General features: G+C 33.0%; 5 protein-coding genes across 6 annotated transcripts in view; 1 reads left to right on the top strand and 4 right to left on the bottom strand.

Annotated features, from left to right (window-relative positions):
• Positions 1 to 23,277: 23,277 nt before the first annotated feature.
• Positions 23,278 to 27,015, bottom strand: LOC112022887 (protein SODIUM POTASSIUM ROOT DEFECTIVE 1). Its single transcript, XM_024055509.2, has 3 exons — positions 26,524 to 27,015; positions 24,572 to 24,647; positions 23,278 to 23,669 (listed from the first exon to the last, which is right to left on the bottom strand). Exons 1-3 carry the CDS (start codon positions 26,821 to 26,823, stop codon positions 23,548 to 23,550), a joined length of 498 nt encoding a protein of 165 aa, XP_023911277.1. The 5' UTR covers positions 26,824 to 27,015; the 3' UTR covers positions 23,278 to 23,547.
• Positions 27,016 to 31,224: 4,209 nt separating this feature from the next.
• On the bottom strand, positions 31,225 to 32,421 carry LOC112022897 (zinc finger BED domain-containing protein RICESLEEPER 2-like). The gene has a single exon (XM_024055524.2). It carries the CDS (start codon positions 32,419 to 32,421, stop codon positions 31,225 to 31,227), a length of 1,197 nt encoding a protein of 398 aa, XP_023911292.2.
• Positions 32,422 to 35,636: 3,215 nt separating this feature from the next.
• On the top strand, positions 35,637 to 36,755 carry LOC112022888 (F-box/kelch-repeat protein At3g23880). The gene has a single exon (XM_024055511.2). The coding sequence runs from the start codon at positions 35,637 to 35,639 to the stop codon at positions 36,753 to 36,755; it is 1,119 nt and encodes a 372-aa protein (XP_023911279.1).
• Positions 36,756 to 62,931: 26,176 nt separating this feature from the next.
• On the bottom strand, positions 62,932 to 66,436 carry LOC112036048 (protein REGULATOR OF FATTY ACID COMPOSITION 3, chloroplastic). 2 transcript variants are annotated; one of them, XM_024068874.2, is made up of 5 exons: positions 66,081 to 66,435; positions 64,811 to 64,862; positions 64,633 to 64,689; positions 64,201 to 64,278; positions 62,932 to 63,504 (listed from the first exon to the last, which is right to left on the bottom strand). In XM_024068874.2, exons 1-5 carry the CDS (start codon positions 66,378 to 66,380, stop codon positions 63,035 to 63,037), a joined length of 957 nt encoding a protein of 318 aa, XP_023924642.2. In that variant the 5' UTR covers positions 66,381 to 66,435; the 3' UTR covers positions 62,932 to 63,034. The 2 variants fall into 2 exon arrangements, with proteins under 2 accessions (XP_023924642.2, XP_065628759.1); XM_065772687.1 differs by lacking the exon at positions 64,201 to 64,278 and having other exon boundaries at positions 66,081 to 66,436.
• A 2,888-nt stretch (positions 66,437 to 69,324) lies between these two features.
• LOC112036044 (uncharacterized) overlaps positions 69,325 to 72,089 on the bottom strand; it is a 9,190-nt gene continuing 6,425 nt past the window's right edge. The window contains exons 7-10 of the mRNA XM_024068870.2: positions 71,268 to 71,426; positions 71,014 to 71,100; positions 70,570 to 70,641; positions 69,325 to 69,848 (exon numbers count right to left, since the gene is read on the bottom strand). Of these exons, the coding sequence (XP_023924638.2) occupies positions 69,525 to 69,848; positions 70,570 to 70,641; positions 71,014 to 71,100; positions 71,268 to 71,426 (642 nt within the window). The 3' untranslated portion in view covers positions 69,325 to 69,524. The remainder of the gene's footprint in view (positions 69,849 to 70,569; positions 70,642 to 71,013; positions 71,101 to 71,267; positions 71,427 to 72,089) is intronic.

Genomic DNA, 72,089 nt, shown 5'->3' with positions numbered 1-72,089 from the left:
GTGTGCTTTTTGCTTGTTTGTGTTTGGCTGTTCACTTGTTTCTTTTTAAATGTTTTTACATTGTTGTTTTTTATCAATCTTTTCTTGCTTTTATGTCAAAAATCCAAAAACACATAAAAAGTATAAAATCCAAAAAGTTTGATCGACTCTGTTAAGTTTTGTCTCAAAATATGTTTTGCCTTGTACCTTTGTACTAATGGCTTAGTGCATCTACGAGCATAGCTTGTTTCTTATGCACTCATATCATTGTGGAAGAAATCTTGAAATCTATATGATTGTTGTAAATAGATCTTTAAACTTGTCTTGAATGATTAGTGAATGGTTTTGTTGATCTTGAGACATTCATAGACTTGTGCCTATATATCTTCCCACTTTTTATTTTATTACTTTTAATTAAAGAGCTCACAAAATTTAAATCTCCAAATGAAAAGAGATATTGAGCTGCAAAAGCTTGTCGCACATACTAGTATTTAATTAGGAAAAAGGGAAAGCGACCAAAAATAAAATTGTATGATGCCCAAAAAACCAAAGGCTAACTCATCAATGTGAAATATCAAAAATTTCAAGCATCGATCTCACAATAAGATGTTTTGTTTCAAAAAGATCAAATGATATGTTGAACATGGAGCCAAATGAAAAGCTTAAAAAATTGTTCTCAAGTTTGTATGGGAGGTCATATATGCATATTTCTATAATTGAGATGGGTCACATTATCTAGTACTAGTTGTGTATGCCTTGATTGAATTGATCATTGAAGCTTCACATTAGACTAAAGACTATCTCATTTTTGATATCCACACACATCATACATGTTTATGTTCAATAATTGTCATATTTATTTGTGTGATTGTACCTGATTAAATGTGTTTTCATATGCTCAATCTTTGTTGATCAAACACAAAAAGATTTTTAAGTGTTTTAGATGTTTTTGGAAAGTATTTTGTTTTTCACAAAAGTTGTCAAAATTTTAAAAACTGTGTTGCCCTGTTCTGGCGACTCAGTCGCGGGTTGGTCCAGTCGCATGCCCCAGTCGTGAACTTTACTCAGAGGGTTTTCATGGCTTATTGGCGACTCACTGGTAGGTAAATGCCTTAGTCGCAAAAAATACTTAGAATATTTTTCAAAATTTGAGTTTTTATGTTTTTTGTGGCTCAGTGTGGTGACTTTTTTTGCGGGTGAAAGGTCTAGTCACGAGGGATACACAGAGATTTTTGTGGCTCATCTAGCGATTGTCTCATGGGTAGACCTTCCAGTCGCGAAAAACACTTAGAAATTTTTTCAAGAATCTCGGTTTCAAAGTGTTTTGCGGCTTACCCTAGCAACTTACTGGCGACTTGATCCAATCACGAAAAACACGTATTTTACGCAAATTGGACAGTTTTTAAAATCATTTCAGTTTTCCCTTGAATTTTTGTGACTGTTCATTGTCTTTCCCATTTCAACCATTTCTCAAACTCACCGTGTTTCTCTTAAAAACCTTCATCTTTGCATTATTTCAACCACCAATCTCCAAAAATAAGGTATAGGTTTTCTCTCTCACTCCATACTTCATGTTTTTTAGCACTATTTTCTTGATTTGTGTGTTGCCATTGAGATTTGAGTTATATTGTGTTCGAACATGGATTTGTTTTATTATTGTTAAGAGTACTTGTTTGAGTGTTGGTGTTTTTGTGTGTTAGATGCTCCTCTCATAGTTGTTTTTATGAGGTTTGTCCTTTGTGTTGTGTTTCTTGAATGTGTTGTTCTGTTCATATCATTTCGTGGTAAAAGGTCACAATGATAGTTATCTATGACAGTGCAATGTTCATTGTTCACTTTCTACTGAAGTGTTTCTAAACAATCATTACTTTTGGTCACCATTTAATTTCTCAGATATTCATTGCATCAGTGTTGCTTATTTTCTTTGACCTGTCTTGGTTAATGGTCTGTGTTTGAGTAATATCTGTCTTTGAAACTTCGGTTTATTAATACTTAAGATGTTATTCAGTTTTTATTTACTGTTTGTACCTATTGCTTTTGTAAGCTTTTAAGGTTTATGTACCCATGCTTTGTAGCTTAAGTACTTGATGTTAAATGTCATGCATTTTCTTTAAGTACATCACTCTTGTGCCCTTTGTTGGATTTTATATCCTTAATGCAATTTCCTAGTGTTATTGCATTGGTTGAGTGTTGGACATGCAAATGGAATTTTTGAGGGGCAGCTCTTGAGGGGGAGTGCCATTTTGAGGGGGAGCATGCCATAAACAGTGTTTATTCAGTTTATGTTTCCGTTTTTACTTTATGTTTAATGCTCTCATTATGGTTTTGATACTCTATGGTTAAAATGTTAGTTTAAAGGTTTAAAACTCATGATTTTATTTGAATTTGAAACTTTGGTTTATTAATACTTAAGATGTTATTCAGTTTTTATTTACTATTTGTATCTGTTGCTTTTGTAAGCTTTTAAGGTTTATGTACCCATGCTTTGTAGCTTAAATACTTGATGTTAAATGTCATGCATTTTCTTTAAGTACATCACTCTTGTGCCCTTTGTTGGATTTTATATCTTTAATGCAATTTCCTAGTGTTATTGCATTGATTGAGTGTTGGACATGCAAATGATTCTTTGCAATTGAGCTTATTAGCTTGTATGTCCGGATGTTCATTCTATGTGTAAATGAGCATTGTGATCACTTTTCATTGTGATTGTTCATTTTTGGTCAAGCCTTGGTTTACTACTTGTTTCCATTTTACTTGATCGCATTGTGCTTGCTCCATATGCATTACAAGTTTTTTTGTATACAATGATTATAGTGTGTTGTTATGTTTCAGGAGATACTTGTTCTTATGGTTCAAGAGCTTCACATATTCTAGAGTTAGGTATGAGTGAGTTTTGATAAACTGTTCCCAACTCACGCATTAAGTCTAGAGTTTGTTGTAGGGTTTTGTCACGGAATAGCCAAATGAGGAGATTGTAAGGTTGAATTTAACCAATCATTGTATTGGCTTTATTCCGTGCCAAATTTGCTTGTAATTTAGCAATTAGTAACCCTGTATTTAGGTGGGAATCATGTAAGGGTAGTGAGTGAGAGAGTGTGAAGAAATGCTCGAGATTGTGTAAGAATGCAGAGACTCGCGGGTGACTCGTGACTGGCAAGCCGCCAAATGCAGCACACGAGTGAAGCGTGTGAGAAGATGAATAGTCGCACCAGCTGGAGCACTACAGGACAAAAAGTTTAGCCTGGCCATTCTGTTATCTCGCTGCCTGAACTCGTGACTCAGTCAAGTTGCGAGGCCAAGCCGCTAGACCATCCTGTTTAGGAAAAACTGACTCTTTGCATTCCATTCTCACCCAAGTATAAATACCCCTTATACCCACTAAATGTAGAGAGCTTCCAGAGAGATTTTTAAGAGAGAAACCCTAGAGAAAAACAAGATTGATTCATCCACAATCTTCACATAGAGACTCTTCAAATTCCTCTACTCTCATCATCTCCATTGTTACATCCTTGAGAGGTTCTTACCCAAATCCTTTTCTCACCATACCCACATCTGTGAGAAGGCTATTTGGTGCTTTGGGAAGCAGTTAAGAAAGGACCAATGGTTATTGGTTGATGCTATGGGTTATAGCGGAATTCGGTAAGCTAGAAAAGACAAAGGTTTGACATAACCTCATTGAAGCAAGAAGCTTGGAGGGCTTAAGTACCTGGGTAGATTAGGCTTGGAATGTCTATTGCTGTTCATGTATTCCAACTTCATTTTCTAGTAGATTATTGATCGCTTGGAGGGTGGCGGAGAGGTTTTACGCTGAGGGCTTCAGTTTTCTCTTCGATAACACATCATTGTGTTGTCCTTGTGTTTGCATTTCTCTTCCCTTAATCTTTGCCTTTTAATTTCTGCCGTGGATGTGATTTTAATTGGTTTAGATTGTTTATCAATTCTGGTATAAGCTTATAATTATTTTCTGCACATACATTGTTTGATATATAGCTTGAATTGGTAATTTGTTTATTTGGGGGTCTAAACATTCATAGTATTTTCAACGCTATTTGAACTTTTAGGCCTTACTTTAGAAATTTAACGGGTGCATTGACAATTTTGGATAGAGTTGCAAAATATTTATTTGTTTGGCTTAATCTCAAAAGGTTAATGTTAATGTATTTATCGGTATAGAAAATAAGTTTAGGTTACACTGTTTGCAATCTAATTAAAGAAATATGACTACCTTCTAATTTTTGGCATTAGTGTTCTTGTTGAAATTGGTTCAAAACTTCATTTTCCAACTAATTCCAAGTGCATTGTAATAATTCCTCTCTTCCTCTTTCGTTTGGGAGGTTTGACTCCGTTGAATTGTTAGGAAGTTATCATATATAAATATTTTTTGTCGAACTTCCCTATTCATTGCACAATTTAGCTAATAGTTTCCATTATTATAATTTCTTTGTTGAAAAACTTATAATTCCTAAACTTTGTGCGAATTTAAATAATCATAATTATGTATAAGCATAACAGACATACATTGTTTGAACTTAGTATGTTTTGAAAAAAATCATAATGATATATCAAGAATGAACATAATTGCAGGGTCAAGATTTGTAGCCCAAACCCAAAAGGTATGGAATATGAGCCCAACAAGTTCAATACACTGAATTTGTAGAGAGTAGGTGAAAGAGCTGGGCTGATTGTGAATTAAACAATATTTAATAAAGATTTAAAAGATGAACAAGTACTAAAACAAACTTGAAACTTAAATAAATTGATGTCCGAGGAGATAAACTTTTATTTTGAAAGCTAATACAATTCTTAGAGCTACAGTAAATCTTCCTACTCTCTCCTTCCTTCTTTTTTCTTTCCCCCCCTTTCCATGAGAGGTCTCTTACATTTATATAGTTTTCTTTTTGGCTATCTTGATTATTCACTTGTTCTTCATCTAAGCATTCACTTGAGTGTATGTCTCATCAGGTACCTTCTTTGATTCTCCATGAGTGGTGGCAGCTGAAACTACACTGTTCAGGGGTCTTCTCCATATAAATGTGGCCAGAAAAGTTGCTGCAATGCATTTAATGCGGTGGTAGCAGCTTTTCCTTTAGATATTTCTCTATTCTTATCATCTTTATACGGGCCTGAAGTTCATCTTTATCGTTGGAACTGTCAGGAAGGTCACTCAAACTGCCCAGGTAGTTGCTTGACCGATATTCCTCATATCCGAGGAGGACACACTCTTTGGATTATATTCCTTTATTATTTCCTTACGTGGTTCTCTAGTCTAGGGCTTTTTCTAATTATTTATTCCTCCTTGGACGCATCACATCTTTAAATAGGACCCAAGGCCCAATATATAAATTTGGGCTTTCATCCCCACAATAATAATCATTATATAAATGTATATTATAATTATTTGGATGTAAACGTATATTTTGATAATTTTTTCAATTAGGTATTATGCTCTCTTATATATTTGCACACTAGAAACTAGAAAACCCCCAATGCAATGGGTTGCCCATATGGGCGCCTATTTGGCCTTCATATGAACCCAAATGTCGACATTTTAAATATTGGTATTGGTATTTTTATTTTCATAACATTATTTAATTATAGTAATAGAATTTATTTTGATTTTAGCTATTAACAAATTAATGATTTTTACATATTTTATCATGAACCAGACATAAACGCATACTGATTTTGAAAATGAATAAATAAATAAATAGAAGTATACTTTGCAATGAGTGGATAGATTGATAGTAATTATGTATTCAAACAAGTAACCTTTCAACTATATATATATATATATATATAAAACCCAAAATAAATTAAAACAGCACTGAAATCATTTTTAACAAATAATAGGAAGGGGGGAGGGGGGGACAAAATTACAGCGGTTAAAAAACATAATAAATTTCCTCTAAGATAGCTCGTAAGGAGAGAGTTTCTTTCCTTATATTTGATTTCCCTTTATGCCTTAATTTTTCATGAAGTTGGTTTATTTCCTTAATTATAAGTGGTCTTCGGGAGATTAAATTTTTTTTTGCTCTCCACTCCCTCTCTCTTGCTAGAATGCATTTGAATATCATGAGAAATAGTTTTGCTTTACACCCTTGCTTAATAATTTGTAGGGCAACAGTAATAAATGCAATTCTCCAGTTAACCTGTGATTATGAATGGAATAGAGTATGTATGTGTACATATTATCTTTGAACTTGTTAATTTTTTAATTAGAATTTTAAATAACATACATTTCGAATACAATATTATTTTTACTTTTTTTTTTATTTATATATTAGACAATAAAAAATTGAAATTGAAAAACAATACACGCATAAAATCATATAATTGATGGGGCATAAATGTAGTAACAACAACTTGGGAGGGGAAATTTGAACCTTAGATGACTCTATTGGAAAAATTAGAAAGTGTTAACCAATTGAATTACAAGACTTTTGGCACAATAACAATATTTTTAATAAGCATGAACATGATTAATATTTTTGTTGAAAAACTTATTCTAATTTAACTTTATGAGAATGAAAATAATAATTTAATTTATAAATATAACAAACATAAATTATTAGATGGTTTAAACCTTATGTATATTGAAAAAAATATATCATTACACAATACTAAAAAAATCTAGAATAAACATAACTATGTTATGTTTATTTTCATATTCTTAAAAGATGTTAAATGTTAGCATTGATACTTAGGTTCCTTACCTGTCCCTGAAGTTTTCCTATTTCGTATTTTTCCTGGTTTCTAGTTAGATATTCGTGCCACTATTTGGGGGTCTTTCCGAGCTCTGATTTCTTCAAAATTGATATCCCTAGAAATCTCTGGATGTCTAGTTTCCATAGGTTCCAGTGTTGTTTGATTTGGAGTTAAGGTTGCCAAGATATCGTATCTAGAAGAGAGGTGACACAATGTAGGAAATTCTGCGACACTTTTCTTGGAAAATTTGTTTCTTTCAATCCGTGGCAGATCATTGAGCCCTTTTTGTGAGAGGTAGTCAAGACATCATACTTCAATCTTGTTTAGAAGGATTTCTCCAATTGTTGCTCAATTAGTATAGTTTGTTTGTGCGAAAACGGCCTAGAAACAACCTTTTTGACCCAAAAATAGTGAAACATTTAATTTGGATTTCAGAATTTTATTGATATCTCATCTGTTTGAACTCCTATTTTGGCCCATGAACTGTCGTTTCAAAAGAAAAAATATGACCTATAATATGGTCCAAAATTTAACCCGATTGGACGGTCGGATCAAAAAGTCAATTTTTTGACCATCCCTGGCTAGAGTTTTTGGTCTTAATTCTTGTCAGAAGTGACTAAATTAACATGACACAAGAAGGAAATGATCTGTAAAGGGAATAAGATGTAGCAAAATTAATTTGTCATTGATGGTGGAGATAGACCATGTCCATCAAATTTGCTGTTAATTTAACTTCAGATTGACCATGAATCTTTTTTTTTTTTAATTTGATTTTTAATCTTTTATCTTTGACTGATGACTTTAAAAGCAATTTGATCACAATTAAACAACTTTGTCAATTTACATGAAACGCGGCAGTTCAAAAATCTTTTAGATTGAACTTAAGGGTGACGAAGAAAATGACATGACTTTTTGCAAGTAATTTAGCTTTCTTAAAGCCAATTTCATCCTCATTTTTAAGCAAATAAGTTACCACGAATAATTAGCTAGTGAAACCCTTTTGCTTGTTTAGGCCATCTATTGTTATATGAGGAAGTTTTCTTCTGCGCCCTTGCATGAAAAGAAAGAGGTTATTGTTAATTAATATATTTTTATAATTATGAAGTTGACCTCTAGAGCATACATAGTGAAGCAAATATAAAAGACAATAAATATCTAAATTTAGAATGAGATAAATGGGAGAAATAAAGAGTGAATAGCGTTTGGGTTGCTGTGGATTTTTTTCCCTATAAAATTTATGTTTAGAGAGCTCAATCCGGTTATATAAAACCCCACCAAAAATTTCTAACATTCAATTTTATTCCAAATTGCCGAGCTTAGTAATGTAAGCTTGTAACCAAGTTGGGGTATTAAAGTGGTTAAACGTATGTTGGGATTGGCTAGATGGGATGTAGTTAGTAGGTTGATTTGTCCACCATGGAGTTAATATTTAGCATGCCCATTGCCCTTGGGTTAAAGGGAACTCCCACCCTCAATGGATATCCCCATCGATGGGTAGCCCACTTCTCAAATTCAAAAACAAAAATTAGGATATGAAAGTTAAATATTCTCAAAGTTCATTTTGTTTCTACAAATTAGGATATGAACTCCCAAAGTTCATTCTATTACTACAAATTAAGACATGAACTTTAAGATACTCCAGGCTCTATTATCCACCTCTTTGCTCTCACTCACAATTCTATATCTTTAGGTTATCTCAACTACATGTTTGACCAAGTCAAACCACACACAATGAATCATAGTCAAACATACAATCCTCATTATTCATAATTATCTTATTTATAATATACAATATTGTGCAATGTTCTTTTTCATATAAAATAATATTTAACCATTGCACACATTGTGGGCTATTTGACCACATAATCCAACATATGAAACTATCATAATCCAAATAACCATGTGAGTTTGTGTGTAGCGAACATGATATTATGGAAAGGGAGTAAGGATCAATGAGTAGAATTGTTACCTTCTTCCTAACACTTGATTGTGATTAGTTTGATTGGTATTTCGGTCATATCTCTGCCACAGTTTGATGTGCATATCGAAGAATTGTTGTTGGGTTTCTGGCAAGACTCAAATGAAAAGGTTGTTGATTTTGAGAAGACACGTGAGATGCCCATGATAAGAGTAATTCCCTAATTAACATGAGTAAGAAGCTCAATTTCAAAGAAATGTTGAGAAGGTTCTCCATAATTAATAAACCAAAACATGAGGTTGAGGATTTTATATACACCTTGGAAGCAAGAGCAGACATGAATTACAAATTTTCCACCCAAGTATTTGGAATCAAGCTTCGGTGTTCTTATCTTTGTGAAAATGATATGAATCATCTTTTCACATTGTTGTCAAAACGTGAATCATATTTTCATTCGACTTTTATTTTTTGTTTTTTGTATTTATTTTTGGTTTTATGTATCATAAGAAACATAAACATGTAATAAAATTTATAGATATACACATATAAAAGATATATTCATTATAAATTCAGAATATATTTAACTAAAAACTAATTTAATAATCACTTATGTAATAATATTTAACAAAAATCAAATCCGCATCATCTTGCATACAAGAAGGATGTTGTATGCAAACATCCTTCTCATAAGGGGTGGATCCTATACTTGTAAGATTCATCCTCATACAAGAGAGTTGTTGTATGTAGATGTAACATAAAACAAATTTGTGTGTAGACTCCATTTTGACTTCTATAAAAATTCCTCAATGCCATTCCTCAAGGTTCGAGTTATATACCATTGGACCAACCACTCCGTCGTGGAGGTCGGCTAGTAAATCCGAAAGAGGATTGCTCCCTTGTGGCTTTTAAGTATGAACGTATTGTAGGATGGTGTTTTGCATGTGGAAGGTTAGGACATGACATGAAACACTTCTTGGAACCAAGCCACAACTCTTTTGTATGGGGAATGATGTCGCGGAAGCCTGAAGAGAAAGCACACACGATGCTCTCTTGATGGAACAGAAACTAAACTGTTAGTTTCTGGTAGTAAACCTCGAATCCACGAGGGGTTTTCCTTGAATCCACAAGGAGATAAAACTAGAATCCACTAGAAGAAAATTTGACAAAACGTCTGTGTTTATTGATAATAGTCTATCTTGCCTATGACGGCTACAAAACATATAAATACTGAGAAAAAAAACGTTTAAAACCCTAATTCGCATTAATTAAGCGATTAGGTGACAAATTACCGCATTTTACTAAAAATGGCAAAATTGAGTTAAATGCGTTAAATGCAGAATCATAAACTACTGACCTTAAGGGTCGTCCCAAAACAAATGACATCTTATTCTGACTTTTAAACTAAAAGTTATTAAGGAAAAACAAATATTACTATAAATAGCAAAAACACTGTTTTCGGGGCCTTAATGAAGGAATTTGCCTAAATTTTGGCGACGTTCATGGCAATTTCATGAATCTGGATCAGAATGCCGTTTCCCTTCAACCTGCCAAATTTCATGCAAATCCGACACTGTTACCCCTGATGGCCCCTACTGGCACCCCTCTTTAATCTTGTCTTGTGACTTCTTGCACCCTTGCTGCTCCAGAAAGGCATGTGCTGTCTGTTCTACATCAGGGAATGGATGAAGGAAACTAAAGAAGTTTCGGGGCTGATAGTGGATTGGTGGTCACTAGAATCTGTACAATCCGCCTAAAGAGCCACCGGAACATAGTAGTAAGCTGCCATCGAGTAACCAATCGCCACCACCATGTCTGGATTCAAGGGTTACACTGGGGGTCCCACTGTTGACTTTGCCCATTGACTCCATTAAAGGAAAAGATTCTAGTCCAAATTTAGTTTCGCCACTTGTGCCTATACCTCTACAAACTATCAGAGATGCTCCCAATAGATTACATGATTCATGTAACTTTCCATGTACGGATATGGACCATGATATTGACAACACTGTTATTGAAGATTGGAATAGCTTCTTGGGACAAACCACAAAGGACCCATTGGTAACTCCGATAGAGCACGGGTTGACTACCAACTCCCTGCCACCACTGAAACAAGCTAGCTGGAAAAAAAATTCAAAGGCCTAAGACCGCCATCATACTGGAGGAACCACTATCCACCAATATGGTGGGGAATAAACGGACCCACCCTAACACCAATGATGACCATAGTCAAGTAAAGGAAGGTGACCGAAAGAGATCAAAGTTGTCAAACAACCACTGTTCTAATAATGCATCAACGGCGGAGGCTGCTATCCATTCTTGCCAAGCACCATGATCATCCTAAGTTGGAATTGTCGGGGCTTGGAAACCACCAAATAGTTCAAGTATTTAGTGACCTAGTGAGAAAAAAAGGACCCAAAATTTTGTTTTTTGATGGAGAGAAAATTATCTATACAAGAAATGCAACCAATTCAAGCAGAACTGGACTTCCCTTCTATGGTGGCGATGCCCAGTTCAAGACAAGGGTGGTTTAGCTCTACTATGGAAAGATGACTTTGTTTTCCATACCTAAACTGTGTCCCCTAACCATATTGATGTGTTTGTCTCAAATCCATTACAGGTTCTTATAGACACCGCATTTTGTACCCTTTACGACTCAGGCCCTCGTTCCCCAATGAGGCAAAATTCTAAGACCCAAGGTTGGTTTAGGGCCCAATCAGATGTTAATTGACTCGAGAAATGTTAAAATGGAAAAAATAACTTTTAATGAGCAAATAAATCTATTTTTGGACAAGTAAAATTAAGGAAACCCTCAGTATGTGCACTCAAAAATCAACCTGCGCACGTAGCCATGACGCATGTGCATGTAGGCACGATCTTGCGCATGCATAGCAGATTTTAGAAATTATGTAAGGAAAGTTTTTTGCATTAAAACTGAGTTTTGAAATGAATCCTACATCATTTAGGAGTCATTCCAAACTCCTATTTTCTCAATATAAATAGCCATACATGATATATTTTCAAAACATACAGAAATCCCACGGGAAAACAATAAGATTCACTAGAAAAAGTGAATCAAAGGAGGAGTTTTTCACAAAACATCTTCAAGATAATTTTTTTTTGATTAGGGTCCTTTTTGGCCTTGATCTTCGAGTTTAAGATTACTAATCACTATTGTTTAAATTGTGTATAGATTTGACTGAGGGGAACGGTCAAAAATCAAGTTTAAAGAGCTTTTTGATTGAGGTATTAGTCTAAATTTCTATTTTTCTTTTCATGCTTTAATCATTCTATTTGCTTTAGTTTTTGTTATTATATGTTTTAATATGCTTATGTAGTTTAGGTTTATGTAGTTTTATGTTTTAAAGCATGTTAGGATATTAGATTTATCGTTTTGAAGTCTTACTTTAGTTTTTGTGTTGCTAGGGTTTTTAGGCTGAAACCCACGTGCGCAGGCCTGATAATGCACAAGTAGGCTTGTTCATGTGTGTGCATGATATGCCCAAAAACCATAACCCTAATTTTTCTGATTTGTTTCTCGTTTCCTTGCATGATATGCTATTGTTTTAGTTCCTCTTTATATATATTTATGCTTTTGAGTTTTTGTTTCACATGTTTGTTTGTTTGTTTTCTTTTCACATGTTAAATTAGGGTTTATTTTTTTGTTTCCTTGTTTTTATACCATGAATATGCATTCATATGTTCATGTATGGATGCCATAGGTGCTGGGTTGCTGTGAGGTAAGTGAAGTAAGTCATGCATTCACATGAACATGCATCTTTGAACATGATTTTTCTTTGATGATAGAGATAAACATGTTTGTTTGGTTAAGTTCTTCTTGAAGTATAGATGCAATTACATGTTTGCTTGGATCTTTCTATGCTTATGTTACTGCCTTGAATATGATATGATGACATGTATGATAGTAACATGCTAGGGTTTATGTAATGCCATGCTAGATGAATGCCAGGATGATGTGACATATATGCTAGATGTATATTAGGGTATGCCATGATAGATGTATGATTAGGTCTTTTTTGGGATGATTGATGCCATGTTGTTTGCTTAGATGTATGCTAGTGTGTGTGTGAGTTAGAATACAATGTTGAGTGTGCCTTTAATAGGGTTAAGACATAAGACATAATGAGAGGAAGCCAACCTCCGGATTGGGCGGTTTTAGGTGGCTAGCACCTTCCCAAGACCGTACCTTAACTCCGAATATATATCTCTGGTAGTAAGACTATGAGGGTCCTTTTTTGGACAAAGTCCAAGCCCAAGTAGAAGTAAGGACCTTGGGCCTGTTAGTTGTTGTTTTAAGAGATTGGGCTTGGTTCAACGCAGCTAAATGGGCTAATTACAAACCAAGTGGTGCACATAGCAAGAATCCACAATACATACATACTAGCAAACAAGAAATATATATGCATGGAACAACAAGAAACAGTAAAGGGGCGATGTGATAAAGAAAGATAGAATAATCGTTAAGGATCCTTAAAACAATTTGAGATATTTCATTACTTTTCTTAATTGTGTATTACAATGTGCTTACTAAGATGTGTTACAAGGTTCAAATAAGATCAAAAATTACAGACTTAGATGGCTCTCTAAGCCTCTAAGACTTGTAAAGTCTGAATCCCTTTGAATCCAAGTATGTTCTATAGTGGCTGTTTGAGGATACAAGGTGATACTTTCCTTTCTTTTACTACTTTCTTTGAGTTTTTGATAGAATTTTTTCAATGATTCTATTCTGATTCATTGTTGATAAATGCCCTTTCACTATTAGCTGCTTCCCCTTTTTATAGTGTCATCTTGGGGTTCTAGGGTACTACTGACCTCTAATCTCTCTTCCTTCAAGGCTTCTAAACCTCACCTCACCTTTTTAGACGCAGCTTTTTGGCTGCCTTTCCCTGTTGTCATTTTTTCAGAGTGAGCCGATTCCATCCCTGCCAGTTTGAAAGTTTTCCCAGCTACTTCCCTTTATGGTTCTTCTTTCTGGGTTCCCCAAGGTTCCAGCCCTTTGTTCATGAATTGTTAGTTTCCAAGCTTTCTGATTCCTTTCTGCATCATTGGGTGGCTAATAAGGGCGTATCTGTTCTCCGTTCCTTGTGTTTCTTAGCACTCCTTTTAAGCTGTCTTAATCTCATCCTAGCTTTACTGCACGTCCCGAGGACCCCGAGCTCCTGGTAGTCCCTGGGTATCGTGGCCTAGTTCTTACTATTGGACTCCACAGTAATTTTCTGATCTTGGCAGGCTAAGCTTTTTCTTTCTTTCCTTCGTTTCATGGGCCCTAAGGCCTATCCATCATGGTTTTAGGCTTAAATCTTTTTTCCTTATTGTATGCTCAAGCCTTTTATTATTTTTTCATGGAGTTTAGCTCACTGTGCCATTTTGGGCCTTGGTGTAGCATTGTAACTTTTTAGACCTCAACAAAGATCAATGGTCCTTCCTCAAGAGGACGCTATATATATGGTTCCTAGACCATTGAAAAAACTAGGTGGTGACTCCTCATTGTGTCCACAGTGGTGACTCCACTAGTGATTATGAGTTTAATTCATGTGTCTTATGTCTTAACCTTAATAAAGGCTTATTCAATACTTGTTTACACACACATCACTTGGTTCGTTTGTCCCTTTGCCTCAGTGGTGATGAGTGGGAAGATGGAAGGCTCCATTTGAGCCCAAGTCTTTCGAAATTCATCCCACCAACTCATAATCGGTGCCATTACCTATAATAGGATTTGAGTACGTTAAAGGTTTGCCACCAATCCACAAAGGTCCACTTAGGTCCTCGGTTGGAATCATGGCCCACCTAGTTGTAAGTGACCTACTTATCTATCCTTTTAGTCTTTAAGGAGCCTACCCACACTTAGAGAAATCCTAGATCCTATCAAAAGAGGACACCCTTTTTATATCTCTTGTTTATTCAACCATATATCTTGTGATCAACTAATTCTAAAGGACAAATAAAAGATGTAAAAAATGGAAAGATGACCCTAAAGTTATGGCACATCCTAAGACAATTGGGATGAAAGAGAAAAAGAAAAGAAGTTCTCACATATAATAGGTTTATCCCTAAATCCAAAGGTATATCTTAACTTGAAAGGTTCATAAGACCATAGCCTAATTGCTATCATGAGCTCAAAATCAAAAATCCCTTTTGAAAAGAAAGGACTTGGGCCTAAGATAACAAATATGCTATGGACTTAGCATCCAAAAATCCTACAAAGTCAATATGAGCTTCCCTAATCTTGGGCCTCCTTGTTGTATGCCTACGTCTAAAATGATGAGAACTTCATGGACCTTGAGAGAAAGGTTATAATATATTCTAACTGAAGGGCTACTTCAAAAAAATGAAATGAATAAAGAAATGAAAAGAGAAGAGCCTAAAGGTGATGAATATATTGTAAGCCCATGTTTGAGATAAATGGTTGAAAATCTCTAGGTACATTATAATGAAAGCCTATAAGAGTAAGATGAGAGCAAAAAGATGGAAGAGTTACTATGCAGACAGGAAATTTATTGGGCACAAAGGTCTTAAATTCACTGGCTGAAACATGGGGATAGAAATACAAAATTCTTTCATTCAAAAGCTTCACAGAGGCGTAAACAGAACTACATACAGAGACTAAAGGACAGATAATTGGGTTGATGAAATAGAAGATATAACAGGGGTGGCAACTAGCTATTTTCAGAATATCTTCAAGGCAAGTACCTGTGACCAGATGAAGGATTGTCTAAATGCAGTGCCTCACAAAGTCACTACAGAGATGCAATAGATACTAACCAGCAACTATAGTGTAGAAGAAATCAAAGCAATGTTCCAATTGGGACCAACAAAGGCTCCTAGACCCAATGATATGAATGCTCTCTTTTGCCAAAAAATTTGGCATATTGTTGGAGATAATGTGATTGCTACAGTGCTGAATTTTTTTAATTTTGGTAACATAGTTCTTGAAATAAATTATGCCCATATTGTTCTCATTCTGAAGGTCAAGTCCCCTGAAAAGATGTCAGACTTTCAACCTATTAGTCTTTGTAATGTCATATATAATATTGTCTCTAAAGTCTTAGCTAATAGACTGAAATAGATTTTGCCCTTGTTAATCTCACCTACATAGAGTGTCGTTGTACTTGGTCGACCAATAACAGATAATGTTTTGGTTGCCTATGAAGTTTTACACACAATGCACTATAGAAAGAAGGGTAAGATAGGGTCCTTAGCTTTAAAGTTGGATATTCGTAAGGCATATGATTGAGTTAAATGGGTCTTCCTTCGAAGTATTATGATAAAACTAAGCTTTCCGAATATTTGGACTGATCGAGTGATGACCTGTGTTACTTCACCCTCATTTTCTATTCTAATTAATGGCAAACCTTTTGGTAAGATTACACCATCTAGAGGCCTTCGTCAATGAGATCCTCTATCACCTTATCTATTTCTATTATGTGCAGAAGGGTTCACATCCCTATTAGCAAAGGCAAAGATGGATGGTAGTATCCATGGAGTGTCTATCTATAGAAGAGCGCCCACAATTTCACACCTATTATTTGCTGACAACTCATTGTTGTTTTACCAAGCATCACAAAAGGAGGTGAATGTGATAAATGAGATACTACAAGTATATGCAAAAGCTTCAGGCCAATGCATCAACATGGAGAAGTTGTTAGTGTACTTCAACAGCAACACTCCAAATATTATAAAAGATTGGACTAAAAGGATTTTGGGTGTAAAAGAGGTGCAGCAGTTTGAAAAATATTTGGGACTGCCCACTTTGATCAAAAGGGCAAAATACCAAACCTTCTCTTATATCAAAGATAGGGTATGGAAAAAATTTCAAGGTTGGAAGGGCAAGCTGCTATCTAAATTTGGAAAAGAGGTGTTGATTAAGTTCTTAGCCTAATCAATTCCCACTTATACAATGAGTGTATTTCTCTTGTCGAAGAAGCTGTGTGATTTGCTAAATGCAATGTGTGTTAAGTTCTGGCAGGGCCAAGTTGGAGAGGAGAGGAAAATCCATTGGAAGAGTTGGAGTATGCTAATTCAATCTAAAAAGGTTGGTGGTATGGGCTTCAGGGATTTGAAATCCTTCAACCTTTTCATGCTAGATAAACAAGGGTGGAGACTATTATAGAATCATGAGTCACTTGTCTACCAATGCCTAAAAGCTTGATACTTTCCATGCTGCTCCTTCCTAGAAATTGTTGACTCATCAAATAGCTCATACATATGGAAGAGCATTATGGTTGCCCAACCCGTTATACAAAAAGGAAGTTGCTGGAGGGTGGGTGATGGATCATCAATACGAATTTTGCAAGATAAATGGATACCCAATCACCCATCAAATAAGGTTTTATTCCACCCTACTAAGGAACCATAGGAATGGATATTATTTGAGCTTATTGATCAAAGTTCAAGGTGCTGGGATAAGGAGGTTGTTTTGATGAATTTTCATAGGGATGATGCAAAGGCGATTCTACATATACCTTTGAGCTGTAGGTATATTATGGACAAAGTGATGTGGCTCCATACAAACAATGGGACATACTCAGTAAAGTCTAGATATCATGTTGCAACATAGGTTCTAAGAAATGAGAATTGGGCAGAAAGTTCCAAAATTTTAACAAGCAACAAGTTATGGGCTAAACTATGGAAGCTAAGGTTACCAAATAATATCAATGTCTTTAGATGGAGGGTTGGTCTGAATATTCTTCCAACTCGTGAAAATTTATTTTACTATAAGATAGTGAAGAATAACACCTGTGACCTCTATAAATGTGCTCCGGAATCGAGGATTCATGTTCTATGGGAGTGTAGGGTAGCATAGGATGTCTGGGCAAGCAGTACTGTAAGGTTGGAGAAATTTGTTCTGGGCCAACAAGACTTTCTCCAATTGCTTGAAGAGTTGCTAGATCATCTACCAAAGGATGAATTTGAGCTATTTTTGGTCCAAGCTTGGCTCATATGGAATCAAAGAAACTCAATCATTCATGGAGGAAAGTTGAAGGAACCAACACAGTTGAACAAGAGGGCAGTGGATTACTTAGCGGAATACAACCAAGCATAGGAGCAGCTAGTTATGCCAGTCACAACAAGCATCAAAAGTGGGTGGCAACCACCACCTGAGTCCAAATTCAAACTCAACTTTGATGCGGCCATTTTCTCAGATTTGGGATGCTCAGGTATGGGAGTCATTATACGAAATGAAAAGGGGGAAGTCATGGGAGCAATATCAGCCAGAGGACCCTAGGTTAATGATAGTTTGGAAGCAGAAAAACTAGCATGCCATAGAGCCCTGGAGTTTGCTATCGATATTGGATTTTCTGATTTGATTATTGAAGGAGCTAATGTGCAGGTGATGAATGCAATCATGTCCAGAAAGGCAGATATGTCTTGGCTGGGACACATGTTTGAAGATATCCAAGTGCTTATTTTTGGACTAAATTGGTCATAGGTAGAATGGGTGAATCGAAAAGAAAATTCGGTTGCTTAAAGTTGAGCACGTTATGCAAAAAACATTTCAAATGATGTAATTTGGTTGGAAGATTCTCCATCACTAGCTTTGGAATCCTTGTATCATGACTCTTTATCTATTTTATGAATGAAGTATCATTCCGTTTTCAAAAAAAAATGTTTTGGAATTGTTTACCAGGTCACTTATTAGTCATAAAAACTCTAATTTACCAGTTGAATTTGTGTGCTGCACAGTTTTAGTCAAAAATAATTTTATTAAAAAAAATAACTAAATGAATACTTATTATATAATATTAGAACTTTCATCTAATGTACAAATATAATAACAATTATAGCTTCTTGAATTTACATGGTGTATCTAATAGAGCTACAATAGCATAAGATTTTGTTGACAATAATAATAATGAAAGAAATGTCATGGTTGGGATTAGGCTCAATGAGAGAGAGAGAGAGAGAGAGAGAGAGAGAGAGAGAGAGAGAGAGAGAGAGAGAGAGAGAGAGAGAGAGAGAGAGAGAGAGAGAGAGAGAGAGAGAGAGAGAGAGAGAGAGAGAGAGAGAGTGTGTGTTATGTATGGGTATAATTTTTTGGGTTTCTATGTGTTTAATTTTGTGTTTGTTTTCTAAGAAAAACATAAATAGAAAATTCCACTTAAAGGAAAATGCACTTCTTGTAGTTGTGCTTAAATAGTTTTCAGACCCGAACCATTCAAAGAACCAGTAATTGGGGAGGTTCAAGGTTTTAAAGGTTGGACCAAGGTTTAACCGAGGTCGAACCGTGATGATGTCATAATTAGTTTAGTAATTAATTAAAATAAATAAATGTATTAAATTTGTAAACAATAGTAAAATTGACTAAAGATATCTTAAACAATTGAAACAAACTTTCAAATAAATTTTCATGATATTATAAGGGTTAAAATAAAATAGTACATTATAAGGTTAATAAAAAATAGCACACCATAAATAAGCATGAAAAGAAATTTTATAATAACCCTTCAAGTAGAAATCATTTCAATTAACTAGAAACACTTATAAAATTAATTCATAGATAGTAAAATCCTATGCAAATGTATTATTCTTAAATAACAAGTTAAATTAGCAACGAAAACAAATTTAGTAATATTTAATACTAAATTTAGTAATGAAAACAAATTTAGGAATATTTAGAAACTATAAATCGTGTAAATATAATATAAATTTAATAATACTTAATATTAGCTCATTAAAAGCTCACTTGGTCCATTGGTCATGGCTTCAGTCTTGGTGCTTATTAAGGGAATGGTCACAAGTTCAACGCTTGGTAGCCCTTTTCCAGCTTGAACTCCAGTTCATAAGGTTCTCTCAAATTTCATATATACCAGGTTATCAATCTGGGTTTGTGTTCTTGTTGAAGATAAACACAAATATGAATTTATGAATTTTTTTATATTTTTTATTATTTAATAAAAAATGAAAAATTAATTTTTTTAATTAGATTCTGACATGACATTTTTATTATTATTATTATTTTGGGGACCTGAGGACCGAGCAAGGATACAACAAGTTGTAACTATCATTATAAAAGCTTTCTAAGCCCGAGGAGGGGATTCACCTGAGGATAGGAGGAGAGGGGACAAAATACTTCCTAGAAGGCCAAATGGAGAGGACGGTTTTCAATGAGAGTCAAGGTAGGTGAAGGAAGTTTCTAGTGAAAGCTCACCTACTGCCTTTGCATTAAATGACTAGCAACAGCTTTATCAGCTGCATTGATCAGGAAGTGACCTGAACAATAGAATTCACAGCTAAGCATCTCCTTCTACCACCTTCAATAAAAGTTTAAAGGACAAGTGTCCAAAGGAGAGTCTGGAGGATTGTAGATGGAGGGCTAGGATGCAATAAGCTGATGAGTATATAAAAAAAGAGGGCTTCCAGATGAAAGGGATCTTAAGAAAATCAAGAGAAAGAGATTAGAACAAGAGAGAGAGAGAGAGAGAGAGAGAGAGAGAGAGAGAGAGAGAGAGAGAGAGAGTACATCCTTATGCAAGAACATTGTCCTTGGGCGAGATTGTAAAGAACCATTTATATACTTAATCTTTAGCCTTTGTTCATTCCTTCTCTGTCTGAATCCTCAGGCTAAGCCCAACTTGTTTTACCCCACTCTCTTTACAAATATCTATTGATTTAGGCCTAACTGGATAGCACAAATTTCACTGTTCTAAGTGACTTTAGGCCGCCAAATTTTTGTGTCCTTACAACTATTTTAATAACCACATAGGCATTGTGTATGCCAGCGTTGTAGTCTGTGTGCCACGTAGGGCTGTAAATGAGCCGACCGAGTATTAAAAGTTCAAGTTTATTCTTTTTTTTTTTTCAAATGCAATCCAAATTGAGCTTGAGCTCATCACCAAATTAAACATGATTTTATGTTCAAGCTTGGCTCATTTTCTTGTCAAGAAAGCTCAAAATTGTTCACGAGTTACTTAATTAACTTATTATTTTCCTATTTATTGTGAAACCATGACTAAAATGTTTTACCTTTTCACAATTTTATTCATTTTTACTATGAATAGACTGTTTATATCGTCAATAAATTACAAATAATAATTTAATATCATATGAACCTATAGACAAATTTATATAATCTAATTTCAAGTCTATATAAATATATTTTTAAATAAGTATACATATAAAAATATAATACTATATATAACTAATCACTAACCCATGCAATGCACGGGATAGTTATATAAATATTAAAACTATTTACTTTACTTGAAGGTACTATGACTTGAAAATGATAACAAAATACTTAGGCTACATGAATGCAATTCATATATAGTTAAATCCATTACTATAAAAGTGCTCTTACATTTTCTTTGATAAGTACTAATAATTTTAGAAGAAAAAAGAATTACTACGTAGTATAAACATATAAATGCTCTTAATATAGTGACCTCTTAAAATTAAGCCTATGACATCTACCTAACCAATTGTGACTCCAAAAGTTCTTACATTAGGCACTTTGATTTTTTTTTTTTTTTTTTTATATGAGATTAGTGAAAAAGGTTCAAATCATCATCATTATGTGCAAGGATACAGTGGTAATGATACGAAAGATGGACAAAAAAATTCTTCAAATTAGTTAATGAATATAGGCCGAGCAGAGTAAATCTAGAAGACATTATGTCCTCATATTGCAATAAGCAAACTAAGATTATGATAATTGGTGAATGGAAAATGAATCTGGTGGCACTCATGAAACTAATTTATAGGTTGAAAGTTTCAACTCTCATATCTTCAAATAAGAGGCCATACTTAATTTGAAAATTGCATAAGAAATTTTAGAGCAAACCTTATTCTGGGTTCTTGCATATATTGGATTTGATTCTCAAAACTTTTATTTCCTACCCAACACTTTTTTTTTTTTTTTATAAGTTTATTTCCTATCCAACACTGCTAGTTTGGTTCTAGAGAAAAAAACTTGTACCTATTTAAGATAGAAAATTTTAAGTTAAAAGAAGGTAAAGGGAAATCACCAACCCAAGTTGAAGCTTAATCCTATTTATAGGGAAGATGCTATAATAACCACTACTTATTGGGGCTAAAAAAAAAAGCCATTGGTTAAAGCTTTTTAAGTTCCAAAAGTTGTGTTTCCCAATACCCCAACACTATCATTACATTCCACAACCCATTAATCATGTACTATTACAATAATCCATCCTAGGAAAACTTCTTGCTCACCTACTAAATGGGATTTTAGGAGGAAAAATACCTCATATTTCCATCTTTCAAATGGCTATCTGCAGATATAAGCTACATGCACCAAATGCAGGATCTTTATCCAACCTATTTAAATTATTTATAAAATTCAACTAAGACATTTTTTCAAGCATGTGGAGTTCACTTTAAAGAAAAGATAAATAATACAAAGAAAATAAATGATCTTCGCCGCAAATGAGGGAGATCATAGTATGATACTCATGAAAAACAAATGAGAGGCAAACCCCAAGAATTGATATATATATATATATATATAACAAAACCTACAAAGTAATCCACAATTGCAAACCAAAAAGATGGTTAAACCCAAAAAACTTTGTCCTTTCATGTAATACCTAAGAAGCAAAACAGAGGTAAAATACCCTTTTGTCGAATGTTGATTGTACATTTTCTAACCACCTAAATTTTCTCGTTCTATTAATGCAACATTCATTATCAGCAGCTTGATTTGACTACGAAAAGAGAGAAGCAAAATCATATGAAACCAACATGTTCTCCAGAACCCAATAGAAAAAAATGTACCAAACTTTAGAAGCCAAGACTTGAGCTAGCAGAGGCTACGAACAAACAGAGCGAGATTGAGAGAAGAGTTGAAGAGTTTGGCCGAGATGCTTTACGTTTAAGCCAAAGAGAAAGGGATGAAGGACAGCGTGAAGAGAGAAGAGTAAACTTGGAGAAGTGGTGGAATGCTTAGCTTTTAGATATTCAAGATTCAACAACTGGACATTTGGAGATAAGAAGAGGCAAGAAAAAAGAAGAGAAAGTGAAAGATGCTAGGTTATTAGGGTTAAGGTTTGGTTAAAGAGTTGGGATGCTTCTTTTTCAAAAAAATAAAACGTAAATAAATAAATAATATGGGTGATGATGTGGAAAATTGTAGAGCACGTCAACAAATAGTCAAAGGCTTCAGTTTTATAGTATATATAGATTAAATCGAGCTCTCATATTCTCGAGCTCATTCACAAACACATTATTATATATACTTAACCTTGACTCATTTAATAATCGGGTCTAAACTTAAGGCTTGAACTTTACTTTCAAATGAACATAAATAGACATTTTTTCCGAATCGAGCCTAAACTGTTCATAAACAACTTGATTCATTTTCAGCCGTACAATTGCTTAATAATTACTCTAAATAATTAAACTTATCTTGACTTGGGCCTTTATCTAAGTCACTATAGAATTTCCACATAAATATGGTTTCGAAGTAAACTCTCTTTCTAATAATTTTTTAGTGTTTCATTATTATTCAGTTCGCTTTCGTTGTTTTTGGAGATTCAACACGAATGTAACTAAAGAGCTCATTATGAGCTCATGCAACATCTCTCTTAAACGAGGGTTTAGGTCCTAAATTTGTTGAGTCCACCCCCAATATTAGAGGATATTGCATAGAATATATTACACAAAATAATAAATTTGTTAGAAATTTAGGAGATTATAGCCAATTAAAAGCAAGAGTAAGACTAAAATTAATGCCCACAAAATAAATAGAGACAGACTTATGTCAGGTTAAATGCACAATACATATAAAATTCACATGATCAAATTTCTGCACTCTTTCCCACTTTCTGTCCAACCATGACCACCAAATTAAACATATAAATTTTTTTTTTTCGATAAATAATTAAACAGATAACTAAATCTAAAGAGAAGGACGAAGATTTAATGTTCTTCAAATTGGCTTTGGCTTCCAATATATTTGAGGTACTCATCATTCAACATGGCCAAAACTCTGCTTTCTTCACCTTTGAAATGCTCTCCAGGACTCCCACTGGTGAAACGTGTCCCATCACCGTCACCCTCTTTGTCTCTACATCAATACTGAACGATGTAACCCCTAATATAGGAGAGAGAGAGAAGTTTGTTGTTACGGTCATATATATGTGAAGGAGAAAGTTTGTAACTTTAAAATATTACAATGTTATTGTTACGAAGAAAGAAGATTAATTGCGCAAACATCAGTTGTTCTAAACGTTTAAATTTTTCAATACACATTGATTGGTTTCTTTATTCATAACTTCATTTTAAGCCGTATAAATATAGTGTCTACTACTCCACCTAAGTAATAAAATTTCATTTCGTTAAATTTATTGCAAAGTCGATAATGATAAATAATTTTAGCCACTGAAAAAATGTACTAGTACTGTCACGGTCGATCAGGTACACTTGTTGTTTTAGATAAATTAATGGAATTTGAGGTAAGTTTAAATGGTGGGTGAGGGGTGACCAATTATATTTATGGACATTATTTACGACACATTACATTATTCTATAGAGACCCACACTTCTTCATGGCTCTCAAGGTCCACAGTTTTTAATGTCGCCTGTTGTAGAAGATAAATAGAAGAGAGAAAGTTTGGTAGCACTCACTGTCTTTGCCATTTCTTTGGTCACTATCTCCAAAATCTGCTATTTTTGATAATATATTTCATGTTTAACCCAACCAAAATAAATAAACAATTTTGTATAATATGGTACAGTTTTAATAAGAATATTGAGTAAGGTTGTAATCCAATAAAAAGATATTGAGTAAAGTTGTAATTTAATGTTACAACCAATTTTGTAACTAAACTTTATCATTTTAATAATTACTATCTTGAAAATATGCTATAGTAAATGGTTTATTTATTTATTTTTATGGACTCGCAAAACCGTACCAAAAATTTTAAAAAAAAAAAAAAAAAAAAAAAAAAAGCAAAAAGGAAAATTGATGTAATTATTCCAACTGAAACAAAATACCTTCCATTTTGGACAGATGCTTCTTAACTTTGCCAGCGCAGCCTTGACAATGAATGGATACCCTCATCACAACAACCTGCAACCCAACCCACTTACTTATAATGTGAAAAACAATATCTCTTTTTTACAGACCTTACTCAATTCATCTAGGTCAAGTACCTATGGAAATAACTTGGGCCCATATAAGGCTGTATTAGTTAAAACTATTTACTATTTATCCCCTTTTATTATTATTATCATTTTTTTTACAAACATCCTAACTCATCTTTTAAAAGAAAAAACAATTATGTATTTCCTTCCTTTATAATTTACCCATTTCATTTTTTTTTCTTTTTTTGGAGAAGAAAGACCTTGAATTTTATTGAAAATTTTCTTTTTCATAAACTCTTATATATAATTTAAGTATTGAATAAACTTGTCAGAAATTTTGTAGCTAAGTTATACGTACCATCACCTTTTTAGTGGAAGAATTTGGATTCAAATCCCTTGATAATTTTATTTGGGGTAAAAAATAAAAGCTTTGTACAATCTGTAGTAACTTATATATGATGTGTATTCAGGGGAAAAAAACAAAAGGAAAAGAAACTATTGATGCATAGTGGAACCAAGGGTACTGAGTGACCTCAGTATCATGCAACTATAAAGCCTGGCATGCATACTAAAAGGCATGGAATGGAAGTAATGGATCATCACATGGATAACATTAAGAAGGAGATGATTCATCTTTACCCACCAGCGCCCATATTAATGGAGATCCTTCTACCAAACAAAGCAGTCTCTTTCATTTTTACTTTTTGTGTATCATTTTCCTATATTGCACATGACTCCTTTCAGTCCTAACACTTCTTTTGAGGATAAAAAAAAAAAAAATTAAAATTAAAATTTTAAAGGTGTGTATGGATGACATGAAAAAAAAAAAAAAAAAAAACCTTAAATTCGAGTTCTTCATTGAATAAAGGAGGAGCCATTGAAAATATTTTGCATCACCTCTATATAAAATTAACGGAATAATTTACAAAACTTTCATGGACCTTGATCCAAGATTCAAAGAAGTGAGGAAGATGGATAACTTTGGTAGGTCTTTGGTTTAAATTTTTGATATAACCAATCATAAGGGAATGGATGAAAGTGATACCATATAGGTCTTTTTTTTCAATGGTCACATTTAAATGCTACATCGAAAATGCTATTCTTCTCAAAAAAAAAAAAAAAAAATGCTACATCACTAGGCAAGATTAAGACAACTTCTTTTAGTTAGGTTATATTACATCAAGAAGTAGATCAAATATCCAAAAAGTATCAATGCAACAAGTATATCAAATATCGGAATTTATTATTTAATAATGATTGTTTAGTCTATCTAGCTACTTACCAAAAAGAAAAGTCTTGTTTAGCGAATCAAATACGAGGAAAAAAAAAATAAATTCAAATAATGCTTATACTACTTTAGCAAAATTTTATTAGAAATTATATGAGTAATCCAAAACTAACCAAACTCTTTGATTAAATTACGAAATAGATGAAAGTTTAAACCTCATTGAAGTAAATTCATTGTTTTTTGTGAATAATATAGTTTTTGTTGGTTTATGATACTTGATCTCATTTTTTCCCCCTTTAATATATTGCTTCTTTCTAATAATTTAAGGATTTTGTTTATGAATGTCCTAAGAGCATTCATTTAGGAAATATTTTTAAGAAACTTTTTATGGAAAATTTTAAATTAAAAAAAAAAATTTATTTTTTGACAAATTTTTATATTTTTTGTAAAAGTTGTATATAAATTTTCCTAAAATGATTCATTAACTAATGACTTAATAATACTCATTATTCATAATTTAAAAAGGTGGCTAAGTTTTTCACTTTTTGCACTAGTGATTTGATGTAACATAATGTGTAACATCTAAAAGAAAAATAATATCAAAATTAATTTTCCTTAAGGACCTCAACCTGACCTGGAAGACATTGTCTTGCAAAGCAAGTGATGAAGATGGTTTCTGAATGGGCTTTGGCTGATGGTGCGGATCGTGTTCCCTTTTCATGAATGGCTTATTACCAACAGCGAGCCTACGAGTATCAACAAGCCTAGAGTACCTGGCATTGTTGCTAAAACGAGTATTATGATCAATAAGAGTTTTCTCAGCCTTCCTAGGCACAATCACCGAGCGAGAAGTAGTAGTGGCCATGCACACTGCAGTTGCTGCTTGAGACTGGCACATGAAGCCTCTCATATTCTTTGTTGTTCTCATGCTCATGTTTTCAAAGAGAAGAGAGTGTATGAATATGAATGAAGAGCTAGTGATTGTATAGGATTAGACACACAAAGCAAAGAGGTTACTAGAATGTTTTCATGAGATAAGACTTGGTAACATGAAATGAAGATCAGAGGTGTTACCGACTATAAAGGCAATGGGAGAGAGACATGCTGTCTTTATGACTTATCTAACTGTGGGTTGGCTGGCTTTTGCAGTTTTATCTGTACTGTATATGCCAATGTTTTGAATGCGTTCACCAATCACAATCACAATCCTGACCTTTTTCTGGTTAATTAGTTAATTTTTGGAAATCAACTGACTTGGTTAATTTCAAACCTACGTTAAAATTATTATCATTTTTATTATATAACCTTTCACTGACTATATGTAATTAGTTAATGTCAACAAGTTGATTCTAGTTAACTCAATTAGTAAAGTCTCTGATAGTTGTATAAGAAATTTAGGGTTTAATCTCCGCCTACACCAAAAACTGATTGGTATCTTGGTTTGATAATAAAGAGCTATTATCAGTAGCAAACGTCATAAGTTAAAACTCTCTCTAAAAAAAAAAAAAAAAAAGTTAATGTCAACAACATAATAAATGAATGTAAGAATTTCAACCATGTTACGCGGACTTGCGCATATATTCACCTGAGCATGTCAACATAAATTCAGAACTAACTTGTAACTCTTACTTACAGGAGCGACGTTACCTCTAGGCCTAGGGGTTCAAATGAACCCCCTGACCTAGCCAAATTTTTTTTTTTTTAAATATCTATATAATTTTTAATAAAATTTTTTTGAGTCCCTAAAATAAAATTTTGAATCCCTTGACCTTAAATTTTGTTTAAACCCAGCTAATATAAGTTTGAAGATGATCATCTTAATGCTACTTTCACAATATTTTACAATATTTTCACAATAATTTAATAATAAAGTTTAAGTGGCAGGATGTAGTTAGTTTTTATTAGGACCCGCAACTAACACAACTTTTTTCTTACCTTTAACAACTTGTCACCTAGGTTTTATTGTGAAATTGTTGTGTCAATAGCACAAGTCTTAAAATATTTAATTTTATAAGAAAGAAAAAAAAATGTTTCAAATTTTTGCTCATTCGTTAAAAAAATTTAAAAAAAAAAAAACTTTTTCTTTCTAGAACTTTGACTTACTTTTCCATTGACAGCAGAATAAAGTTTTTTTTCCCTACACTTTTCTTCTTCATCAACAAAAAAGTACACCACTGTTACAACATAATAGATCTTTATCTATATTTGTGATTATTTCTTCGTTCTCTCTATCTTTTTTTTTTTCCTTCAATATTTTCTTAGTTTTTCTCTCTTTTTGATCAAGGAGTTTGATAAATGCTCTATAGATTTTCAAATACAAGAAGTCTTTTGGTACTTGTGCCAATTTCAAGAGACTAATTACGTGTATGGTTAGGAAGTCATACACTTTAAAAGTAAAAACTTATATCAATTACTATTTTTTTTTCTTAATTTCACATTTACCATTAGTCTAACTCCAGGAGATTGACAACATGTATAATTAGTTATTTAATTATATTTTTTTATGCATTCAGTGGTTGTTGTCTTACAGATATTTATACTAAATTATATTTAGAATACTATTTTAGATTATTGTATAATGTATATATTATGGAAGTTGTACATATAAAAAAATTAATTATTATATTTTTTTACTTGTCCCCATGACAAATTCCTAACCTCACCACTGCTAACCCCCTTTGAAAATAATCCTAAGCCACCATTGCTTACTTAGGCAAAGGCATATTTAAGAAAATTTATTAATATGGAGTATCTAGTTCTCATCCTAGAAATTGGATTGCACAAAATAGTTATAAATAATAACTATATATAATCGTGTAATCTCATTATCAATCATAAAGTTTGATGGTATCCATAATTAATCCTTTAATTTTAACATTTGCATGTTGTTTTTTATTTTATTTTATAGAAATGCCATATTTCACTACATTTTTCCAACAAATCTTAGGTAGAAACTTGTTCCTAGTTATTACAAGTGAACAAAAGATATAATTTCAATAATAGATTCAAAATAAAACTAATAATAACTCACCACCTCAAATATGTTATAAAACACTTTTTTTTTTTTTTTTGGTTGAAACATATGCAAGTTATTTACACAAAAGTAAAGACATCCGTAACCAATATCTAGGAGCAATTATGAATGTATTTGAACACCTAACAGTATTGTTCATTTATTTGAGCTTTTATGTGGTATGGTACTAATAAGCCCTACAAGCATAGAAACCTCAAATGAAGTTAAATTCACTTCTATAAATTGTTCTTAGCATACAACTACAAAACTCTATATAGGAAAAAACTGCTAATAGGTAGAGAGAACATGCATAGTTACTAATCATAATTCCTTTATAATTTATTTTGGGTAACGTAGAATTTTATAATTTATTCAACTGACATTTTATTAGGAATAGAGCCACTTTCAATATAAAGTACATACTTTTACTATTTTCTAACGGTAGTGGGACTGGCCTCTTTAATAAGCGTACAAATACACTTGTTAACAAAAGCTATGAAATACTTATGGAACATTCTAACTTCTTAGAGCAACTACATTAGTCCGTTTAAAATTTTTAATTTATTTTAACATAAAAACTCATTTTTTTCTATTTTACACAAGCACTTTACAGAAACACACACATCAGTTTATCTATTATGCACACTTTTTTATTAAAATAGTATTTTTCCTCTTTTTTTTTTATTATTTCCCATCTAACCCCACCTAACACTTCTTTTTTCTCTGAATACACTCCCTTCTTCTTCTTCTTGTCCTTATCTCTATCTCCGTCTCTCTTTCTTCTTCTCCTTCTTCTTTTTTTTTTTTTTTTTTTNCAGTACATAAAAACACACATAATATCACTTTCTAACCACCTATTAAAACCACACAATACAAGAAAGAAATATTTTTCAAAATGTCTTAGCATTAGGACATAGGCAGTACCTTAAAAATCCAAAAACAAATCAAGAAAGTCTAATAAGCACAAAAGCACATCTCAACCTATTAAACCTGCCAAGTTGTGCCAACCATTCCATATATGTAACACAAGCCAGCAAACAAATTCCAATGAATAAATCAATCACAATCATACCACAAGTATGGCAACAATAGATAATAAGAGCATCTTGCAATATTTCCATAGAGTAAGAGAAGGCAGAAAGGTAGTTACTGCAAGTGTGTGAGGCAATAGCTAGTTATAATTATTTACAACTATGAAATACCTAAGTATTTCCAAAAAATAGCTTTTCTGAAGCATTAAAGAACAACTACTCTATAGTTAAGTCCATGACTTATAGAAAAGAAAACCTATAAACTTAATAAGTTTTCTTTCCTATAAGCAAGAGTTGATTTATAAATTATAAGTTAGAAAAGAACTATGTCCAAAAGAGCTTCCAAAATATATCCAATACTCTGCCTCCTATACAAAATGTGTCCTTCCTCCTACAAGAAAATGGGCAAAAAGATATTTATCAATAGAAATATAAGGACAAGACCAAAAAATACAAAATAGTAATAACCAGAAACAATAGAGAGGGCAGAACCAAACTCAATAGAAATAACAGTAAGGGTAGAAACTTACCCATTTAGTGATTAGTCATCAACACTAATTGAGATACCTTTGCTTGAGCTTGGACTTCCACCACTTGCTGTTGCTTGACTTATAACTAGAAAAGAGAAAGAAATGAAGGCTATTAGATTAAATTTCATTTGCATAAGACACATTTAATAGTACTTAATAGACAAAAAGTTTGGAAGTTAACATATTACCTAAATCATGAAATTCATCTTCCAAGGCCTCTAACTCATCCTTTGATTTGAGAAAAGAAATTGGAACCAAGGCTTGAAGCCAATCTTGTGCACAAACAAGATTTTGAACCATGAGTGGAGAGAGTGAACTCCGAAATGGATCAAGTATTCGTCCTCCAGTACTAAATGCTGACTTAAAAGCAACAATAGTAACAGGTACAGCTAATACATCCTTAGCCAATTTGGATAGCGCTTGACACCTATTTGAATTGGCCTTCCACCACCCCAATGTCTCAAATTTCACATCCCCCCTTCTACTTTCACAATTTTTAGCCACAATTTTTAGCCAAATATTTGTCAATCTCATTACTATACCCTATGGACTGCTCAGCCTCCAAGAAACGCTCAAACCTAGAATTAACCATCGTATATGAATCGCTACAACCTATTGACTCACCTTCTATGTGTGTCCTCTCACTCCCACTTGGTACTTGTACATTTGGTGAATCAACACAAGACTAATAATCATACAACTTGACCAAGGAACCCCTCACTAATTCAACCATCTCATCAGCCACTTCATTCCCACAAATTTTAGAAAAACAAAACTTCAAACCTCAACTTCTTTCTTGGACTAAGAACCACAGCCATATACAAGAGATGATTAATTTTATTCCCTTTCCCCCAACACTTATCACACTTAGATTCCATTTTAGTTGCCATATTTTCCAAGAGGTGGTTTTGAGATTTACTTAAATGGGAAATATTCTCTTGAATGACAAACATCTCATCAAAAAAGGTGTTTGTAGTAACATACAAAGAACTTGAAAACTTTTTCGTTGCATTGTAAAAAAGCTTCAATAAACCCACAAATGTCCTACAATTTCGAAAATCAATACCACTAGGAGATCCCATACCACCACTATTCTCCTTGTTCATAAAGTATGAAAAATAATTATCATCCTCAAAGTCCATTCGTATGAACACTTTCTCAAACTTTTGTGTGGTTTTTAACATGAGGTAGGTAGAGTTCCACCTAGTTGGTACATCTAGACAAAGAAGAGACTTAGACTCAATACCTAATCTCTCCACAAAACCCAGAAAAGTTTGATTCCTATTTGGTGAGGACTTCACATACCTCACAGCTTCAAGTACCTTTGCAATGGATGCATCAATTTCTCTCATACCATCCCCCACAATTAGATTTAGGATATGTGCACAACACCTTATGTGTAAGAAATCATGTTCTAAAACAGTGCCCTCCCAATCTTTAATTACATTTTGCAAAAACTTAATGGTGGCACCATTTGAGCTAGCATTGTCCACTATTAAAGTGAATATGCCATTAATACCCCACTCACGCAAACACATCTCAATCTCTCTACCTATAGTCTCCCCCTTATGGTCTTCAACTTGATAAAAATTTAAAATTCTCTTATACAACCTCCAATCATCATCAATAAAATGACCTGTAAGGGACATATAATTCAGATTTTGAATACTAGTCCATGTGTTTGTAGTAAGACACACCCTACAACCCTTCAAGGCCCCCCTTAGTTTCTCACTTTCAACACCATAAATGCCAATCACATCCCTAGCCACAGTTTGACGAGATGGGATATTCCTAATTTGTAACTTAGGTTGTAAGGTTGTCAAATATCTTTGAAACCCATACCCTTCAACAAACCTAAAAGGCAACTCATCTATTATAATCATTTTAGCAAGTGCCTTTCTAGAAGCCTCAATAGTAAAGGCTGTTGGTATAGGCTGAAACCCTTCCTCCCCATACATTTTGGGTTCTCACGCTAAGGTTTGTTGCCCTTAAGTGTATCTCTATTAGGGTTCTTAACACAAACTGGCGTATGATTCAATAAATTAGCAGTACCATGCCCTTTACTATTAGCTAGATAAGTTTTTTGACAATAATTACAAACAACCTTAAAATGACCCTCACCAATATCTACTTTTTCAAAATGGTCCCAAGCAATAGACCTTTTCTTATTATTACACACCTTGCCTTTACCTTTAGGTGGAAGTGGGAGAACCTCAGCATTAGTTGGAGTGGCAGTAGGTATAGCTTGGACAACAGGTTCTGTTTGGGCAGTAGGTGTTGTTTGGGAACGGGTGCATCACTAGAGGGTTCCATAACCTAAAGACATCAAATTTATGCATTAGCAAGTTACCATAACAATGATACTACTAAACCAGTAACAAGAACACACACAAGTGACACAACAACAACAATAGGTCAAAGTTGCAATAAAAACAACAACAAAGTAACAAACAAACGACAAGAAGTTAAAAGAGAAACAACTAAAGATAAATGATACCTTAGAAAATCCTTAGCTATTAGGGATTCGACCTTGAAGAGGTAGCAAAAAGAGTAGCCTACTTGAACAAATTTCAACTCCTGTATAAAATTAGGGTTTCAATTTTTTTAAATTAGGAAAACAAAATGAATCAGCAGGATAGAAACATATAGAAAGAACTTTAGGAGTGAATGAAATTAAGAAATAAGAAAGCACATGAAATAGTAGGATAGAAACAGGAAGGATGGATCAAAATGTGTAGGGAAAGTGCTCCACTTTCTACACTCAATTATTTTTACTTAAAATACTTTTTTTTTTTTTTGATAAGTTATTTATACTTAAAATACTTCAAATAAGTGGGCATATTGTTAAAAATATGAGTATATGACAACCTCAGCTGTGCAAAGAATAATAAGAACAAATAAAATATAAAAATCACTATTACAAATGTAATATTGCTACAGAATAGATTATAAAGCAACTATTTGTAGGAAATTCTAACTGTAAATGATACCAAAAGGGTAAAAACAAATAAGTGAAGATAGAATCATAGAAGTATATTGCTCATTAAAAAAATAAAAAATAAAAAATACAAAACAAGGAATAAAATTGGGCAAATGCAAACAAAACCTCCACACAGTCCAGCCTACATAGGATAAAAACGAAGAAAAAGAACACAAATGAGCACACTTAAATTAGGGGTTCATCTTTGACCTAACAAATCAAATCAAGACAATTAGGGTTTCATATTTGAATCCAATCAGTTGGTCTGTTTTGGTTCCCTAGTCTTTGAATCAAACAGAAAAGTATAGAGACTAAAGAGACTGACTACACTAGATACTATGTTTCAAAGTGGAATCAAGCACATGTAACTCTATGGCAGTACGACTAAGCAATTTCTCACAACTGATCTTTAAGTTTACAATAAATTGAACAAGATGAAAAACCCATATCTCAAAATAAAGAGAAAGATAGATGAAAAAGGAAGAAAATATACCTGAGAGTCTTGAGACTAAGAAGCTGATCTGTAAGCATGAGAAGGCTTAAGGGCTTAACCTATGGTGGAAAGTGAGGCGAAGCCATGAGTGTGGTAATGAGGCAATGGCGGCAACAATTAGGGTTTGGATTGTGGAGGGTATGGAGTGAAGGGTTGGGCCTTAAGACTAGAGAGACTTGAGATTGAGAGTAAAGAGAACGGAGACTGAGATTGAGAGTGATATCTTGATTTATGAGAGAGTGAGATACTGAGAACAGGTCTAAGATGGGATTGAAGACTGAGGCTTGCGTGTGGAACAACATCTGAGATGGGATTTTCATTTCAATTTTAACCGTTCTGAGCTTTGATCTTCTGGTGATTTGATCTTTGCTTTGCTGATTTGATTTTTGCTTTTGCGTGGAAGACTCTAGATGTGTTTAGTTATCAATTATACCAAGCAGTCATCTAATCATCCTCAGTCTCTCACGTGCTCACCTCAAAAGAACTGGGACATATATTTTTTTTCTTTTCTCTGAAACTTTCAGGCGGGTCGGGTTATACGGGTTTTTAAACCCTTAACCCACTACCCGAATCAAATATACAGGTTTTCTTAGAGAAGGACCCGAACTTAACCGATCATGGGCTTCGGGTTGACTTGCTAGACTTCGAGTCGGTTGTATTCAGGTAGTTTGGTCAGGTCTTGGACTTATTGGACAGCCCTACCAACAATATTTGCCAATCTAACAATTGTTAGGTTTTTTTTTTTTTTTTGGGTGGGATTTTTAGATTTGCTAGTTTTCCTTCTGTGTTTGCAAAATTTCTAGGATTTGTTGGATTTTGGGTGTGGGTTGGTTTGTTTCCGTTGAAATAAGAAAGAAGACTTTCCTTAAAGTATGATATAGTTGACTAAGCACTCTTTACTGCTTTTATTATTATTTTTTTATTTGTTAACATGCTTGGTGTTTACTTTCACCCATGAGTTTTATTGATTTGTGTTTACCTTGTTGGATGGCTCTGCTGGCTTGTGGCTAGGGCATGTCAAGGTGTTTGAGTTCTTAGGATGCAATTTTGCTCGTGAGACCTATGCCTATGAAGACTTAATATTTATCTAATATTGCACTGCTCGTTTGGACCATATGTAGCGTATTTATTTTTTAAAAAGGGGTGTGGAGGTTAATTGCAATAATAATGTTAAGACATGTATTTTTAGTGAATGGGCATCAATTTTTTTTTTTTTTTTGTTGGGCCACGTTATATGGCTTGAATGGGCTTGAATCTAGGCAAAAAATACTAATGGGCATCAATTCTTCTTTTTTTTTTTTTGGTTGGTTGGGCCACAATTTGGGTTGCCACTTCGGCCTAAATCTGGTTGGGCTAAACGGGCTCGTGGGGCTTAGCAAGGCAGTTCAGGGCCTTGCAAAAAAATCCGTTTAATAATTGAGCTGGGTTCGGGTCGAGGGTTCAAGCCCGTGGGTTGGGTCTGGGTATGAAAAAACTTGGCCAGGACCGGCCTATTGTCATTCCTAAATATTTAGGTTTTTAATTGGGTTATAATTGCATGTAATGTGTATTGAGTCTAAATTCCTTGGCTGATGTGTCGCTAGCCAATCAGCGTAAAAGGTATCTTATCTTTTACGCCAACCCCGGAGCTAACTTATTCTCTTTTACTTTCCCTTCTCTGCCGCAACAAACCTAAACCACAAACAGTTATTCGCTTAGTGATGTCTCAACCTATGCGTGACCAAGTTCCATACGACGTCGTCAACGACATCTTTGGTCGGCTACCTGTGAAATCCTTAACCCGATTCAGGTCCGTTTCCAAATCCTGTAACTCCATCATCTCCGACACCACTTTCATTTCCACACTCTTCAGCCTCAACCTCACCAAATCGCTAATATCCACCAACACTCACAGTGGTTATTTGCTATACACTCCAACAGTAACAGCGGATCATTCATCTTCCACTTCCAAACAATTGTGTACTGTTGTTTGCAACAACGATCGCACGTTGACCCAGGTTTCTAAAGTTGAAATCCCATCGTTTCTTGACAAGTACAGCATAGTTGGCTTCTGTAACAGCGTGTTCTGCTTAGCTAGTTATGACCAAGATTTTTATCACAAAATCTATTTGTGGAACCCAAGTATTAGAAAGTTTAAGAAGCTTCTATCTACTCGCTTTCTTTACAGTGATGTTAGAGTTGTTTTTGGATTTGCTTTTGACTCTAAAAAAAACAATGACTTCAAGGTTTTAAGCCTTGTAACTTTTCGGGAGAAAAAGCCACCGGCTGAGGCAGAGATATACACTTTGAGCACGGATTCATGGAGAAAAGTTATAATAACAATGGAGTCCTTAAGAGGGTATGAACCCAATTTTGGATCTATTGTTTCTGTTCTGCCACCCTCTGTATTTTGTAATGGAGCTTTGCACTTTATAGCATATACTTGCCGCCACCATTTCATTTTGTCCTTTGACGTCCATGATGAGACTTTCCATGAGATAATGATGCCTCTGCCTCAAAATTATTCACTTTCTTTTCAACTAGCGGTATTCAAGGGATTGCTGGCCGTTATTTATTTCTCTGGTTGCCTAGGCCACTTCTGGGTTATGGAGGAGTATGGTGTCGTTGGGTCTTGGACTAGAAAATTTTTGATTCCAATGGATTCGCCTCATGATTTCTATGGCTGCACTGATAATGGTGAACTTCTATTCAAGAGTGCCAATGGGCTGGTTTCAATTAACCAGCCTGAGAGTCTAAATTGGAGCATTCTTGCGATTGAAGATGCTAATTGGGTGGGTTTCTCAGCTAATTCTATGGAGAGCTTGGTTTTACATGATTAAGATGAGCAAATGTGAAAAATAACTTTAGCTATTATATCACTTTTACCGTTGAAAGCTTCAGTTTTTCCATCATCATTGTGAAAATTATCTTAGCTATTATAGTATAATTTATGTATAAGCCTATCTGTTTAGGAAACTAGATACTCTTGATGCAAAAAACTAAGGTTGTGATTGTTTCCATCCTTGAGTTTAAGAAATTTCTCAATATGAATGGGTGAAGTTAGCTAAATTACATTTGACAGTTGATGGTTAGAAGCGTTAAATTACATTTCTCAGTGTGCATTTCTTATAAGCAAATTTACAGCTTTGAGCAGAGAATGCTAGGCTTAGGTTTGCCTTTTGCTAAGAAAATGTGTCCTTGGCCCTGTTCTTATAAGTATCACCTGCGCTTATTTTTTCTTTTCTTTTCTTTTCCTAGGTTTTTCTCTGCAACCAAACAGTGGCTGTGATTAGTTAGGATTGTAGAGACAAAGTTTAATAATGATTAGTTTTTTTTTGTTTGCTTGATTTTGTTCAATATTGGCTTTGTTTCGAGTCTCATTTTGTTTGGTTTATTTTTTGGCATCTGTCTGATTGCTGAAAAAATGGAAAGAAAATGATTGTTAAGTCATAGTTAATATTAGTTTCTGCACTACTAGTTAATCAAATTAACATCAGTAGGGACTAGAGAGAAGGTGGAGGTTTCAAATATTAATAGTTTTGCAGTGTTTTTGTACTGTATATAGGCAGGAGGATTGTTTAGTTGTTTGTGCCTGTGGATGACAATGTGTATTGAGAGATTTGGGAAAATTATTGAGTACCGTCCACTTATTTTTGTTTAGATTTTTTTATTATTTCCGGGAATGTCCAGTAATTTTGTGTACATTGTAGTTGTTATCAATGTTACAAGTAGCAACAAGATGCTTTAAGAGTACTCCACAGTATTTAGCACCTCCAAAATGTGCTCAATAAATAGCTAAGCAATTCTATTCTATTGTGCTTTCACCATTGACCATCCAAAACCCCTATAGTCTAATTGGCCTGCTTCGCAATGTTTAGTTCCATAGCTATTTGTCATAGAATATAGTTGTCACTTATTCTTAAGTCCAACAACTAGCAGTATAGCTGAAATTCTGCTTCCTTTTAGAAGTTTAAAACAATGGAATTCTAATTAATCATAATTAACATTGGCAGAAACCAAAATTTGCATTGAGGTCATTAGTAGGTATTGATGTAACAGTGATTTAGGACAAATTTGAAGTACCTGTCATATGCATGTGTTGGATTTTAGGATAGGAAAATTTTTCTTATTATTATTATTTGATAAGTAAAGAAATATTTTATTGCAAAAAGATCACTTCATGTTCAAAAGACATAAAGAAGTATAAAGAATTAGAGAATGTTATTATGTATAGAAAGCAATGGCTCTATGAGCTTCGGAATGGAGATGCTATTAGTGAAACCCCATGTGCAAGACCAATCAAATAAAGAAATAGTAAACATAGCTAGCAATTGAGGTTATGGTGAGGGAAAGGCTTTAGAATTTATGCAATGCTTAATGTTTGAAAAGGTCGGATTTAATTGCAAAGAAGGCTCAAAAAGTGAACAAAATGGCTACAGGAATTGCGATGGAGTAGTGAAATTTACTATTATTTATCTGAAAAAGAAAAATTGGTTGGGAGAATTTACTCAAAGGCTACTTGAATGGTTTTCGGTTTGATTTAAAGCAGTATTTGGTTGCTTAAAGTTATGGAAAATATTGGTTTTATAACGTTTTAAAGGGTTGTGCCTTGGTGCGATGGCGAGTACTTTCGACCAAAAGCAACATGTTGTAGGTTCGAGTCTGGGAATCAACTTCTAAACAATTGGGGATAAGGCTGATTACCAATGACTTCTTCCAAACCTCACAAAAATAGGAGTTTCATGCATTGAATATGAGCTTTTTTAAGGTTTTAAAGGGATGAGAAAAGATGTAATTTGGAAGAAGAAGAAGAGAGACATAAGAGGTCAGTTTGCCTTTTGCCCCATAACTCAATCACACTATATTCCATTAATCAATGATTTTTTTTGGGATCAATTAGAAAGTTACACGGACAAAAAGGATATGTTAATTAGAGGGTTGATAGAAAGCATAATTTTGGATATGATAAAATGACGAAGAACAATACATGTGGCTAAAATACTTCAGTGTATGTAATACCACCTCCTGAAAAACAGACGATCCCCATATGTGATGGTACATAAACAAAGTACCTCATTCTCCTGATGCTCCTCCTTTTCTTGAGGACGATTTGATTTAAGAGGTGGTCTTATTGATCCTGACTAGAGTTCTGGACTCTCCCACATCTATTTGAATTCCGCGTTTGATCTTAGAAATACATTCTCAAACAATGCCAAAGACGTATTAGTTTAACACCTACCTACCATTAAGTGTCAAATCTTATACTCAATCATGAGAGTCAAACTAATGGAGCTACGACTGGGATTCATAAATAACAGGTACTAAATTCAAAGAAAAATCAATATTGTTGCTGTTGTTTGCTTATTTCTTGATCTCTTTTTAAGTGCATGTATCCTCCTTCTCATTTAAAAACTATTTGTTCCACATTGCAATTAAAATTCAATACATATAGTGGAGGAGTCAGGATTTGAGTTAATGGGGACAAGATTAAAAGGATAAGATTTGAAACAAAATTAATCGAAAATGACTTATAAAAACAAATAAACAATTATATAATAATGTAATAGTTATGGAAAATGTAAAGAAAATGTAAACCATAATTCATATTTCACTCCTAGGTTAATTTAGTTAGTTGCCTCTAATGATTATTCATATTATTAAAATAAAAATAAAAATAATCAATTCAAGTTATTAATGTAATTACATTAAGTTTAAACATAAAATTTGATTACTTCAAATAAATTGAAGAAGAAACCAATATAAAAGTGTTAAAAAGTATTGTAATACGCTTGGAAAGCTGTATAACACTTCACTGCTTTGTTGCTATAAATTTTTTTTATAGAATTCATCTTTCTTTTTCTATTTTCCAATTATTAAAATTTAGATTTATACCAAAGGTCTGTGAAAGTGTGAAGAGATTGATGGGAAAAAAGATTAATGAAGGAATAAAGGCACTAGGAATTTAGTGTCATGTATTTTTTAATAGTTATTATAAGTTTGAACATACCAAATGTTTTGTAGCTCAATCAATACATTTTAATGTTTTTAAGGAAGACATCCCAAGTTCAAATACCTCTCTCTCCTTATTGTAAACTATAAATTATACCAAACAAAAGTTTAAAAATAGGACCCACTAGTTTAGGGTTTTTTTTTTTTTTTTGGGGATAAAAATAGCAAGACTTTTTGGAATGAAAATAAAAAATAGAAGTCTATTACATGAGTAGTCTAGCTTAGCCATGTGGCAACCAGCTAGCCAAAACATTGCTAGTTTAATAAAACTTAGATATAACACTCATAACATCTTCAATCGACAAGTTTTCAATTGAAGGAATCTTGGCCATACATGACCTTGGCTAAAACCATGGGAAATACCATTGAATATGAAGCTCATACAAAAGATTTGGAGGAATAGAGCATACCTTGCAAGCTAGGTCTCCTCTAACCTCACTTTATATGCAATGCTTTTGAAAGCACCCTTGTTCCATGGCTTTATAAAACAGTGTTTCTCAATTTCTGAAACTATACGGCAATAGCAAGGCCTCATGAACACATGGATCAGCCAACAAGAGTCTCTCCTATAATTGAATTTAATTATTGTTAAAAGACCAGAGTACCGTGAGTCATAATAGTTTATCAAAAAGAAAAAAAAATGTTGTGAGTTCGTTATTAAGTTATCAGCTAGTTTTTAAATTCTTTTTAAACAATATGTAATATTTATTGATAAAAAAAAAGATTGCATTCATATAAAAAAAAAAAAAAAATACTCAGTTGAGAGAGCATGTTAAAGCAAGGACTCTCCTTAATCCAAGTTTCATAGTGCTCAACATATTGAGTTTGAAATATAGCAACATCCACATTTACTTCGTTATATAGTATTTGCAGGTGGAATCCAAGATTGCTAGCCAATGTCCTTAACTATAACAGTAACTCATTGTCTGTTTGATACTCTCGAATGTAAACTACACTCCACTGTATCACAATTTGGTTGGTCTTCACCTTGCCCCCATGCCTATTATTATTTCGATTTGACCACATCACCCAAGCAATTGTCACCACCAAAGTAAGAGCTTCATCATTTATTTTCCTAGAAAAAATTAAAAACCACAAGAAGTTCATGAATTCCAGGAAAATAAGGCTGTTGTCGTCACCGAAAAAAGGAATCAATTTCCAAATTTCCTTTGCACACCTACAACCCCATAGAACGTGACTAGAAGATTCAAAACCATCTCTACATTCATCATAAGTGTCATCCCCCACAATACCACGTTTCTTAAGATTAGAGAGAGTTGGTAAAATATTTTTACAAGCATGCCAAGCAAAGTTTTTCAATTTACCTAGGAACTTGTAGTCTCCATATTCTTCTCCAAATTTCTTTGTATCACTATCAGAGGATCCACCACTTGTGTCTTGACGAACTCTTAAATCCATCGCTACTTTGTAGGCACTTTTAATAGAAAAAATACCATTGGCTGTGGAATTCCAAATCAAAGAATCATCCGGAAGAGTTGAGCTAAGAGGCATTCCCAAGGCATTCCAAGTCTCGCTGAGGCTTTATTTGGTTACTCTTTTTGTTCTACTGCTAAGTTAGTCTCTGCTATATCTTTTTGTTTGAATAATAGCAATCTACCAGCTGTTTTGGTTTAGCCTCCCCCTTTTTTTTTTAATTATTATTTTTTTATGTATTGCAGTTTATCAAAAAAATGAAAGAGGCATTCCCAAAATAATTTATGCTTCATGCGGCAAGAGCATATGATGGATTAATCAATTTTCCATTCACCCTGTCTACAGTCAATAAGATCACTAACCATAGCTTGGTTATCCAGGGTACTTTGAGGCAAATAGTAGGAGTCGGAAGCCACCTGTCAGACCAAATCCGAACCAAGTTTCCTCCCATTTTCAAACCCTCCATCTCATCCCTCGCCTAACAATGTGTTGCGCAGCCATGATACTTTTTCATAAATAAGATGGTCTTCAACCCTATGTAGCCTCCACAAACTCATATTCCGGAAAGTATTTAGCTTTAAGAACATGGTAGGCGAGGAAGTTATGGTCAGCTTGGAGCTTCCACCCTTGTTTAGCTAAGAGGGCTAAATTGAATTCCTTTAACAGTTTAAGACCTATACCACCTTGAGATTTAGGAATACAAAGCTTCTCCCAACTAATCCACATTATCTTCTTCTTGTAACCCTTTTGATCCCTCTAAAAATTCCTCACCATGCTTGTTAGCTCATCATAAAGAAATTTGGGAATTTCAAAACAATTTATAGTGTAAGTAGGAACCGCTTGAGCTACTGCTTATTTTTTGATCTCTTTTAAGTTTATGTTTCCTCTTTCTCATTTAAAATCTATTAATTGTTCCGCATTGCAGATAAATTATAAATGAACATGTTAAAAAACATGAACATGGGGAAGCTAAGATAAGAAAAGCCGCCGATTCAGTCAAAAATTAATCAATGAGGTTTTAAACTAGAACATGTCAGAGAATAATCTCACCTGCGTGACGATTTGACACGCTTCAATTATTATTTGTAATGCACAACAAATCAAACACGGTGCTAACAAGTATCAACGTTGAGAGTGAATCGTTGAGATAAATTCCATTTTTATGCATATATAAATAACACGAATGATTGGATTGAAAACACTTCAGATTTCTCAAGGACAGTATACTTTCTTGAATTCTACAACTCATTCTTGAAGCATCAGACCGACCTAATATAGATGCTCTATGTGGCTGTCTAATAAAAAGAATAAAAAGTGAAATGAAATGAAAAAGAACACGGCATAGCAACTCTGTAACACTGTGCTCCTTTCACCGATTATATATATATATATATATATAAACACACACACTTTAGACAATGTTATACCACTCAATATTTTTTAATCGGATGCAAATTTTGACAAATCTACCGTTAGATTACTTTATTTTTATATACTCTCTATGCTTGCAAAATTTCAAGGTGATCAAAAATTAATAGTCATATCATCAATTAATTGTTTAAATTCAAGTTTTTGTAGTTTAAAATATTGCATAAAAGATGAGTTTATAGATCAAATAGTAAATAAAATCCAATTGACGTCAAAATTGGCATGAATGTTAAGAACATATAGAATATGTAATTTAACGGTGAAATTTTCAAAATTGAATTTTATAATAAATTATTGAGTAGTATAACATTACTTAGAGTTACACCAAGTGTTAGTTTCAAGTTACACTTGGTGTAACTCTAAATAATGTTACATCGCTCAATATTTTTTAATTGGATGCGAATTTTGACAAATGATCCGTTAAATTATATTATGTTAGTATATTCTCTATGTTTGCAAAATTTCGAGGTGATTAAAGATTAATAGCCATGTCATCAATTAATTGTTTAAATTCTTGTTTTTGTAGTTTAAAATAATATATAAAAATGAGTTTATAAATTGAATGGTAAATAACATCCAATTAACATGAAAATTGGCATGAGTATTAAGGACATACAAATCATGTAATTCAACGGTGGGATTTTCAAATTATGAATTCTATAATGAGTTATTGGATGGTATAACATTACTTAGAGTTATATCAGGTGTAACTTGAACTTGACTCCCTATATATATATATATATATATTTATTCATTTATTCTCCCATCTACACCAACGGTGATTATTATAGTGGCCAATGCCACGTTCTAGATGGAGGAGATTTGTTTTTCTCTCAGTTGGAAGAGAAAGTAAACCAGTTGAAAAGTCTGTTGAGTTAAGCTTTTGTATAAAAATTGAGGAGAATAAGAGGGAATCTTATCCCAAAACACATCTTGATTTTTTTCATTTAATTTTTTTTAAAAAAATAATTGAATTGAAATATTAACTAGAGCTTTTGAAAGATCATGCTGGACAAATGGGAATCCGTCAGAGAACTTCAAGTGAGGGATGAAAGAGCTCCACATAATATTTTCAACTTTAAATCCAAAATAATTATACTTGGGCCTCTCAAAAATTAAAACTAGTCAAAATAATAAAAAGTTGCACATCACATTCCTATGATTGAATGATGGATGTGGAATTTCACTAGTTGTGAAAAGTATAACTAAAAAATTTGTAAAATTTATAGTAACTCTTGCATTACTTTTGGATTTAATTCTGTATGATGGATGTGGAATTTTACTAAGATAAATGACAGTCGGGTAGAATTTATTGAAAATGATTTATGTATTGGTCAAAAAATAGATTTAAGATGTATAGAGGTTTTGCATATTTGAACCTTTAAGAGCATTAGCATCAGTATGTGTAAAGTCTTACAAAATAGAAAAAAGTTTCTCATTTTACACATTTTGAGCAAAAAAAACCCACATAAGTAGGTGTAAAATTGTGCATTTATGTATAATTGCTACAGTAACCAAGCATATATGCACGACTACTGTAACTTTTCTATCTATTATTTTATATTTTTTTCTCTCTCCTCTCTCTTGCCTTGTCAAACTCTCTCTCACCCACTCTTCAATGCCAAGAAGAAGAAGAAGCTAACCATTACAACAACCCAACACCGCTAACCACCACCACTGCAACCCAGAACTGCCAACCATCACCACAACAACACGGACACACCACAAAATCATCAAAATCATTCTAAATCTATATCCAAATTCATCAAACCCATATACAAATTCATATAAATAATCAAATTGAAATTGAAAAAAGAAGAAGGAGAAGAAGAAGAAAGAAAGAAGAAGATGCTATAGAGAAGCAAAAACTACAGATCTGCCCAAAATCACCATTTTCTCCACCCAAAATTTTTGTTTTTTCTGCCCAAAATCACTGCCCTTAATCAAACCCAACCCAAAATCATCATCTATAATAAAAGTATAAATCCAAATTGTAAAATAAGAAGAGGAAAAAAAATTCTCAAAAAAAAAAAAAAAAAAGAAGAAGGAGAAGAAGAAAGAGAGACGGAGATAGAGATAAGGACAAGAAGAAGAAGAAGGGAGTGTATTCAGAGAAAAAAGAAGTGTTAGGTGGGGTTAGATGGGAAATAATAAAAAAAAAGAGGAAAAATACTATTTTAATAAAAAAGTGTGCATAATAGATAAACTGATGTGTGTGTTTCTGTAAAGTGCTTGTGTAAAATAGAAAAAAATGAGTTTTTATGTTAAAATAAATTAAAAATTTTAAACGGACTAATGTAGTTGCTCTAAGAAGTTAGAATGTTCCATAAGTATTTCATAGCTTTTGTTAACAAGTGTATTTGTACGCTTATTAAAGAGGCCAGTCCCACTACCGTTAGAAAATAGTAAAAGTATGTACTTTATATTGAAAGTGGCTCTATTCCTAATAAAATGTCAGTTGAATAAATTATAAAATTCTACGTTACCCAAAATAAATTATAAAGGAATTATGATTAGTAACTATGCATGTTCTCTCTACCTATTAGCAGTTTTTTCCTATATAGAGTTTTGTAGTTGTATGCTAAGAACAATTTATAGAAGTGAATTTAACTTCATTTGAGGTTTCTATGCTTGTAGGGCTTATTAGTACCATACCACATAAAAGCTCAAATAAATGAACAATACTGTTAGGTGTTCAAATACATTCATAATTGCTCCTAGATATTGGTTACGGATGTCTTTACTTTTGTGTAAATAACTTGCATATGTTTCAACAGATTAAAACAGAGTTTCTAATGCTCTTTTTTGTGGTTTTTTTTTTTTTGTTTGTTTTTGGAGTGGGGAGGGGGGAGGGTGGGAAGTTTGGTAGTTGTGCCATTTGCATTACATAGCCAACATAGTTTTTGTTAATGGTTAGAACGAGTGTCTCAAGATGTATATGACTTTTCATTTTTTTTTTTTTTTTTTAAATGACTTCTCAAGATTCAAGTGGGTTTCTAAGTGTTTTTATTGTCTGAATTGTTTTTGCTAATGTTAGCTGCAACTTATTCTATTTTTCTTTTTTCCTAGCTATGATGCAGACAAATGGTTTTGAATGTTTAAAGGAAAACTGCCCTACTATCTTGATTGAAATCTTGGGTGGCTAGTGTTAGTGAACACTTTGTCATCCAACACTAGCGTGGAAATGAAGCCTAAAAATCTTGTATTTTGGAGAACTGAATCAACAAAAGTCACTCCCTAGATTTGGTTTTCTATTTTTTTTTTTAAGAAAAAAAAAATTATTTACTTTTAACTTTCTGTAGTTGCTCTTTTCACAGCGAAACCTTGTATTTTGGAGAACAACTGAATTTATAAATCATGCAAATGGCATATTGCAAGTGGTAATTGGCTTATTACAGAAGTTGTGTAAATAAGACCTATACCTTTGGCATCACAATCTAATCTTCTAGAGATCTTTCTAGTGGCAATTATTTCTCTATAGAATCTTAAGATGTCACTCAGATAGACTTCCACTAATTAGAATGTTAATTCGTTGAAGGAATCTGCTAGTTTACAAGAAGATGAATAAAACTTGAACATTTTTTCAACACATCACAAAAAACCTTTAATCATTTCTTCCATGTAATATAAAACTTGACACAATTCAATATTTAAAGGAACATGGGATTGGTAAATACTCAATACAATAATTGAAAAGTTTTTAATTCCATTATTTAATCTAAAATAAAACATATCACATAGGTTTGGAAAATTATTAGGAAAAAAAAAAAGTCACAATTCTATTTAAAGGTCTCTAATTTAGAATTCATTCATGTGAAATAAACCTTTCACGATATATTGTACAAAAAGAGGATCATAGGATTGGAAATACATTTAAGTAAAACCTATCACAATTCTTTCTAAAAGTTTCTAATTAACAATACATTCATATCAAAGTTTCTGGAAGTTTTAATAATTCAGTTGTTCCACCAAAATACAGGATGTTTAGGCTTCATATCCACATTGGCACAAGATGACAGATTGTTCACCAACTCTAGCCATATTCTCCAAGAATTCAGTCAAGCTAGTAGGGAAGTTTTCTTTTAAGTATTCAAATTCATTTATCTGCAATTCTGCATCATAGCTAGGAAAAAAGAAAAATAATCACAACTGGGAAAAAAATTGAAAATAAGCTGCAGCTAACATTAGCAAAAAAATCCAGACAATAAAAACACTTGAATCTTGAGAAGTCAATACAAAATGAAGGGTACAACTACACAACAAAGCAATATAAATATCAAACCTCATGGTGAACATTAAGTCATAATGATTGCTGTCATCTATCTAGTCTGATTTTTTTTTTTTTTTCCTTTTAATCATCAATCCTAGTTTAAAATTCTCACCAACAGATCTGGAACATCTAGAAAGATTACCAGTTTTTTTTTTCTCTCTCTAAGTAAACTCTATCCAAGTGGTATCAAGTATGTCATTAGCATCTACCAATGTACTTCAAATTCTGTTATGACTTTAGCTTGTAAAAATTGTAATTTTTTTTATTAGCATATCTTTTAACTGAACTGAAATTTGAGCACAATGTGATTGACCATAAGTTTATTGCTTTGAAATTAAACAAGAATCAACAATTGGTTAATTTCATTAATTTTTTTCTACCTCATATTGAAAATTAGTAACATTAGTAACATCATTTGAATCCTTATGCACTTCTATTATGTACAACTCTCACTCTAAGTGCTTCTTAAAAATACTACTCCAAAAAAAAATGTCTATAAGTTCTCTTTGAATTTTCTAAATTAGCTGTATAAATAAGGAAGTAATTATTTAAATTTTTTTATAAAAAGTAGAGAGAAGTCCTAAATCTTATTCTCATCATTCTAGTTCTTGTTCTTTTACTCTAAAAAATCCTATTCTCCTTCATATCACTGAAGAACCACAATTAGATGTGTTTGAACCTAACACTTAAGGTTTAAGAATCCAATCAAAACCTACTTAAGATTTATAATTTTTGTGAAAAAATGAAGAAATATTGACCACGTTCATATTCAATCCATCTCCCTCCCATTGAACCTACTACAACAAAATGTAACTACAATGACGAATTTTAGTAAGGAAATTTTTTTCGTTGCAAAAAAGTACCATGTAGTAACGAAATTTATATTTCGACGCTATTTTTAAAAAAATTAGTAACATTTAGCGACGAAACTTAGATTTCCTCGCTATAGGTTGTGCTGAATTAAGGGCACCAAACGAAAGTGTAGGGGCTAAACCAAATGGATCTACAGTGATGAATGTTTTCGTCATTAAAAGTTCAAGTTTTTTGCAACGAAACACTTTCGTCGCTAAAGGTGTTTCTAGCCATGCTATTAGTGACGAAACTCGTTTCATTGCTGAAGGAGACAATTAGTGACGAAAATATGTCATCGCTGAAAAGAAAAATAGAAGATTAGGGCAGAGTATCTGCGAGGAACTCAGATTCGTCGCTAAAGGAAAGCAATAGCGATGAAACTCAAGTCGTCACTATAGTGTCCTATATATATAACTCAGCTCCTTTTTTTCCCTCACTCATTTGGCAATACCCACTCTCTCTCTCACATCGATACCAACACTAATACCCACTCTCCCTCACACTGATACCCACTCCAAATTGCCAACGACGCTTCGTCTTCCTTCACACCGACGACGATTTGCCTTCCTTCACACCAGTGACGGTTTGCCTTCCTACGCACCGGCGATGCTTTGCCTTCCTTTGCACCGGTGACGGTTCTCTTCCTTCGCACCAGTGATGCTTTGCCTCCCCTTCGCCTCGGTGACACTTCGCCTCCCCTTCATGCTGGTAACCCTTCGCCTCCCTTTGCTATTCCTGCACCACCGACCTCAACGACAGCGACGCTGCTGGCAAGTCCCACAATCTCCCTCTCATCTTCTCCAACGACAGCCACACCCCAATCCACACACACGATTGTCCTAAAATAAAAAAGGGTTTGTTCATTGTTTCTTTCTCCACTGGGGTTTGTGGATTTTATAATGTTGAGTTTAGTTCATTATTTGTTGTAAGCTAATTTTTAGTTTAGTTCTATATTTCTTGTAAGCTAATTTTATGTGAATGGTTTGTTCTTTTTTCTGTGTGTTTCCTTAATAAGAGGAATTAAAATATGTTTGTTACTATAGTTATTAAATCAAATATCTTAGTTTAAAAAGCATAAAATTAGCAAACAAGAAATTAAGAATTTTAGGCACCACCGGTGCAAAGGAAGTCAATTAAGGGTCATGTTCTTTGATTTGAATTACTACTAATAAGACTATTTTTTTTATAGATATATATAATTGTTTGTAGTTATAGTAGATGGAACACAAAGCTCATTATCGAATCTGTACTAATTTGTTTGTTCAACTAATTAGTCCCTCCACCAATTATTACCATTATTGCAATTCCCACATTCCTTGCTTTTCTTAACTACTTTTGAGTTTAGTCTTTAGAGACAGCCAAACCCAACACTTTGTTTTGAAACAGACACAGGGTTTTAAATAAATTTACCCAAAAAATCAATAATATGTTGATGTGGCATGGATTGCCAATGAAGTAAGGCCACATGGGCCGAAAAATGGTCCTCAACACCTTCTAAGATTTGTAGCTTTTTCTATCATACCTAGAATGATAGAAAAATAGGAATATAATGTGACCATGAATATAATGGGATGGAGTGAACGCAAGAGCAAAATCTGAGAAAGGAAGAATAAAGAATCGGAGAACTAGAGGAAGAAGAAGAGAATGCAGGAGAAAAAGCTAAGATAGAAATCATCTAAAATTTTTTTAGTTTATATACACTGACCTACTTTACTAGTAACCGATTTCCATTAAAATTAAATGAATGACCAGGATTAAAATAATGATAAATTAATTGTTAGGATTAGGGAGGGTACCGTACCCCCCAAAACAAATAAAGGACACCGTAGAATGACCCCTCAAGTCAATGTGTTCAATATTTTTTTAGGGTAGAAACAAAATAGGTATATTATGAATATAACCTTGTTTTGGAAAGTATAATTTCTTTTTTGGCAAATCAAGGTATTCCTTTATGCGCCTTGCCTTCTACGTAGAGCTGCCCTTGCCTTTGATTAATGATCTAGCAAAACGGGGAAGACCGAAGACCTGGAACATAGTTGACTTTGGAGTATAATACATGCTCAACTTTTACGTATGATAACTACTTGTGAGATGTATTGAAAATAGGAACTCTTATTAGGAAGTTCCCTGCTGCTGGCTATGTAAAACTCATTATAAAAAAATAAATACCAGTTTTCAAAAATAAAAATAAATATAAATGCCCCTTTTGAATAATTTTTTTTATTATAAAAAAACATAATTTTATTTCTCAATTATAACCTCTGAGATTAGGGTAAGAAAATTGCAGTAAAATTTAGTTAACCTTTATAGATGATTGGCTTAAACTGTATTAAAAAATAAGAATTTTTTTTTTCATTTATATTTTCTTAACATCATATAAACATAAGTTTTAATTTTTATATATGTTATATGTATTAATTTATTCTTAAACTTTTGTATCACTCTCATCACACGATCATTCTCTGCTCCCTTCCCCAAATAAATCCTGACTTCATTACTGGCAGGACCATAGTCCAGGTGAACATCAAGGCAAACATTTAAAAAAAATGCAGTAGGCTTAACCTATTCCACAAGAACTTCAATACTAAAACAATCTAAATAAATAAATAAATAGGGTTTATGCTAATGGGTGTTTTTAGGGTAATAGTTAACAATCTATTTTAAGAAAGTTTTGACATCACTTTTATGAAAAATGAAAAAAGTTGTCGAAATATTAATTTTTTTTTCTTTTTCTATAAAAATTTTCTTTAAATGAATTATTAACAATTATACTAAGAACATCTATTAGCATTTCTTAAATAAATAATCAATAAAAAATAGTTCTCTATTATCTACAATAATATTTAATTCTTTAATTATTAACAAAGAAATAATCAAATTTGAGAAATTTGAATATATATATATATATATAGAAATATTTTTTTAATAAAACTTTTATAAATATTTAATTCTTTAATTATTAACAAAGAAATAATCAAATTTGAGAAATTTGAATATATATATATATATATAGAAATATTTTTTTAATAAAACTTTTATAGGAAGCTACAAGTTGGCTATTTTGTTTTCTCTAATGCGCACAAGTTGACTACTACTTGCGGGTCGAGATAAGGAGATGTATATAATGGTTCAAAAATAATATTTTTTAAATATTAAATCATTGTCATCTTTTTGTTTAATATAATCGAATGACGTGGGAGGTATTCTCAAAAGAAAAAAAGAATGACGTGGTACGGGTGATGTAGGAGGTGGAATTGAGAGAACCACCTACAACACATTTGTGAAATCTGGACCGTTCGATACATGGGGGCCCATACTTTTGAGAGAATCCTGTGGCGTACGTTGGTGGGTCACACACACAGAGACAAGGCTAAGTTTTCGTTCTCCGAATATTTTGAAATTTATTAATAATTAAACTTTTGATTTAAAAAAAAAATTAACATAAAGGAAACAAAGAAACGAATCTGCGTGTCTCTATTTGCTCAAATAAAAAGCTAGAACTAGGCCACAAAAGTAATAACCAGATACAATTCGATAAAACAAAAACAACTAGGAGAAATCTGGTCTCTATCACAGCCAAATTGATGCAATTTAGAGGGTTTTATTGTGTTTAGTCTTGAACAGAGTAATTCTTAAGTATTTTTTAAAAATAGAAAATGATACTTCTTTCTTTTACATTTATGGTAAAGTTTACTCATTAAATTCATAATAGAGTCAAATATATATCTGAAAAGAGAGAGCATCGTTTATCCATGCTCAAATAGTTCCTAAGAATTTTCCGAACATGAGATACTTGTAGCCTATTGTTTTGCCATAATATTATCACTATGAGACCTAATTTCCAATAGCTTCTAAAACGTTGTTTTCCCCTATTTGGAAATAAAAAATCACTAGGTAATCAAGCCGCACTATTAGAAATTTAATACCAAGTCTAAAAAATAAAGTTTGGCCCACTGTTGTATGAACATAGTGGGAGTTTGATACCTAAAAAAGTTTCTAAAAAATTCCTTATTTTCTGACAAGTACAGCCACTAACTCAACAGTCAACAGTGGAAATTCAAAAATGCTAAGAGTATTCACATAGATAGAGTCATAATTTTAGTTTTTTTTTTTTTTTTTCTCCAGTAAAAGTTATTTCATCTGTTTATTTTTTTATTTTACAAAACATTCAATATCAATGGTTTTATTTTAACTTTCAACACAATAAAAAAACATAAATAACACAATAAAATAATAAAAAAACAAACGCCACAATAAAATAATAAAAAACAACACCACAGTTACCTCCACCAACGGCCACAGCGACCTCCACCAATGGCCACAACCACCACTCTACTCTGGCAGCCATAACACAATGCAAAAAAAAAAAAAACAAAAAAACAAAACAAAACAAAACAAAACCACAACCACAATCACAACCCCATCACCACCAGCTACCACAACCACTAGCCATGACAAACAACCATAAACCATGAAACCCATAGCCTAAATCCACAAAATCCACTGCCAAAGCCAAAATTATCTACCACCACTACCATAGCCAAAATCAACCACCACCACCACTACCACCAAACTCATATGAAAACACAAAAAAAAAAAAAAAAAAAAAAAAAAAACCCAATCACGACAGAGAGAGAAGAGAGATGGGCGGCGGCGACGACGGCTTACGGCTTGGGTTGGCAAAGCTTGGGTTTGGGTCGGCAAAGCTAGGTAGAGATGGATGAGAGAAAGAGAGGAGATCTAATGAGAGAGAGAGAGAGAGAGAGAGAGAGAGATGAGCTGAAAGAAAAAAGAAAAATAAAAAAATGGAGAAAAGAATAAAAAAATATTAAAGGGATTTGGCTCCTAACTACAGTAAACAGGTACTACTTCTTGTTTATTGTATTTTATAGCCAATTTTTTTTTAGCTGTGGCACCACCAATGTACACAATATTTTGTAGTTTGAGGAGGCAAAAATAGCATTATAGCTGCATGCCTCCACCGATAATGATGCTCTAAAGATTAATTAATTGTTAAAAAAAAAATCCTACTGCTCTTCAATGAAAAAGAACAAAATATATGCAACATAGAATTGACTAAGGAAGGCAAATATTTAATATTTCTAATTCATGTGCATATTAATCAAAACACTAGTTTAAATTATAAGAGGCATCAACTAATTAACAATCATAAATTTCAGTGTAGAATTAGATATTAGATTTCATCAGCTATAGAGTAATGATAATGATTCATGGATACAATTTTGCCCCCCACTCTCCAAATAAGAGAAATCTTTACTTTGTTAATTAGGATCATAATCCGAGCGAAGATCAAGGCAAATAGGTTAAAAAGAGTGCAATAGGCTTGACTTATTCCACATGAACTTCAGTCTGCATTTGGCATTAATTATTTTTGTCAAGTTATTTTACTATTCAGCTTATTTTTTCTATTATTTATGAGTTCTATTGCACTTTTTGGTACTATTTATAGGTCTCACTGTACTATTTCAGCTAACTTTTACCTTTATTACCCTACTTTCAGCAAAAAAATTTCATTTTTCAGATAAATAAGCTATTCCCAAATAAACACAATACTATAACAATCTAACAATATATATATATATATATATTCAAAATTCTCTAATTTGATTTTTTGTTGTTAATAATTAATGAATTAAATATTGAGTAAGTTTAGCACCCAATTTTCACAGCTTTGCCACAATTTTGCCACATGGCGAATCATAAGTTGTGAAAATAAAATGTTGGGTCTATGTGAATTCATGATTCCACCACTCACAAATCATCACGTGGCAAAGTTGTGAAAATTGGTGTGGTACTAAACTTTCTTTTAAATATTATTATAGATAACATATAACTATTTTTTTTTATTGATTATTTTATTAAAAATTATGAATTAAATAGTTATTATATAAATATATATTTTTTTAATAAAACTTTCATTGGAAGGCACAAGTTGGCTATTTTGTTTTCTCTAATACGCAAAAGTTGACCACTAAATACTGTACTGGTGCGGAGAGATAAGGAGATGTATAATAATTCAAAAATAATCTATTTTTTACTATGAAAATTATTGTCATCTTTTTCTCTTTAACATAATCGAATGACGTGAGAGGCATTCTCAAAAAAAAAAAAAAAAAAAAAAATGACGTGGTACGGGTGATGTACAAGTTAGTGTTGGACGCAACTGAGAGAATACATCTGTGAAATCTGGACCGTTCGATACACGGGGCCCATACGTTCTAGAAAATCGGTGGCGTACGTTAGGTGGGTCACACACGCAGAGAGACAACACTAAGGTTTCGTTCTCCGAATATTTTAATAATTAAACTTTTTTATATTATTGATAATAAAATTAAATAAATAAACACGAGCAATATAGGAAACAAAGAAACGAATCTCTCCGTGTCTCCTCTCTTTCTGTCTCTGTGCCAAAAAGCAAAGTAAGTTTATATTTCTTCTTCAGTTCTGCAATAAAATTGCGGTTTCCTATGTTGCTCTTTTGATTTATTAATCGTTTGGTTCGTTTATATGTATATATGTTTTTTTTTTTTTTTTTTTTTTGGTTTTTCATAGTATCCATTTTTCACTCTAAGTGATTGTTTGTAATACAACACGCTCACTCGTTTGGGAAACCCAGTTGAAAATATAGGTTTATCTCTGCTTATTTTATATTGAGTTTTACTTTTCCTGTGAAAATTGCTCCAATTGTTAGCTTTTTTTTTTTTGGGTTAAAATTTATGTTTGGTTGCCAAGAAAGGTAAGGGATGAAAAAAAAAGAAAAAAAGAAAAGTAATTTCATACAAAATGGGCCCATTTAATTGAAAGTTTTGTTTTTATCATTCCCCTTCTTCTTCTTTTTTTGATAAAATTAGAATACAGAAATTCAATATGTTGGTGGAAGAAGAAAGCTGATTTTTTTTTTCTTCTATTAGTTAATATTAATACCCTATAAAAACCAGAAGCTCATACTAAGATTAGAATTTTTTTTTTTTTTTGGGTGCAAGAGTACCTGTACTATGGGGCTGATCAGTCTGCATTTTAGTAGGATTTTTTTTTTTTTTTAATTACTTTCTGTAGTATTATGAAATGGTTTATCCAACACATAGCACATTTTTCTTGTTTGGCTAAATTGGCGTAAAAATTTGAGAGCTTTACAGTGTATTTCTGATAGCTGACCCTTGAAATTGATAGTTTGGTGCTGATACTATTCTTATGTGCTTATTTCTTTTGTGCTGAGCTCAGATATGATTAATGGACACACACACACACACATACACACACAAGGCACAAGACAAAAGCTACAACCGTGGCCTTGATTAACAATTAATATATCTTATATATTAATAACAACATATGGGTTCAAAGTTTATAGAACAAAAAATTATGCAAGAACAAAAACATTATGCAGGAAAAATTACTACAGAATTTTGAAACACCAAAAAAATTGTTTTCTTTAATTCTTAAACTCACTAAACACATGAGAGAGAGAGAGAGAGAGAGAGAGAGAGAGAGAGAGAGAGAGAGAGAGAGCAATAACCAGTTTGATACTTTGAGTTTAAGAATTGGGCGTGAGTTTATAAGATAGTAGAGTGAGTAGTACAACTGAAAAATATATATATATATATATTTTAAAGAAGGTTTAGAAATTTAGGGTTTGTAGGGTTTAGAGATCTAAGATTTGTAAAGTTTCAATTTCCAATTATATCCCTTATAAGTTTTTGTAATTACTCACTTTTCTTTTTAAAAAATATATGTTGGATAGGTATTTGACAAATCTAAAATAAAATGAATATTTATTTGTAATATGAGTTAAACGGGTTGTGCTAAGTAGGTCATTTCGGATTGACACAAATAAATTGGCATGTCATACGTGTCTATTTCGGGTAATGCGGGTTGACCCGTTTATGACACGTTTCTTATCGTGTTAATTTTGGGTCGATCCGTTTATGACCCAAATCCATTAAGGGCCAACCTAACCCGCAAAAACCCGTGTTGAGTTCGTGTCGTGTTCGCGGTTGGGTCGAACATTGACACCCCTAAATTCAATCATATTTTAATTAATTTTGAACAAATAAAGTTTTGGTAAAAACTTACAGCCAAACGCATTCCAACATTTTGTATAGGATGTTGCCCATAATGTAGTCGTACAAAAGTTTGATAAGAACAAACCAAACAAGAGACCAAAATTGTAATTGGATACAAATAATTGTTAAATAAAGGAAATCTAGCTTTCTTTAGTATCAATGTCACCATATATTCTTCTCAAAAAAAAAAAAAAAAAAACGCTTACCATATGATTGCTTAAATGCTTATTTATAGAAATTCATCCTATAACGATTCATAGCGTTATATGGTAGCATTGGGCGATGTTTTTTAAGTCAACGAATAATGGTCACGTAACAGATTTGTAAATTAATTGGCACTTTTTAGTGTATTTAATGAAAGCGTCCAGAATTATATGTAACAAAGATGTCCAAAAATACACTTATTTTATATGTAAGTTCTTATTGTGGTGCATTATATGTGTGATCAAAACCTTCCTATGGAAATATCAAAAAAAAAAAAAAAAAAAAACCTTCATATGGGGATTCTCTCTCTCTCTCTCTCTACAATACATATATAGAAAATATGTTTTTAATAAGATAATTAATTTGGAGTGTATCACTCTCAAATAAGGGGAAAATTCATTTAATCTGAAAATTGACAACTGTAGAGCTTGCCACGTGATCACAAAATCAGTATCCGTACCAAGGCTAGACTAAGTACCAAATTTGCCAGTGGTAACTGTCACCATGGCGAGTCTTATCACCAAATTTTCTGGTGGTTACTGCTTCATAAAGAAAGCCACGAAAAGAGGAGATGCATCTATCTACTACTATTTCTTGCACGCGAAAGAATCTATTTTTATATCATTACATTGTATTTTTTTAGTGTTTTTAACAAAAAAAAATAATTAGGATCGAATCCTCTCTCATTTCATTGAAATGAATTACATTTACATCACTTATTTATTTAAAATGATTATAATTGAAAGTAGATGAATTCATTAGTAAATTATGGTAAAGAGTTTGGTGGTTAATATGTACTGAAAAAAAAAAAGATTAAAATATTGATTTCTTCCTCAACAACTTTCTAATTTTTAGTTCATTGGTTCATTTTTTAAAACAGTAAATTTTTTTAGGTACAAGACAAATCACATTTTAACCAACTTTAAACAAATAAACTTTTAGTAAAAACTTACAGCCAAACACATTCCAACATTTTTTTTTTTAGGATGTTGCCCATTGTTGAGGCTCATTTTTTTTTAAGCCCAGCAGGATCAAGGCCCAGAGTTGCGGACAAACTGAAAGAAAAAGCAAAAAAAAGAGAGAAGGCATATGAATGGTTTAAGGGTCCATGAGACGGGTCCAGAAGAAGCAAATGGGTTTGAATAAGCCCGGAAAGAAAAAAGAAACAAATCCATGGAAAGGATAAGGGAAAAGAAGAATGGCCACAGCAGGCCCACTGTAATAAGAAAAAAAAGAGTAACAAGCGAATGGGGAACCCATAAGCCTAAAAGAATAAAAGTTTATAGAGAAAATTGGGCCAAGAAAGCCCGAAGTGAGTTAGCAAAATCCATGTGTGAAACAAAATCAACGGGCCAGGGATGCCCATAAGAAAAATAAGGGACATTGGAGTCCGCAAGAAATGGAAAAGAAGCCCAAAAGCATACTGGATTTTTTTTTTTTTTTTTTTTGGTGTGTTTGTGTTTGTATTAGTGTTGGATATCGTCTGCATATCTTGCAAGTGGGTTTATTAAGATAATTTATAAACTAGATCTGATGGGTATTGCTTTTAAAACTATTGAGGCATGATCATATATATATATATATATATATTTGGCATAGAACTTGCACAAATGAAATTGGATAAGTTTGTGGAAGATGTTATGAATTTGGACATCAACAAAGAATTTATGGATGATAATCGTAGTCATAGTCGGGATTAGTCTACTGTTTGCTCCAATACTTTCAATATTGATACTTGGCATTTGGCGAGTTCCAAGGATACTATATTTTTGTTGAACTATGTTATTTCATTTTTGTTAAACTATGTTATTTTGAATTTGGGTTGAAGTGTATGCATTTCTTTTAGAGTGTAAAGAACTTATTTCTAGATGAATGTTATATTTTTGTTAAACTATATTATTTTGAATGTGAGTTGAAGACTTGAAGTATATGTACTGCTTTTGGGATATAAAAAAAAAAAAAAATTTATTTCTAGATGGATGTTATATATAATATTATGTAGGTTGAAATAGGTTGTGTTACATTCGTGTCAACTCAACACTACTCGTTTATTAAGTGTGTCAAATAAGTTGGGTCAGGTTAACCTGCCTTATTAATAGGTCGGATTAGGTCGGGATTAGTCTACTGTTTGCTCCAATACTTTCAATATTGATACTTAGCATTTGGCGAGTTCCAAGGATACTATATTTTTGTTGAACTATGTTATTTCATTTTTGTTAAACTATGTTATTTTGAATTTGGGTTGAAGTGTATGCATTTCTTTTAGAGTGTAAAGAACTTATTTCTAGATTAATGTTATATTTTTGTTAAACTATATTATTTTGAATGTGAGTTGAAGACTTGAAGTATATGCACTGCTTTTGGGATATTAAAAAAAAAAAAAATTTATTTCTTGATGGATGTTATATATAATATTATGTAGGTTGAAATAGGTTGTGTTACATTCGTGTCAACTCAACACTACTCGTTTATTAAGTGTGTCAAATAAGTTGGGTCAGGTTAACTTGCCTTATTAATAGGTCGGATTAGGGTTGAAGGATCATGACACGATTATTAAATGGGTCAGGTTAGGGTTGAGCTATGTAGTTGAATACCCCTACCTCAACACGACACAAACCTGGCACGCTAACCCAAATTGACACCCCATATTGAATTTAAAAACCTAACAAATAAACTAAAAATTAAAAAGTTGTTGCCAAATAGATAATAAGGAAAGAACAATATTTGAACTTTTTTTTAGTACTTATTAACTGACAAACTCTTTACTAAAATTTACTAAAGACTTCATCTAATTTCAATAATAATAATTTAAAAAAAAATAATAATTAGTGTAAATGTAATTCATTTTTATGAAATGGGAGAGATGGATTTGAATCCTAGATATAATTAGTTGAAAACATTAAGAAATATCAAGTAATGATGTAAAAATAGATTCCTTCGCATGCAAGAAATCCTTGAAGATGGATGCATCACCTCTTTTTGTGGCTTTCTTTATGAAGCAGTTATTACTAGCAAATTTGGTGATAAGGCAAACCATGGTGATGGTTACCACTGTCAAATTTGGTATTAAGTTTGGCCTTGCTGCGGGTACTAGCTTTGTGTCACGTTGTGATCACGTGACAATCTTTTCAGTTATTAGTTTCATATTAAAGAAATTGACCCTATATTTTAAAGTGATACACTCCAAATTGATTATCTTACTAAAAACATACTTTATATATATATATAGAGAGAGATAGAGAGAGAGAGAGAATATGTATATCCTTCAAACAAAAGTTTTGATCTCACATATGATGCACCACAATAAGAACTTATATATAAAATAAGTTTCTTTATTTTTTAATAATTTGATAGTTGTGAGAGGAACAATTTGAATTCGGGATGTTTTCGTTAAAAACACCAAAAATTGCCAATTAATTTCCAAAGATCTTAACAAATATAAGTGTCCATTATTTATTGACTTTAAAAACTCCAATGCCACCGTATCAGCAATAAATCATTATAGGATGAGTGTGTATAAATACACATTTATATATATATATATGGGTTAGGTTTAAGTTACACTTGGTATAACTCTAAGTTATGTTACATCACTCAATATTTCTTTATTGAATGCAAATTTTAACAAATCCATTGTTGGATTAAATTCTATTTTTATACTCTGCATACTTGCAAAATTTCAAGATAATCTTAGATCAATAACTATGTCATCGATTATGTGCTTAAATCTTAAGTTTTTGCATTTAAAATTGTGCATAAAATATGGGCTTTTAGATCAAATGGTAAATCGCATTTGATTGATACAAAACTTGGTGTGCGTGTTAAGAACATAATGAACGTATAATTCAACGCTTGGATGTTCTAAAGATTAATCCAACAAAATGTTATTAGGTGGTATAACATTACTTAGAATTATACTAGGTGTAACTCGGACTCTGTCTACATATATAAATCTTGCCTCAAATCTTGTTTAGAACATATGGTGACCTTGATCCTAAAGGGTGCTAGATTTCCATTATTTAATTATAATTTGTATCCAATTTCAATTTTGGTCTCTTGGTTGGTTTTTTTTTATCAAACTTATGTACGACTACATTTTGGGCAACATCCTAGACAAAATGTTGGAGTGCGTTTGGCTGTATATTTTTACTAAATTTTATTTGTTTAAAGTTGGTTAAAATATGATTGCCCTTGTACCTTAAAAAGATTATGGTTTTAGGAGGCATACAAATAAACTAAAAATTAAAAAATTGTTACCGAGCAGAAAATAATGGAAGAAATCAATATTTTTACTTTTCTTCGGTACATATTAACCACCAAACTCTTTACTAAAATTTACTAATTAATTAATCTACTTTCAATAATAATAATTTTTAAAAATAATTAATGTAAATGTAATTCATTTTAATGAATTGGGAGTGGGAGTAGGGGGATTCAAATCCTATATATTTTTGTTTGAAAACACTATGAAATTCCATGTAATGATGTAAATATAATTTCCTTCACATGCATGAAATGGTAGGAGATGGATGCATCACCTCTTTTTGTGGCTTTCTTTATGAAGCAATTACCACTTACAAATTTGGTTATAAGGTTGGCCATGGTGACGGTTCTCTCTAGCAAATTTGGTATTAAGTATGGGCTTGGTGCGGTTATTGGCTTTGTTTCACTTTGTGATCACGTGGCAAGCTCTGCAGTTATCAAATTTAGATTAAATGAATTATCCCCTTATTTTAGAATGATACACTCCAAATTGATCCAAATTGATTATATTAATAAAATCATATACATTCTCTCTCTCTCTCTCTCTCTCTATATATATATATATATATATTTTTTTTTTTTAATAATTTGATAGTTATGAGATCAACGATTTGAATTCTAGACGTTTTCCTTAGAAGCACCAAAAATTATTTTACAAAGCTCTTAGCAAATATAAGTGTCCATTATTCATTTACTTCAAAAATAAAATCACCCAATGCCACCGTATCAGGAATAAATCTTTATAGGATAGGTGTCTTTTAATATACATTAAAAATAAATAAAATCTTTGCTTCTACTTATGGATGATTCTAGTTTTCAGGAGTTTTATTTTATTTCTCAAGATATGGGAATTATAAAAGCTCCTTGTAGGCTTTTCTTGCCTCAAATCTTGTTTAGGATATATGGTGTCTTTTTTTTTCTCCCTTTTTTTAAAAGAAGAATATATGGTGATTTTTTTTTTTTTTTTTTGAGAAGGAAGACATCAAATATTATTAACCAGAACCGGCGAAAAGAACAGAATAAAGGTGGGGAGGAGCATCCTCCATCCATACATTCAAACCTCTAACATGTCTAGTATGTCTTGCTAAGTTATAAGCAACCTTATTACCACTCCTATAAGTATGAGAAAAAGAGATACACTCATTGGTAACTAAGGTGGATTTAGCCAAAGAGATGATGTGGCCAAAAGAAGAAAGAAAGTCTTCTGCAACCATGAAGGTTTTAATCACCGCTTCCGAATCTCCTTCAAGGATGAAAGGTCGGATACCAAGCTTCTGAGCTAATGAAATTGCCCTAGCAGCAGCCATAGCTTCAACAATGTCGGGAGAGAAAGGAAGTGGGGCTTGTTCCGAGAGAGAGGCCATAACATTCCCTTGCCAGTTTCGGGTTACAACACCCAGCCCAGCCTTACCAATCTCAGGAAATGTGGCCCCATCAAAATTAACTTTGAAACAATCTGTGGGAGGTGGAGACCAGTGAGACCGAACCCGTGACTGCCTTGAGACACCCTGCAGCGATGGGAGCGAAAAATTGTGCTGTTTGAAGTCAGACAAAGCTTGTGAAGCTTGAGGTAGCACTTGAGAAACGGGGAAATCCAGGTGCCTCGTCCTGATCTGATTCCTATACGGTACCACAGTGTCCACATCACCATGACCATCAGCTCCATATTTTTATCCTCCGAAAAACCAAGGTCCATCAATTCCCGAAAAGAAGAGAAGCTACGCACTTGCCGAAACTCACACCCCGGAATGGCTTCCCATACTTCAGATATTTTCGAACACTCCCATAAAGCGTGGCACGTTGTCTCAGGGGCTGAAAGGCAGTGTTCGCATGCATCATCCGTAAGGATTTTCCTCTTCCGTAAGTTCCAATATATGGTGATCTTGACCCTAAAGAAAGTTAGATTTCCATTATTTAATTATTATTTGTATCCAATTACAATTTTGTTCTTTTGTTTGGTTTGTTTTATCAAACTTCTGTATAACTACAATATGGGCAACATCCAGACGAAATCTATCTTGGTGTGCATTTGGATGTAAGTTTTTACTAAAAGTTTATTTGTTCAAAGTTGGTTAAAATATGATTGGCATTGTATCTAAAAAATTAAGGTTTTAAAAAGTGAACAAATAAACTAAAATATAAATAAATAAATAAATAACTGTTCCCAGAGTAAGAAATCAATATTTTTACCTTTTTTTAGTACATGCTAACCAAACTCTTTACTAAAATTTACTAATTAATTCACCTACTTTCAATAATAATAATTTTTTTAAAAATAATTAATGTAAATGTAATTCATTTTAATGAAATGGGAGAGAGATTCAAATCCTAGATTTTGGTTGAAAACATTAAGAAATACCATGTACTAACGTAAAAATAATGTTATATATTTACTTAGTTATTATGGTAAGTGTACTGATGTAAAAATAATGCACATATTTAATTAGTTATTATGATGTGTGCGCGCGTGTGTGTAGACACTTGTTTATTTATTTCCTGAATGAAGATCTTTGTATTAACCACTCAGAAAGAGGAAGCATTTCATAAAACAACATTTACACGCATGGAAGCACATTTATCTACTGACTTTCTCAGCTCTCAGACTTTTCCCTCCCTTATTTCTTAAGGTAGTAGATCTGTCTTCAGTCTCATCCTTGACAACAATAATCCCATCTTCGAAGTCATCATCATGACCGTCAATCTCATCATCATCATCATCATCATCATCATCATACTCATCCTCTTCATCATAATCAATATCATCCTCCTCTTCATCATAATCATCCATATCTCCCCGCAGGGTGTGGAACTCAGGAGGCGGAGGGCAATCCTCTGTGATTGCCTCATCTCTCTTTATCACAAGATGCCGAATGACCCTTTCATCTTTGTCCAGCATGCTCTTAAAATCATTAATCCATTTTGCTTCTAACTCAAAGTTCATTAAGATGTAGTGGGCATTCTTGGCTTTTTGTATCTTGTAAGCTAATCTTCTCATACCCCAATCACTCACTCTCCATATCTTGCCTTTCTTCTCCCTCAAAAAATCTGCAACAAGCATTTCCCGAATATCAGATACTAATGCAGATTTTAAATGTGACTTAATAAAAAAATAATAATTCTGCTTGAATTTGGACATGCATATACATCAAGTCGTGAGTTCCTACACGACCTATATTAAAGTAATACCTAACTTTTTTTCCCTCTAAAGTTGAATCTACACTTAGGAGGCTGAAATTTAAGCCTTTTCATTTTGTAAATCTTTTTTTTTTTACGACTATTTTTAATTTTCAGATATGACACCTTTTATACACTACTAACAATCATGACTGTAAAAGTCATTCTTGCATAGAGGTTTCCATTGCCTGCTTTTCTTATAGTAACAGTAGACTACCTTTGGTTGTGGAGAAACAAAAGGCAAAACAAAGAGTGTAAACAGTTCTCACAGATATCCAAACTAGTGATTGTATCACCATAGACAAGCTAAATTCAGCACCCTGGAAGATTCAACAGAGTCACTATCATCATTTCAAAAACATCCAGGCTTCTTAAAATTTTATCACTCATCTGAACTCCCGTCTTTTGACAGGTTTTAGTCCATTTATAACATAAAAGACAGTAAAGCAGAACCAGGAAGCAAACAAGGTGAAAATACTATGAGCTAATAAATCAATTTTCATGGAAATTTTATCATTTATGACTTCAGAAGAAATATAGACCAAAAAGAAAGGTAGAAGGGATCACCTTGAACCTTCTCATTAACACTCCCAACCTCTTCTGCATGCATCTCATGAATTAAATAAACAACTTCATAGTGGCGCACTGTTGAATCAAGGGAAAGAATTATTCACGGATGTATAAGTAGCTCTTCTGTCTTAGTAGTAATACATTCTGGTCCCAAATTTTCATTAATAAATTTAACAAACAGAGCTGGTTCAATAGATGAAAGTAAATCACAGAATGTTAAGAAATGCTGCCTTAATCAATCTAGATCAGATTGCACCAAGTCACATCCCACAAAATACTGGGATCCAAAGAAACACAAATTCCCTTCATTTATTGGAATGCTAAGAAAATAAGAAACACATATCTATTTCTATCACCGGAAATCTCAGTAACCAAAGGACAATAACCCATCTAGCAAGTACTGGCCAACTGAGGTGAAAGCACACTTACTTTGTTCCACAACCATTTCGCTTTCCAGCTGAAGCATCAGAGTTTCATAGAGATTTTCTGCAAATCAACAATCATTTCAGCAACTGAAACCTCTGCATAATCGGGGGGAAGAAAGGACCTTATATTTGAAAAAAGGAAGAAGAAACCAGAATTAATTTGAATTATGATAACAACTTACGTTCCTCAGCATCGGCAAACTCAGGCAGAAATTTACCATCCTGAAATTTCTTCTGAAAATCAAAGTAAAACTCCCACCTCAAAATCAACCAGAAAACTAATTACATGAAAAAAGACTATCACACTCTTTAGAGAAATAGATAAAATCTAGGCTAAGCCAAAATATTTTTTGATAACTACAATAAATTTACTAAAACGCAAGGAACTCAAGTTACAAGATAACCATTCCCCTCAAGAATAAACGAAATTAGAGCAACAAAGTCACGAATACAAAGATTGAGAATACACAAAACTCATTACACAAGAAGCAAGGCATACCCTACAGCACAGAACACAGAAACAGCAGGACTAAGACCTGCAACACACCAACAGCAGGGCAAGTAGCTTGAAAAAACACAAGAAGAGCCACAAAGAGCAACACTCAAACAACTCAAAATACAAGAAGCAAACCTATCAGGCTGCACCACACAGCCAAAATATATATATATATATATATAGACACCAACCTCAATTAAATCACAGCAGGTTACTCAGTAACAATCTTTCTTCAGAAGGGATTTGGCCTTGATGCAAAATTGCATTTCTCATCTTCCATATATCGTACACAACCAGTAACTACCATAGCATCTCCCATTGACCCACAAACATTTAACCAAAAAGGACCATAATGTTGCAAGGGAGCAGTGAAGTAACAGATGATCAACATGTTCATCACCATTTTTTAAAAAAAAATTTACATAGAACACCAATTAAATAGTCTAACATCATGTTTTACATTTATGAGATAGTCAAGCTCAAGCAATTAAATTTTTACTTCACAACTTTCTTCAAAATTTTTAAGCGAGAAACGTTTTGGCTAGTACATCACTTTCAAATGAGTGAATCACTAACAAAGTAAGACCGCTTTTCTTGTATACCAAACACGAGAAGTATATCAACAGTTGTGGAAATGTTCGTGTCACTAGATTTATTGTTGAAGTAAATGCAAAAACTATAAACATTATTCATGGTTTTTGTATATGGCTATATTCTATAGCGTGTTCAGTTAAGACTTTAAGTTTTTACCTCAAGCAGAATCAGTAGCAGACATAATAAAAAAAACTATCAAGTAAAAGAACCCAACTTTCAAATACATCTAAACCAAGACTAAAATTACTATTTTTTTTTTCCTATATAGCACTCTGGGGAAGTAAATTAAAAAAATAAAAAAAATAAAAAAATAAAAAATAAATAAAAGAAAGAATGAACACGGGATTTTGTGTAAAAAGCACCTCTTTAAGGAGCACAGCTTCAGGGAAAAATTCAGTAGCTTCTTCTGGTTTGGGCACAAAGCTATGAGTGTCTGGCTTTTTGTTCTTGTGGTTCTTCTTTGCCCCCACTATCACTGAGTCTCTATGTCCAGCACAGAGCTTCTGGGTAGTGAATGGCCTTGAAAGAGAGATGGGAAAGTACCCATTTGCAAATTTCGTATATGGGTTTTGATTCCTGAGGAAAGAGCTAATTTTGATAGCAAAGTTTGAGGCTTTTGGTGTAAGATAGGCTGCAGAGGAAGTGTTGGTGAGTGCCTCCATTGGAGCTCTAGAGAGGAAAATAGATAATTGCAATCGATATCTGTGTTATAATATAGGATGGAACTAATAAAATAGGGTTGATTTGGTAATTGCCATGAAGTTTGCAGGTTTTTTTGTAATTTTACTTTTGGGTAAAGTTCAGCAGTTCAACTGATTCGTCTCAAAATTTCACAATTTTTTTTTTTTCTTTTCTGTTTTTTTATTTATTTATAAATAATGTGGATATTTACTTTTCATCTTTTAAAATGCACGCATCATCGTTGAATATTATGTAAAAATGTAAATTAAGTGTTAGAGAATATTTTTTCCCAAAAGCAATCTGAATATGTTACCTCAATAAAAAAAAGTTGTTCACTTGTTTGGATGATTTCTTTTTAAACTTATTTGTTTATTTATTAAAAGTTGGTTAAAGTATAATTATGTCAAAAATTATGAAACTGTACAAATTTTCTAACAAGTTAAAACCTAAAAGAAAAAGTTGTTAACAATCAGACTGGGTGGGGGGGAAGTAACTTTAAGAATAAGTTCATCTATTTGTAATAAGTTCTAAATTTGACTCACTTAGATCAGAAAAATTGAAAATTTTGAGATAACATGATTTTAATAGGAATTATCATTAGAAATAGAAACTGACTAGTAGGCTAGTAGCAACAGAGGCAATTTCAAAGCAAAATATATTATATTACAAGCCAGATATGTCTCTTATCAAAAGTTGGAACACCTCCACAAGCATAAAGTCTAAAATAAGAAAATCTTGTTGAAGCTGAACTCCTTTCCCTAATTTAAGCTTCAGCGTAAGCATTAGTTTCCTAAAGCAGTTGTTAATCTTTATTGATGGGATTTTGGCCATGAGACTCTTGCAATCATCAATAATTGGTGCAAAGTCAGCATTAGAATCATCATTGTTAGTAACAGATTTGGCATCAATTCCTAATTCAACTACATGGATTAGGAGGAGAATACATAAAATAAGAATTGAGATATAGTACAATTGCAATATTTTTTTATTTAATGGTTGAGATTGAAAATTGTTTTTTCCAATTCTCAATCTCAACCATTCTGATAGCCCCTAACTTAGCTTCTAAGCTATTAGTTCAACCTATAGCTCTGGCAAAGCCTCTAATCCAATATCCATGTCAGTCTCCACATGAGTCCACCACAACCAGCAAGCGTAGGGCATCAAAGTGCCATGCCATCAGCGTACAAGTTATGCCAATTTTGGATTGGAGGCTCCCATCTCACCAGAATATAGAGATGAGGAAACGTATTAGCGTGGCATATATCTATCTTGCAAAATAAGTTATTGTAAAAAAAAAAAAAAATTATAAAAAAGTTATTATATAATTTGAATAAGTCTATAGACCAAACAAAGTCAGGCATCCCATATTATTTTACGCTTATTAATTTTACAAGAAAATAGAAATGGTTTTTATCTATAAAGTATAGTTTATTCGTTATTTATTTATGAAACATGAAGTTTTCATAGATACTGAGTCCGTTTAGAAATAACTTATTAAGCTGAAATTGAAAATTTTTTGTTGGAAGTACTGTTAATAAAGCTAAAAAGTAGCTAAAATAGTACAATTAAACTCATGAATAGTAGCAAAAATAAGCTAAATAATAAAAAAATCTGACTTTTTAAGCCAATGTCAAACACAACCAATATGTCCACACTTTGATGAAACACATTGAATGCTCTCTTTTTAGGTGAATTTACACAGTATTATTGCAACTGTATGGAAATCATTGAAAAATATATAGAAGTTTATAAAGAATAGTCTATTCATTATCTATTTATGAAACATGAAGTTTCTATGGACACTGTACATCCACACTTTGATGAAACACATAGAATGATCTCTTTTAGGTGAATTTACACAGTATTGTTGCAACTGGATGGAATTCATTGAAAAATGTATAGAAGTTAATAAGAGAAAATTTGTGTTGAAATGAAGTTTTTTATAGGTAAATAGGGGAGGGGGCTGGAAAGGTTCAAATCCCAGTGACCTTGGACTAGGACATCCCTTGAACCTCTTGTGTTTAGATAAAGTTACACTATAAAAATGAAAATAAATAAATAGATAAAGCCACATCAAGGGTAAGAATATTATTGCCCAAGTACCCCTTATGTTTAAAGTGGAAAAGGAAAATTCAATGAGTCATAACTTTTGAGCAAATCTTGGTTTCAATATAAAGGTATGCTTAAGGCTTTTTTTTTTTTTTTTTTTTGGGATACCACTTAGGTATTGCTTTTGATTTTTTTTTTTTTTTTCAGTAATCTCTCTTCCCAAAACCAAGAAATAAAAATAAATAAATAAATAAAAATGCCCACTTTCCTTAATTCACTCACAAAACCACGCACCAGAGCAAGAACTGCTTGGTCACCAGATCTCTAAATCACCTCTAAACCCACATATTTCCATAGAAAGTGAGTTAAAAAATTACGATGAAACCAATTACGAAATGACAATTTAAATGAAAAAAATATTCATCCAGTCAACCCCATTTTTTCAAGTCCACTTGAGACATGTGTGGGAGTGGGACTGTTGTGATGGTGGTAGGGAAGGACATGGGATTGTGTTTTCTAGAGAGAATTTGCATGCCTGCTTTTTTCTTTTTCTTTTTTTCTCACAATGGTTACTTCCCAAGTCTTTTCCTCTCAGGAATTTCCAATACTAGGCTCAGTTTAGATCACTCTCAAACAGCCTTGTCCTATAGTAACGGGGGATCTCTCATAAAGAAGTATGCAAAATGTGGGGCGTTCAAGAAAGACAAACGAGCTCTGTGCTTTCTTGGCTCACAGCTAAACCACCAAAGAAAATACGAAGAATTTACTTACCCATTAAAAATTATAAATAAATAAAAAGACCATTAAAAGAAAAGCAAAATTAAGAAAAAGACCATTAAAAAAATAAAGCAAAACTAAGAAAAAGCAACAAGAAAGGAGAAGGAAAACACTAACAATTTTTGGATCACTGAGGCTCAAGATTTTTTTTAACTCATTCTGATATGTATTAATGGAGACAAACTTTCCTGAGGCCTTCATTTGCTTTAAAGAAGACTATAGACCACTAAACAAGTCAATATGTCTTGTGTGAGGTTCACAAATGCTTACAAAGGTTGTGCTGCAAAAATCATGAGTGATCACCATTGCTTCTTTCCCTTTTTCTTTCTCTTGTTGGCACTGGCACCATTGCTGCTGCCACCACTCTTGGTGCCATTTCCAGTTCTGCCCGGTGGGCTCTCAGTGGAGGTACTCGCACTGGAATTGTCAAACATGCCTGTTTGCACTGCATTCTGTAACCACTCAAAGAATTCCTCCTCTGTCATGGTCTCTTCCATATTGAATTGCGGCATTCGACCACCTCTTTGTCCTGAACTTGTCCCCTTTCCGCTGTTATGCTTGGAGGTTACACTAGTGTTGACATGAAAACTTGGCTTGTGAGTGTTGGCTGGACATCTCATCCCCTGCATAAAATTTAGCGTTATTCAATTTACTTTCAATGTGGAGGTGCAGCATGGGTACAAGGGTGACGCATGTGGCTGGTTCATGCAAAGAGAGAGCATCTCTTAATTCTAGATACCCAAATTTCCCATTATAAACATCTACTGGATTCTTCAACTAAGCCACATTATATTTTTAATTCATGATTGCATTAGTTATGGATGAAGAGATGAGGGTTTTTTTTTTTTTTAATGATTGCATTTTCCTGTGAGATTTGTTTTTTTTGTTGAAAATGGATAAGCCAGCGTTTAGACACTGATTTGGAACTGAAACCATCCAACTGCCTTTGATGCAGAATTCCAAAACAATGCAGGGACTCTAATGCATAACATGTCACCAAAAGCAAAACCAGTTCAATTATACAAATAAGCATGAAACTGAGTCAGAGACAGTCATCTGCCATTAAAATACATGATGACTTCACTTTAAATAATGTATCAAAGCCTAGAACACAAAGTAAGTTCCATTCAAAAAGGCATCCAAATGCCTACCAACAGTTGATTTTTTTCATAGTGAGAGCTGCATATTTTCCTTTTCACTTGTACTTGTGTTGTACATTGCAGCACATGGTTGTGAAATTAGCACATTTATAGCTTCCTCAATTAATCTTTCACTCAGTATATTCATGAGGAAATGCAGATATGTTCAGAGAAATCCATTCAGATAATGAAAACATTAATTTACCTGACAAATATACCATTCGGTAGCATCATATATCCTGCTATCTGCGCAAACAAATGCAGAGGGAGCATCTACCTGCTTATATGACACCATGTTAAAAAGAGAAATCATATTCTTTTACTTATCAAAAAAAAAAAAAAAAGAAGAATCATATTCCAAATTCACATTATACACCATTTAAGATATACTAAATGTATACTATAACATTCCTTCAAGATTATGATCATTGTTCTTTTCCATCCCTTTTTCTTTTTCTTTTTTTTCTTTTTCTTTTTTTTTTTTTGGGTGGGAAGAAGGGGGGTGTTGACAAACAATTACTGTTTTGAACACACAAACTCACCCTCACCTTGCTCTTGCAAAGTTGCAATGAACTAGCAGAAGGGAGAACCATAAATATAGTAAAATTCAAAAACAAGCTTCCTCACATAATGTATTACTGGTACATACCTTCTGCAGAAGTCCAAAAAGGAAGGGCTGGGAAGACTGTTCAACCCATCCATCACCATCTTTTGCTTGATGAAAATCTTTGCATTCCTTCAAAAGGGAAATTCCCAGAGGAAAATTAAGCACCAGGGACAAAATTACTTCTCATTAGCAAAAAGAAGCATCATGTTCAAATCTGGACCATGTCATGCAGCATGATAATATGCTTAGTGCCAACTTTCACAAATATATGCTAATTGAAGACCATTCTAACATACCTGGCACCATCTTGCTTGAGATTTTGATTTCCTGGTGTGCACCCAGACATGATGATTGCCACACTTTTTGCAGGCTATTCGTCTTGAATCTCCAAGTGGGTCCTCACCACCAGCCTCTGAGTGTGCAAATCCAGAGGCAAAGAGACCATGCCCTCCATTCTGTCCAATCAATTGCATCAAAAGCTTAGGAAAAATGAAAGAATTAAAATACAAAAAAACAGGAGCTTATTCAAGTGTCACAATCTGGGTGTGAAGTTGTAAAAAGCTTTTATTTAAGAAACAAAGTAGGGTTCAATCACTTAACAAATATAGTATAGTATTTGATCCTCTAAGTATATCTGAGAAAAAGACAGTTCGACGTGAAATCCAAAGACATTCAACTAGATACACATACGTGTGAAACAAATGACAATAGGGATTCACCATATGCTGTGGCATGGTTGCTAGGTTTAACATTAACTAGTTTGTTGAATCAAATCACCCTTACCTTTTGATACACATATTCATGATATTGCAAGGTTGCAAAAAACATGAATATTGCGGGAAATATGAAATTAATTACAGGCAGTAAGATATTTGATAGGAAAAAATGGCTGAACCAAAATGGGCAATCAATTCTTGTGATTTAGGGAATGGGTATTAGATGTCCAAGGAATTCCAATTCCGAAGATTTGATCCACATAATTAGGTCAAATGTATTGATTTTACCATTGGAAGTATCCATCAATGCTCTTTTCCCTACACATCTCTCATTCAAGTCACTTTGAACTATTAAAAAGGTAAAAACAGCCTTTATTCCATTTACAGTTAGGGGGCCACTCT

This window comes from Quercus suber, unplaced genomic scaffold (genome assembly GCF_002906115.3).
Source record: "Quercus suber isolate HL8 unplaced genomic scaffold, Cork oak 2.0 scaffold_62, whole genome shotgun sequence".
Classification (NCBI taxonomy): Eukaryota; Viridiplantae; Streptophyta; class Magnoliopsida; order Fagales; family Fagaceae; genus Quercus; species Quercus suber.
The sequence above is the reverse complement of the archived record's forward strand: the minus strand, read 5'-3'. Positions and strand labels throughout refer to the sequence as shown.

Coding starts and splice junctions, on each gene's coding strand:
- LOC112022887 (XM_024055509.2), bottom strand. CDS start 26,823: ATGAGCATGAGAACAACAAAGAATATGAGAGGCTTCATGTGCCAGTCT. Junction 24,648..26,523: donor TGCAAGACAATGTCTTCCAG/GTCAGGTTGAGG, acceptor GTTGGGTTGCAG/GTTGTTGTGATGAGGGTATC. Junction 23,670..24,571: donor GCATCTGTCCAAAATGGAAG/GTATTTTGTTTC, acceptor CTCCTATATTAG/GGGTTACATCGTTCAGTATT.
- LOC112022897 (XM_024055524.2), bottom strand. CDS start 32,421: ATGTATGGGGAGGAAGGGTTTCAGCCTATACCAACAGCCTTTACTATT.
- LOC112022888 (XM_024055511.2), top strand. CDS start 35,637: ATGTCTCAACCTATGCGTGACCAAGTTCCATACGACGTCGTCAACGAC.
- LOC112036048 (XM_024068874.2), bottom strand. CDS start 66,380: ATGGAGGCACTCACCAACACTTCCTCTGCAGCCTATCTTACACCAAAA. Junction 64,690..64,810: donor GTTTGCCGATGCTGAGGAAC/GTAAGTTGTTAT, acceptor GTTGATTTGCAG/AAAATCTCTATGAAACTCTG. Junction 63,505..64,200: donor TGTTAATGAGAAGGTTCAAG/GTGATCCCTTCT, acceptor TGCTTGTTGCAG/ATTTTTTGAGGGAGAAGAAA.